The sequence below is a fragment of the Ictidomys tridecemlineatus genome, chromosome 10 (genome assembly GCF_052094955.1).
Source record: "Ictidomys tridecemlineatus isolate mIctTri1 chromosome 10, mIctTri1.hap1, whole genome shotgun sequence".
Taxonomy (NCBI): Eukaryota; Metazoa; Chordata; class Mammalia; order Rodentia; family Sciuridae; genus Ictidomys; species Ictidomys tridecemlineatus.
The window spans coordinates 41,651,669-41,723,757 of NC_135486.1; the positions used below are offsets into that span (position 1 = coordinate 41,651,669).

The window sequence follows — 72,089 nt, forward strand, 5'->3', positions numbered from 1 at the left end:
GGAAGCAGTGATGCCAAGGTGAAACTTAGAAAATCTGATGTGGGTCTCCTGAGTCTTTGAATATTTATCTGCGCATTCATATCTGCGCATTCTGTGTCAAGTTTGGAAAACAACAACTGTCAGGAAAAGAACTATTTGGGGGAGAGCTGTGAGTCACACATTCAAAGAGCTCATTCAGGGCTACAGGTTGTCTGAGTTCCCATGAACCAAGAGTGGAAAGAACTTGCTAACTACATGGGGAAGTGCAATAGAAACCCAGAAGAAACATGTCTTATAAATGCCCTAAATAGAGCGAGGCATTGGGCTTGATCTTCAGCACCACATTAAATAAATATATAAATAAAGGTATTGTGTCCATCTACAACTAAAAAAAAATATTAAAGAAAGAAATGGCATAAACAGCCCTAGAAGAGAGGCTACTCTCAGAATCATCTTTATGAAATTTAAAAACAGGGGCTGGGATTGTGGTTCAGCGGTAGAGCGCTTGCCTAGCACATGCGAGGCCCTGGGTTCAATCCTCAGCACCACATAAAAATAAAATAAAGATATTGTGTTCAACTACAACTAAAAAATAATAAACATTAAAAAAATTTAATAACAACTCACAAAATAAACTAAATCTTGAGTAACCTGTCAGAATTACACGTGTCATTCTTTCGAGCAATAAAACAAAATAAAAAATGTAGAATTTACCATATCTGGCATCCAATTAAAAAATCTCTATAAAAAAGGAAAAAAAAAAACTAGGAAATGAAAATCTTTTTTTTTTTTTTTTAAAGAGAGAGTGAGAGAGAAAGAGAATTTTTAATATTTATTTTTAGTTCTCGGTGGACACAACATCCTTGTTGGTATGTGGTGCTGAGGATCGAACCCTGGCCGCACGCATACCAGGCGAGCGCGCTACCACTTGAGCCACATCCCCAGCCCGGAAATGAAAATCTTAACAGACAAGATAATAAGTCAAGAGCTGGAAGTAAAAATTCAGTGGACAAAATGAGCAGCAGAATAAATATTAGAAAAGAGAAGATCAGTAAACCTGAAAAAATATTAGTAGATCCTTTCTAAAAGGAAATATAGACTGGAGAAGAAAAATACTGGAGAAATAAATAAAGCCTCTGTGACTTTTAGAACCACATTAAATAGTTTAAAACCAATGAAGTAGTGGTATGAGCATTGCCTTCAAAATGTTTTTGCGTGTAGAAAGAGAACTATACAATTGAAGACAAAGAAATATCAAAGAAATTACTAGAATAGTTTTGTCACCTGATTCCTTTGCTCAAGAAGGGAATGTATTATTTTTGTTTATTCTAGAATGTAGCACAAGGCTTGGTTATTCAGTGGCCCCTAGATAAATATCTTCTAAGTAATGAATAAAATGAACGTTGTGCATTCAAACCTTTAAAATCTTCTATTATTTTTTTTCCATTTCCAAAATTTTTATTTTCCTTAGGCAGCTAATAAATAATTGAAAAATTACCGTAGGAGGCAATGAAATAGCAATTGGTGTTGGAACTAGAATTTGGGTCAAATCCCAGAACTACCAGATACTAGACTGATCTAACTGTGTACCACAAAAGTTCTTTTTCCGTGTGTTCCCTGTTCTCCTCTTGGGGATTCAAAGATCTCAGGGAACTTGATCTTTCTTCAGATGGCAGTTTTATCTCCAAAGAAGATGTTTTTTAAATTAATATACGTGCAAAAAATAAAACAGATTTTACTCAAAAGGAATTTTTGAGTCTGATGGAGGAAGCAACTATGGCCATAAATATAAGACGTGTCAAAAAACTTAAAATTGAAGTATAGCCAAGTTCTAGGAAAGAACTAGGAAATAACTGTTTTTAAGGGGTGCGTCGGGACAGAGAGTTTTCATAAAGAAAATGCCTTTTGAATTGGGTACTGAAGGATCAACGGAATTTCAGTGAAAGGTGAAGAGCAGACCAGGCTCTAGGAATACTTTAATGAAAGGTAGTGTTTGGAACTTATTGAAGAGAACAGCACATTAGATGTATATTAATATAGCAAGTCACAGCTTGCTCTTGCGTTTAGAAGCTTACTTGTAGTTGAATAGGAAAAGAAACAATTATATAAGAATCTACAAAATCAGTGGGCTTCATAAAAAGGAGAAATTAATTACATCCAATTTTGATGCAATATTTCTGAGTATGTCTGATGGAATGTTTTTCCCTCAAATTCCGGTTAGCAAGTGTTCAGAATCATCCCCTTCAAAACGGGATCAATAGAGGTCAGCAGGAAAAAGGGGGAGTCTGTCTGTCTAGACCCAATTTCAAATTACTTGGCTTCTACGTGCTTCAGTTAACTTTTAAATAAGGCTAATAGTTCTCTCAAAGAAGTAAGAATTTTCGCTGATTGAAGAATGCATGGCAAGCTTAGTACTTAGTATTTACGTCTTAAATTTAATACAGAAGTAGATATGTGTAAATTTTCACCAGACAGCACCCTCCTGCAGTCAGTCCGCGATAGGCCACACCCTTCTAATCGAGCCGGCCCATTCCCCGGCTCTTGCAGAAGTAGCTGTTCAAAACTTTGTCCAGCTTCAGCAAAAGCACATGGTCTCCGTCTCCAAGGCAACAGTAAAAATGCTTCTGAGCCCTGGCGCAGGCACCACTAGCAGTGAGGGCTGGTTTTTTAAAATTCATCCAAAAGAGCCAATCAGAGGCGGCAGGCCGAAGGAACGGAAACTGATTGGTGCACATCTCCTTACAGTGACCAATAGAATTGAAGGGGAGTTTGGTCGGGACCGGAAGTGGGAGAGTGGATCGCGGGCAGTTTGAATTGGGATCAGGGCTTCAGCCTCGCGGAGGCTGCATCGGAACTGGACACTCTGAGAGATTGTTTTCTTTCCTTCCAACAACCTTAGAAACAACCTTAGAGCAAGGTAGCAAGGTGAGCGTACTGCCTGCGTCCCGGCTCTGGTGGCCAGCCCAGTGACCGCTAGTTGCTGCCCGCGGAGGCTGGTCAGGGCTGCCTCTGACTGGGCAGGGCTGCCTCTGACTCGCGCTCGCGTCCCTGCGGTGCTGGTGGCCGGTCCCACTCCTAACCGCGCTGGAGTGTGGGGTGAGGTTCGTGGGGTGGGCCCACCTTGGCTCGGGCTGAAACGGCTCCTACTAGGGAGCGGAGAAGCTGTTCCGTCACGGACTAGCACTTTGGGGGAATCGGTTTCCTCCTCCCTAAGGTAACAGAACTGGAGATGACCAGGTATTTTCAAGCAGCTCTCCGGGAACCATGGCTTCTATTTAGAAATAGGAATCTAGTCCTTTGTTGTTTTGGTCTGGGTGGCGGAGTTTGTGCCTATTGTTGTTTAGAAGATGGTTGCTCTTCCCTCTTCTCACTTTTCCTCTCTTCCACATTTATTGGGAAGGATCTGTGTGTCAGGCTCTGCTATGTGATGACCCAGAAATGAATTACACGAATACTGTCCGTGAGGACCCAGTCCGGAGGAGGCAGAATACTTAACCAGCCCCGGGACCATAGGCGGGGACTCCGGGTTTTTAGTGAAGGGGAATTTTGATAAAGGGAAAGGTGAATGCGGGCCTGAAAAGCTGGGGATGGGTGGGTCCCAGAAAAGAACTGCCTTGGGGATTTTACAAGGGTTAGGTGATTGAGGCCTGAAGAGTGCCCTGTACATACTTAATATAATTAAGACAAAGCATTTTTCTGGAAAGGATGTTAGTCCTGAAAATCCTCCTTGCTGGAACCTTCACATACAGAATTTTCTTCTACCTTCTTCCTTCTCCCACCCAAACCATGCTCCTCAAATTTTATTTTTCAGGTTTACTTTTTTGTTCTTTTGTCCCAGTGGGTCAGTACAGATGGCTGAGAGCTGATGCCTTAATTTGTCAAAATGTGTGTTAATTATAAATGTAGCATATATTAAGTATATTTGTAAATATAAATATATTTAGATAGATATATTTACATAGCTGTGTGTTAGACTCTGGAGTGGAAAAACATTTAACTTACCAGTTTTCCTTGTTTATTTCCCTCTATCGTCTAAGTTGCTCCTTTTTATCTCAGAAAGTTTTCCCAGAAGATGAGGGATGAGGTGTGAGTGGTAATTATTGATGTGAAGAGGGAAAGAAGAGAATTTGCAAATTAATTTTGTACTTTATTTGTTTATAGGTAGGGCATATTTCACCTAAAAACAACCTTAGAGCAAAATATTCATGTTTTGTGTAATGAAAGCAAACTAAGCAATAGAAAGCAGGTAGCCATATAAGAAGTTAAAACTGAGACAGAAGAAAAACAAAAAGCAAGGGGAAACCCAACAAATGTATTATCTACTTCATAATCAGAATTATTGGTAGTTACCTTTCAGAGGATGGAGAAGATAAATACACTGCATTATCTTTTGAAAGTTGTCATTTTTTGAAACTTGATTCTTTGAGGTAGTTTGTGACTTTAAGTTTCCTTTTACTGCAGTAAGACCAACAGTCTAGTTATTCTTTTCAGTTTTCTTATAAATGTTGGAATAATAAAGAAAGGAGAACAGAATGAGCTGGGCTTTGGAAGAATGGAAGGAAGGCCTCCCTACAAGAGCTCTACAGAAAATTCAAGAGCTTGAAGGACAGCTAGACAAACTGAAGAAAGAAAAACAGCAAAGACAGTTTCAACTTGATACTCTAGAGGCTGCACTGCAAAAACAGAAACAGAAGGTATCACTGACATTTGACAGTATTCACTTGTTTTTTGGATTAATTATTTCACCTTTAAATTTAGAGAGAGGGCTGGGGTTGTGGCTCAGCAGTAGAGTGCTTGCCCAGACTGATTCTCAGCACTACATATAAATAAATGAATAAAATAAAGGTCCATCAATGTCTAAAAAATACTTTTTAAAAAATTTGATTTAATTAGTTACAAATGACAGGACAATGATCTTGACATATCATATATTTGAATCAGATGGGATATAATTACTCATTTTTCTGAGTGTACAGGTTGCAGAATCACATTGGTCATGCATCAATGCATCAATGTCTAAAAAATACTTTAAAAAAATTAGAAGTGATTTTGTGGTAATCCCCTTCCTTCTCTTCAGACTTTTTTTTTTAAAAATTTGTTTTAATTTTTTATTCTAATTTGTTATATATGACAGCAGAATGTATTACAACTCATATTACACTTATAGAGCACAATTTTTCATATCTCTGGTTGTATACAAAGTATATTCATATTGTTTGTGTCTTCATACATGTTCTTAGGGTAATGATGTCCATCTCATTCCACTGTCTTTCCTACCCCCTTGCGCCTTCCCCTCCCATCCCTTTGCCCTGTCTAGAGTTTGTCTAATCTTCTCATGCTCCCCCTCCCAACCCCACTATGTCTTCAGACATTTTTAATTGCCTCAAATTTTCTTGATCTTTTCCCCCTTTTTGGCCTATTTACTGATATTTAGGGCTATTGAGTTCCTTTTAAACTTCTGTTTGGGAACCTGAATTGGAAATTGCAGTTGCATTTCACAGCAAAGGCCAAAGTTTCTGGCTTCAAATCGGGTTATTATTACAGTCTTTTTATAGAAAATGGAGACCACTTTCTGACATGTGCTTTTTGTCTTGGTATTCTCCAATTTCTCTTTGGGGCTAGTAAATGAAAACTTAAATAGTACTTCTTTCTACCTCTGTATTAACCAACAAAGTAGTGGTATGATCATTGCTTCTAAAATGTTTTTTTTTTTTTTTCTTGTGGGAGAATTTTCTGATTTCTTGCAATAACTGACTTTAGCCAGACTTGAAAATGAATTGCTGAGGGAGAGGTATAGTGTTCATTTGTAATTTTTTTATTCTTAAAACGATGATAAAGTTTGACTTGCTAGGATGAGTAGGGGTAGCCCTGACCAAAAGATAGTGTAAAATGTGATTTTGTAGAACTTTTCTGTTTATAGGCTTCAGAATGTAGTGACTTAAAATTTCTGTGTTCAGAAACATTGATGTCTTGCTTATTACAACTGTACCTCAGAGGATTGTTAAATCCACAAGTACACTTGGTAAATTCGCACAATAAGGGACCTGTTTCCTTCCCAATGATTCTTATTAGGTTGAAAATGAAAAAACCGAGGGTACAAACCTGAAAAGGGAGAATCAAAGATTGATGGAAATATGTGAAAATTTGGAGAAAACTAAGCAAAAGATTTCTCATGAACTTCAAGTCAAGGAGTCACAAGTGAATTTCCAAGAAGGACAATTGAGTGCAGGCAAAAAACAAATAGAAAAACTGGAACAGGAACTTAAAAGGTAATTTATTTGAATGGGATTTATATGAAAATTATTTCTATGTCATCAGATACATTTATTATTTTCTTTAATGATATAGTTGATATATTTTGAAATATATTTTTCCTCTGGTGGAGTAAGCAGTGATTCAGTTCAGTTATGACATGGCTCAATACAAATTCATCAAATGGTTGCTTATTTATTCATTTAACTTTATTAGGCTCATGCCATAGATGCTATATTGGTCACTGGGATGATACAATAATGGATAATAGCTCATTTGTTAATAATGGTCACTAATAGATGGAAGGAAGTGAAAGCATGGCTTATCCTGATGGCTCATGTTTTCTCTGGCTGGAAAAGCTATTATAGATAATGAAGGGGAGAACTAAAACTAGGGAATTGTGAAAGGATTGAGGAGCAAAAAAGGCCCAGTTGAAGTTGCAGATTAGAAATTTGTAGAAGAACCAATATGGAGGAGTGTGTAGGGTGGGGTGAGGTGAGGGTTTCTTATAGCATCTGGGATCTGAAGTGCTGAGAAACTGAATGGGCAGATTGATTTAAGTTTGTTTGGGGCAGGATAATGGGATTGAATACAATGGAATAATTGAGGGTAAAGGAAAACTAAGCAAAAGAATTCTCATGAGCTTTAAGTCAAGGAGTCACAGAGAGTGGTTTAAGTAATATACCATAGGTTCTAAGCTGGAGGAAGTAAGTAAAGTCCTGAAGAGGTTCCTACTGAGGTTCTTCTCTGAGAGTTCCATCTTTTATTTTAAGCATTATAAAATCAGTTTGCCAGTTTAAGCAATAAAAATGTTGTTTATTACCACTTTCATTAAAAAAATCCCCCAATTGGAGGTGTTAATACAAATAAATTCAATGGAGTGTAATCATTGCTAGCTTAGAAAGGGTATACTCTTGTTCTAATGATAGAATTTTGTCAAAATAATAAGGAGTGATGCCGCAGTCTGGCTGGGCACAAAATAACCGAGCCGCCACGAGGCACTTGTAGGTTCAAACAGGAACTCCTTTATTGCCCGAACGCCACCCACAGTGGCCCTTCCAGGAACACCACTCCAACTGGAATTCCCCCCACCAGAACATCACCCACCAACTTGAACTCCCCAGGAATCCTTGCGAGAACTCCAAAGTAGCCTAAGGTGGACAGCAGGGGTCTATATACAATTGAATACACAGCTTAATTTAACTACCATCATCTCAGTGGCTTGCTGGCATCACCTCTCAACCACTCCCTTTGGCAAAATGCCAGGTGCCACCCCTATTTGGAGAAAGCCAAATGATTCCATAAAAGGTAGTGGGTCCATTTCAAAGATGCCTAATGATGAAGGTAAGAACATGAAATCCACACATTATGTCCATCAAAATAAACTCCAGATACTCAGAGACATTAAATGTAGAAATCATCAAAGTACAGGAATAAAACAAATGAAAGTTTGCACAATATAGGAGGATTTCTAAACGTCAATGTGAAAGCAAGAACTTGGCTGTGGCCCTCAACAGAGTGATAATAGCTTAAAGGACTTAGGTACATTGTCCCATTGACTCCACAAACATACACAGAAATTAAAAAGTAAACAACCACCACCTTATTTTTGAAGTAACTTGAGACTTGAAGAAAATTTGCAAGCCTAGTAGAGTTCTTTTATATCCTTTATCCAGATTTCTTCTGTTGTTAACACCTTATATAACAAAGTACACTCCCAAGCAGGAAATAACACTGATTTTGTACTATTAACTATAGATTTCATTAGAGTTTCACTGGTATTACTAGTCATGTCCTTTTTCTGTGCCCAGGATTCCACACTGCATTTAGTTGAGGTTTTCTTTGCCTCTTCTAAGTTGTGATGGTTCCTTATCTTTTGTGACCTTCATATTTTGAAAAATACTTGTCAGTTGTTTTGGAGAATGGCTTCAATTTGGGTTTGGCTGATGATTTTTTTTTTTTTTTTTTACTGATTAGATCAGTGTTTCTGAACAGTAGCTGTCTTGATGTTTTGGACTGGATTACCTGCTTGTTGTAGGATACTGGACAGCATCCGTATCTCCTAACCAGTAGATGCCAGTATCATCTACTCCATTCCATTGGGATGATCAAACAAGTCTCCAGGCTTTGCTAAATGTCCTTTGGGAGAGTGAAATTTTCTCTGGTTGAGAATCACTGGATCAAATTGGGGTTATGAATTTTACTGCAGAAGTACCAATGTGCTTTTCTCCATATAGCATATCAGATGTCTGTAACTTAAGTTTCTTCCTTTGTAAAGGTCTGGGACCACTACTATAAAGTTACTGTTTTTTTCCTTTGTAACTAATGAATACCTTGATATCATGAAATTTTTCTGGCATAGCTATAATAATTTTCATTGTAACTGTTACCGATGTTGACTGGTGAGGAGTCCGGTGAGGAATCCTTGCTTCCCCAATGTTGAAGAATAACACCAGAGAAGCACGCTGAGGCAAGGTCAGAGTAGAAATTAGAAGTTTATTAAAGGACAGCAGAAAAGACTTCTCCCGGAGGAAGAAGGGGACCCAAGAGGTAGAATCCGTGGAAGTGCGGTTGTTCCCCCTTTTTATAGTTCTTTCAGTGATGGAATGTAGGTTGGAAGGCCAGAGGGGTGGGACACAGGTGGGCCAAAGAAGTAATCTGGACCAGAAGGACTTCATTAACATTCCTTTGGGATGGGCTATCTTCAAATCTGCTGGGGCTGTTCATTAACATTTCTTTGGGATGACTTGGGTCTAGGGCTTTTCTTGGGACTTCATTAACATTCCATGAGTTGTCCTGCATTTCCTGGCATTCATTCAACATGGCCTCCGTTTTAGATCTTACTCTATATTAGACCCGATTTACCTAACTACACTGACTACCTAATTTTAAATCTGGCTTCATAACTACATATCAACAATGTTTTTGAAAGTTAAAATATTTAAAAATCACTCTCATCTTTCTGTGAAGGTGGTAATTTTCCTGTATAAAAATCGTTTTTCTCATTTTTCTTCCTATTCATGTAGAATGATGGCTATTTGTAAGTTTCATGTTAAAAAGATAAACTTCTATCTCACTTAGTTCTATGAGAACAGGAACCTTTTCTTTTTTTTTTGCTGGTAATTTTATAAACATTTATTTAAAAATACTACAGAGGAGAGATTTAGATTAAACACACACACACACACACACACACACACACACAGAGTCATATTCAGAAACAAAAATGTATTGGACCAAGGGAGAGAAAAGGGGACCCCTTGGCATCCAGAAGGGAGTACAGTGGAAAGCCATTTTATATGTCATTTATAAAAGAGCATGTCTATAAAAGAATAGAATATACAAAGTATAAATGCAAAATATAGTGGCACATCATGTAAGAAGAGAGACCAGTACCTTGTGGACACGGGGAGTGGGAGGGTGTGTGGCTTTGTCTCAAGGCTGCTGGCGGTGTGGTGTTGAACAGGGACCTTTTCTATCTTGTTCAGTGCCATATCCATAGCACCTGAAGTGGTATATCTTCAAATATTTGTTGAAGGAATCAAAGAAAGATAATTAGTTTTGGAAGACAGGAGTTAGGGAAGTAGGAAGCTCACCTTATTATGCTGGAATCTCTGCTTCTTTGGAAAGCACATTTTGGGAGCTGGATTTAGAAATACTGGTTTTGGTAATTTAGGTAGAAATAGAAATGCTGATATTTTTAACATCTTAATAAAAGGTTACTATTGTATGCATTTCTATATTAGATTGCAAAGTGTCATTTGGTAGCAATACCAATATACACCCAGGTTTGTGCAAGACATCTAGCAACTATAAATATTATCCGTGTTAATAGTTGTCACCTGGCATCGTGGCATAAGCCTGTAATCCTAGCAGCTCAGGAGGCTGAGGCAGAAAGATTGCAAGCTTAAAGCCAGCCTCACCAATTTAGCAAGGTCCTTAGCAACTCAGTGATCCCCTGGCTCTAAGCAAAAACTTAAAAAAGGGCTGAAGATGTGGCTCAGTGATTAAGTGCCCCTGGGTTCAATCTCTGGTACCGAAAAAAAAAAAAAAAAAAAAAAAAAAAAAGTTAACACTGTGGTCCTCATGGGTTAGGACACTTTTATGGTATATTTAGTTTAAAAATATTACCAGGCATGGTAGCCTATAATCCCAGCTACTCTGGAAGCCAATGCAGGAAAATTGCAGGTTCAGGGCCAACCTGGGCAACCTGTATAAAAATAAAATAATTATTAGCTATATGGTTATACGTACTGATAAAATTTTAGAGTATAGAAACTTGAATATATGTTTCTATATTATAAAAATTTATGAGTGCAATAACTATAGATTACAGAAAAGATTGAATATAATTTTTAGATTCTTACTGATAACTTTCAAATGGCAGGAATTTATTTACTCTATCAGTAGCTACTGATTAGGTTTCCGGAGAGTCTTCAACAAGTGAGACTTAACCTTTTAGAATATTTGTCAAAAGTATAGATATTGGCAATCTCAAAGGTTCAACATAGTAGAAACATTTTAATTTAGTGCTTTATTGGTAGCAGTGTCTTTTATTTTTCTACCTGGGGTGGAAGGAGGAAAAAAAATGTTATAGTAGGATATATTTTTTACTTAATATTAAGATAAAGTATATATTTTTTGTTTATAAATGAAAGGATAGTGAAAAGGAAGTAAGATGTGCATTTGAGAGGGAAAAGAAACATTAGTTTTGCAAGGTTCTTAAAAATTTGTCTCTAGAATTAGCTTGTTATGCCTTTCATAGCCTATACACTTACACTGCCAATATGGTACCCACTGACTACATATGGCTCTTAAAATGTGCTCCTAATTGAGATGTGTTGTAAATATATATTGCGTACTTAGTTCTGAAGATTTACTACAAAAAATGTCTCAATTTTTAAATTTCAAGTCAAACAGAGTATCTCCACAGTGGCAAGTTAACAAAACGTAAAAATTAATTTCACTTGTTTGCTCTTGCTCTTTAAATACTAGCAGAAATTTTCTGTTGGGCATTGCTTTCCCAACTGTAAGCTTTCATGTGCTGAGTTGTCATTATTTTTAGCTCAATTGGTGTTTTTTCCTTCCCAGATTGAATTGGAGCTGGGAGAAGTTAAGGGCACTGACTTACTTCCTTTACTACTTTTTTCACTCCTTGCTTTGAATAGTGTACCCAAGGAAAGAGAGCATATCCTTAGCCATTTTAATAGGGTGTTGATTTTATTTCTTACATTAAGCAAAATTTGAGACATTGCAAGAGTTGAAAATTCTTCAACATCAGAATTGAACCCTTTTTTAACTTGGATTATTTTGTTCTGAGATGTATTTAAAATTTATTTGTAGGATAGGAATATTATTCTATTCATATATAAATTACTTAACTCATTTCTTTGTAACTATTTCTAGCCATATATTTTCTAGGTGTATATTATTAATTTTTATATAAAAATGTCATATAATGCCTGATCTAGACATCAAGACTGATTTTGAAATGATTAAATATCATAAGTTGTATCATCCATTCTTGTGATTTGTGATTGCTTCAATGATATAATTTTTTCCCCATGTTTCCGAAGTTCTGAGTTCTTATAAGTCCCTATTCTTTCTTTGACTTAGAATATAAAATTTGTTATAATATATCCTCAATCTTCCAACTCTTTGCTGATGTAGTGGTTATTACAGATCTTCATTAAAGTCTTTATAACATTTTAATTATTGGCGTATAGTTATATTTCTGTAACTGGACTCCATTCTTTTGAGGAATTACTGCATTTATAATTAGCACTTATTAAATTAATTTTTATTCAATGTCTATGGTTAGTAGTTCTGAAACAATGTGTTTCTTTGTAAGTCCTTTTTTCACTGGTAATGTATGACATTGGTATTCTGTAGCCTTTCTTCTAACTGATTTGTCACCTTTTGCATTATTTTCTAACAGGTATAAATCTGAACTTGAAAGAAGTCAACAAGCTGCGCAGTCTGCAGATGTCTCCCTGAATCTGTGCAATACACCACAAAAACTTTTTGCAACTCCACTAACACCAAGTCATTATTACAGTGGTAAAGATTATTTTTCTTGGTATTAACAAATTTTTTAATTTGAGATTTTAATTCTGTGAAAAAATAATTCAGCTGTGAATTCAGTTTTTAATTTCGGTGTATAAAAAAATTCATTGGCACGTCTGTGGAATTATGTTGAGCCACAGGGGTAAGTGCTCACCTTTTCACTTTATCTTTGTATGGTGTGTTTTAAAACAGATTGTTTCCTGTGTCTCCAAGTATGTTGATACTTGATCAATATTTTGATCTGTTGCCCTAACCAAATGTTCCTTCTACTTGGTGCTCTATGATACTCTACTTCTAGACTATCACAGTGATTATTGATAGGTGAATTGCTTCATGAAATCAATGACTGAAATAAAATAGTATTTGTTGTCTATGTTTAGGTTCCAAGTATGAAGATCTAAAAGAAAAATATAATAAAGAAGTTGAAGAACGAAAAAGATTAGAGGCAGAAGTTAAAGCCTTGCAGTCTAAAGTAAGTTAATGATGGGCTCTGTAGTGTAGAATATGCATTCATAGAAATCCTTGATTATAGGATAGAACAAGATTAGAGAAGAATCTGTTTTATGTAGAGCTGATGTTGTTTTTTTTTTTTTTTTTCTTATACTGGAAACAATTCCTGGCTCATTGGTAGTGTTAATTCTTAGTTTTAAAACTAGGTAGGAGTGAGTAAAATAGAGAGGTTAATTTGTCCTTAAATTCTAGGAGAACCATAGCCATATAATTATTTCCTTATTAAGATCTAGGGATAAGAAGTTTGTTTGGAGAGAGCAGGACCCAAGAGTTATTCCTGATACTGGCTGGCTTTGGCATCTGGAGGTGGCTGCTTCCTATATGGTCCTCTGATGAAATGCGATTGCTACTAGGGACATGTTATTTGTGACATGTTCATTTTGGAGAAGAATGTTATCAACTCAATTTTCTCAATTTTTTAAAAACATAAGCTGCTGAGAAGGGATTTGCACTCCATTTTGATATGCATAAACAAACAGAAAATGGCAAAGAAGTTTATTCAATGTCAATAAAATTAAAAAATAATGCAGGTTTCTAAAACCCCTACATGTAGTTCAGGGACTGACTTTGAAAATACCTGATGCCTGTTGAATTTTACCTTCATCAGTTCTGTTCTCATGATGTCATTTTCTTAAAAGAAATCTAAGTTTGGTACTTATAATACATTTCCTAGTTATGAACTATGTTTTTTGGGTACCAGGGATTGAACTTAGGGGCCCTTGACCACTGAGCCACATCCCTAGCCCTATTTTGTATTGTATTTAAAGAAAGGGTCTCATTGAGTTGCTTAGTGCCTTGCTTTTTGCTGAGGCAAGCCACTGGGATTACAGGTGTGTGCCAACACACCTGGCTCCTAGTTAGGAACTTAATGTAATAAACATAGAAACTTACTAAGGTGGCATAATTCAGCAAATAGTTTTGTGTGCATTTATAAGTAGGCCCCTTTAACTTTTGAGAATCAAAATCAACCTATATCATAGATTTTTTTTTTTTTTTTTTTTTTTTTGGTGTCAGGGATTGAACTCTGGAGTGCTTAACACTGAGTCACAACTCCAGTCCTGTGTTATATTTTATTAGAGACAAAGTGTCACCGAGTTGCTTAGGGCCTCGCTAAGTTGCTGAAGCTGGGTTTGAACTCTTGATCCTCCTGCCTTAGCCTCCTGAATTGCTGGGATTACAGGAGTGTGCCACTGCACCTGGCTATTTCTTAGAATTTTAACAAGTATTTACCTTCTCATGCCTTTAACCCTTGTTTTGAGTTCACCAAAGGCATTGCTCCTCAAGATGAATGAAAAATAATAATTCTCTCATTTGTCCTAGAAATGTCATGTGCTTTGTCATCCAGTTCAGTCATTGGTACCTGTTCTGCCCCTGACATTGTTTCTCCCATAGTTACTTTATGTGGAATGTGAATCTTCATCAACACTAAACCTCTTCCTATGGCAAAAAATAAGTTCTTGGTATAAAAAGTTTAACGTAGCATCTAGAGCCAAGTCTTAATATTTGTGAGAAAGAGCAATTCATAACTGTAGATAATTCACAAATGTGTGTATTCTGTAATATAAAACATCCTAAATAGCATTTTTGGGAGAAGTGATATGGTTGAAAGGGTTCTGCAGGCTAATATTTAATTTTGATTCTGAAGTTGTAGAAAGGTGACCAACGATAGGCGAAGGAAAGCCAATTTTGATATTTAAAATGTCAAATACTCACATGTTGAATGGAGTTTATAAGCAATGCAGAAAAAAGTCCTTTTGAAATAGGTCAGGCCTTAGATGATACGGCTTGCCCCTTCAATGACAAGAAGATTGACATTTAGAATATTCTATCACTGCAAATTGGGACTTAATGGTTTCCTTCACTTGATGGTATGCAATGCAAGTGTCAACAGCTTGTAATTTTAGCTTTATATTCTACCTGAAAATATTCTACCTGAAAAGAAATAGTCTTGTGGGGCTGGGGTTGGGGCTCAGAGGTAGAGCACACGCCTAGCATGCATGAGGCACTGAATGCAATCCTCAGTACCACATTAAAAAAAAAAAAAAAAGAAATAGTCTTGAGTATTGCAATTTCCAATGGTCTCTAAAGAGTTTCTGTTTTTACAGAAAGCTAGCCAGGCTGTTCCCCAAACCCTCATGAATCATCGGGACATTGCTCGACATCAGACATCATCATCTGTGTTCTCGTGGCAAGAGGAGCAGACCCCAAATAGACTTTCCTCTAATTCTCAGAAAACTCCAAATAGGAGAGATTTCTTTGCATCTCACATTTTTGGGGAAGAAGAGGTGACTCCAAGCAGATCAACTTTTCAAACAGGAAAAAGAGATTTTAGTAGCAGTGGCTGTGATAATTCTAGCAATTCTCATCTTTTGGATCAATGTAAAGCCCAAAATCAAGGTAATTTCTATAGCTAAATTAAGTTTAAATTAAAAATTATGTGACACATCAGTGGTCAACATCCCTGACTGATGATGTGAAATACTGTCTTTTCAATAGTAAAAAAGACATCACAGATTTGAAATGTACTTTTATTTGTATTGAAAGCTGGTGCCCTGAGCCTTTAAAAGTTGGCTGAGAGGCTTAGATTTATCTTTCCTGAAGTGGAGCAAGTAGGTTGGTAGCAGTTTGCACTCTCCACACTTCTTATCTGGCTGCTGTTGTGGCCCATGGAAAAAGCCTATGTTCTGACCAACTTTGGCCAGAGGCAGGGTGTGTATCAGCAGAGCAGCTTTTCCCTGCACTGCCAGGCTGTCCATATGGGAGCAAACCTGTAACCCTGGCTGCTGTGTCACGAAGCAGCTGACAGCCAAGTGTACCAGGTGGTGTTTGGGAATCTACTCTGGAGAATATGGTAATTTACAGTACTGTGATATATTGGAAATCATTCTCAGTGTTCACTGGTGAGAGCTGTCATGCTTCCAGTGCCATTGGAAACACTATTGTGTGCATGTAGGAAAAAAATGGAAAAAAGAATCAGTGTTAAATTTGGTAGTATGAGAGGTTCATGCCATCTTGATTTTTACTGAAGATAAAGCTACCAGAGACTGTACAAGGGTGATTTTTTACTGCTTAGCATTATTTTGGGGCACAGAACAAATATTTTTTACCAGAGTATAATACCAAGTGGTAATTTTTATTTTTTGATACCAGGAATTGAACTCAGGGGTGCTTTACCACTGAATCACATCCCTAGCCCTTTTTTATTTTTATTTTTTAATTTTGAGACAGGGTCTTGCTAAATTGCTTGAGGTCTTGCTAAGTTGCTGAGGCTGGTTTTAAACTTGACTATCCTCCTACCTTAGCTTCCCTCATCACTGGGATCACAAGCATGTATCATCACGCCCAGCCAAGTGATAATTTTAGATTTTAGATGTTTGTTGTACAAGTTGTACTTTTTTTTTTTTTTTTTTTTTTTTTGCAGCTCTGTAAGATGCTGTTTGTATTTTAGAGAAGCATTTTCTCCCCATATTTCTCTGTGAAAACATAAGAAAACCTATTTCTCTGCTTTCTATAGAATATTTAAATACAAATGAATTGGGTGTGGTGGTATACATCTTTAATCCCAGCTACTGGGGAGGTTGAGGCAGGAGGATCTCAAGTTCAATGCCAGTCTAGGAAATATGGTGAGACCATGCCTCAAGTAAATAAGAAGGGCTGGGGATGTATGTAGCTCACTGGTAGTGTACCATTGGGTCTAATCACTAACATTACAAAAAGAAAAGAAAAGGAGAAAAAAAAAAGACATTAACCACTGAAATTAAATACAGTTAGTTTCTGTGTATAATAAAAATTATTTATATTTATCTCACCAAAGATGTTAGAGTAAAGGAAAATACATAATAAATTCTGAACATTTTGTAAAAATATATATGAATTGGAGTTTGTTTTCATTTGTGGTTTTAAGAGCTAAGAAGCAAGGTTAATGAATTGGAACTACGTCTACAAGCACAAGAAAAAGAAATGAAAGGCCAAGTGAATAAATTTCTAGAGGTGCAACTCCAACTGGAGAAAACAAAAAAAGAATTAACTGAAAAGGAGAAAGTTTTGAATAGAAATAAGGATGAACTGGTGAGAACAACAGCACAGTATGACCAGGCAGCAACCAAGGTACTTGACTTTCCATGAATTACTAAAAAGTTGCCATCTTTTCATACAGTTCTTTGGAAAGAGTGTTTTATACTTAAGTTTATAACATAAATGCTTGTAATGATTTTTATTAGCGTGTTCTAGGCAGTGTTGATGGAGTTAAACTAGAATTACAGGTCTAGAATCAATCGTGGCTGAACTTTTTCCAGTTGAGTAACTTTGGTCAAGTCACTGGTTTCTTTTAGAAAGTCTCTGGGGGTGGTGAAAAATGCACCTGGCATAGTGTATGGCACGAAGCATAGGCACTTAAACAAATAGAGGTTTTAAACAGTTTTGGAAGATGTGCTGGAATTTAATTGATCTATTCGTGGGATCCAGTAAATATACTCTTTGCCATAGAATTTTTTTTTAATGTTTTTTAGTTGTAGATGAACATAATGAGTGTATTTTGTTTATTTATTTATTTTAATTTGTTATATGTGACAGTAGAATACATTACAATTTGTATTACACATAGAGAGCACAATTTTTCATATCTCTGGTTGTACACAAAGTAGTGTCACACTTGTTTATTTATTTTTTATATGGTGCTGAGGATCAAACACAGCGCCTCACATGTGCGAGGCAAGCGCTCTACCACTGAGCCACAACCCCAGTCCCTTGCCATTGAATCTTAAGACTAGCCTTCCTATTTCTTTGATAATTTATTTTTGCTTTGGCCTGGATCTACCTTACCAGTTGTCCCCTTTTTCTATTACTCATTTGTTCATTCACTCATTTATTTATTGAGTGCCTACAATATATTAGGCACTGTTCTAGACCTGGGGATACAGTGGTAATAGACAAATATCCTTGCCTTATGGAGCTTCATCTTAATGGAGAGAGGCAGAAAATAACAAAAACAAATAAGTAAACATAGATAGTATAGTATGTGGTAACAAGTATTATGGAGGAAAATGAATTACATCCTAAGACTAACAATAATGATTTGAAGTCTCCTGAACCTAATCTTCCTCTGGGCCCATTGTTTGCTTTTATCTTCCTGTCTTCTTGGAGTATCCTGCTGTCTTGGACTAACTTTTTTTTTTTTTTGGGTACCGGGGATTGAACTCGGGTTCCTCAGCCACTGAGCTACATTCCCAGCCTTATTTTGTATTTTATTTAGAGACAGAGTCTCACTGAGTTGCTTAGGGCCTTGCTGTTGCTGAGGCTGTCTTTGAACTCAGGATTTTACTATCTCAGCCTCCCAAGCTGCTGGGATTGCAGGCATGCACCACAGCACCCAGCCTAGTCTAACTCTGGATTTTTAATGTGTTTCTTATTCTTGTGAGCTCCTTTCCTCATAAGATATTTTCTCTGGCATCCCCTTTTTGCTTTCTTTGGATAGGTCTGTCTATCCTTCCTTCCTTTCTTCCTTTAATTAAATTATTATTATTATTATTATTATTTTGTTTTGGGATAATTATAGATTGTTGCAATTGTATAAAATACTAAATTGTTAAGGTAGCGGATTACACTGAATTCTACATATTTGAATGAGTCTTACATTTGGGGAATAAACCCCACTTGGTTTTATTTATAGTTGGTATTGTTGTATAATTCTTTTTATATATTTCTGAATTTTATTTGCTAAAAACTAGTTTTTTGTGCATACTTTCATGAGGGATATTGGTTTGTTCTTTTTTTTCTATGATCTTGGTCTGACATTTGTATCAAGGTAATTCTAGTTTTATAAAATGAATAAGAAAGTCTTCCCTCTTCTTCAATTTCTGAAAGATTGAATACAATTGGTATATTTTCTTCTTTATGCATTTGAGAGAATTCTCTAGTGAATTTATTTGGGCATGGAGATTTCTTTTGGGGAGTTTTAGAATGATAAATTCCATTTCTTTAGCAATTATCAAACTATTAAAGTTACCTATTTGATACTGGGAGGATTGGAATAGTTTGTATATTTCTCTAAGTTGTCAAATTTATGTATTCTTGTCTTTTGACTTTTGATATGCCTACATTGTTAATTTGAAGTGAATTTCATGTAGAATATATATAGTTGAGTGATATTTTTTAATGCACTCTTCCACTGTCCACCCCACCCCCACCCCCGGCACATTTTTTACTGGTCCATTATAGTTATTCATACTGATGGGATTTATTGTTACATGTTCCTACATGCACGTGATACACAATATAATAATATAAGTTGACCAGTATCATTCCTTAGTACTCCTCCTGCTCCCCATCCCTTGGTCCCTTTCCTCTTTGAATCTCTTTGATTTTCATGAGATCTGCCCTTATCTTTGTTTTTCTCTTCCTCTCTAGCTTCCACATATGACAGAAAACATAAGACCCTTAACTTTCTGAGTAACTTCTATAATGATTGTACTGGATGTTTTATTATATACACATAATTTATCACATTCTATTGATGACTTTTTTTTACCAGTTCTAATAAATTATAAAACATTTATCTTCCTTTTCATGCTTTTATATCCTTCCCCATTTATAAAATAATCTTCTTAGTTTCTATGGGTATATTTGGTACTATATTGACTTGTAATTTTGGTATCAATTGTTGAACTTATTTTAAAAAGCTCAAGAACAGAAGGAGGCCTGGGTTTGTAGCTCAGCGGTAGAGCACTTGCCTAGCATGTGTTTGGCACTGGGTTCGATTATCAGTACCACGTATAAATAAGTAAAATAAAGGTCCTTTGACAACTAAAACAAACAAACAAACAAAATATATATATATAGAACAGAAGGAGTTTGTTACATATGTTTATATTGTTGCTTAACTTGTTCTTTCTCTCTAGATGCCTCCCAGGGATCCTTCTTTCATCCTTTCCTCTCAGTTTAGAGAACTTCTTGTACTCATTCTTTTAAAGTAGGTCTGTTGGCCACACATTCTTTCAATTTTCCTTCACTTGAGGATATATTGTTTTCATCTTCATTCCTAAAGGGTATTTCTGCTGCATTGAGATTTTGGGTTGTCAGTGGTAGGGTGTTTTTTCTGGGGTCCTAAGCTCCCTCATCAGTCTGCCACTGTCTCTCCACTCTTTCTTAAGTCCATCTTACTGTCCAGAGTTTTTATTTGTTCTTATTGGGATTAATAGGGAAAAGTGTGTTTATTCCATCTTTCTGGAAGTAGAAGCCGTTTCTCCACATTCTCCTCGTGCAGTGCTTTATGCAGGGACCCCTTGAGGAGCACTGACTAGATGTGTGAAGGAGCAGTGGAGCCTTAGTGGGACGTGGCCTCTCTGGATCTGTGTATTTATTCTGTTGACAAAGAGTGTGTAATAGGAATTTGGTCTTTCAAGATAGAAGGAGTTGGATTTGAGCTCTAGCCCTGCTACATTCTAATTGTGTTGCTTTTGGAACTGTTTAATTAACTTCTGAACAGTCAACTAATCAATAAAGTGGTGTTAATAATGATAGCTGGGCCGAAGGTCAGTGTAAAGATTGAGATAATTTTTGTAAAGGCTGTAGTACCTGGTACAGGGTGAACATGTAATGACATTAGTTGTTATTATTATCAGAGCCTATTGTTGAGTTCTTATTCAATTAAGATAATTGAATTCCTGCTTGGCCAGGAGTTCTTGTATGTAAGAATTACCATTATTCTTTTACATTTTATCTTGTTAGTTTTGTTGAGACAAAAAATCACCAAATCCTTGCTCTAACATATCTGATGAAATTTTTTTTCTTAACAGATCTTGAGTTAATTTGTTTGAGTAGACCAGTGCTGAGAACATAAATCTGGCTTTCTTTCTATTAGTGTTCCTTCCAGGTTCCAAACACTCATTTGTTTAATGCTTTCTGGATTCCTTTTTTCTCCCAACTAGCTACAAATTCACCTTAACTGAAAATCCAGTTTGTGAAATGTTTTGCTGAAGTTGTTTTTCTGGCCTAGGCATTACTACTACTTATTAAATAGAGCTAATGTAATACTTTTTTTTTTTTCGGTACTGGGGATTGAACTCAGGGGCACTTGATCACCGAGCCATATCCCCAGCCCGATTTTGGATTTTATTTAGAGACAGGGTCTCAATGAGTTAGTGCCTCACCATAGCTGAGGCTGACTTTGAACTCTTAAACCTCCTGTCTCAGCCTCATGAGCCGCTAGGATTACAGGTGTGTGCCACCATGCCTGGATTCTAATACTGTATTCTTAAGTGAATGTTAGCTATTGTATAATATGTTTTTTTCCCCCAAGTATTTGTAGACTTTGTGGGTATAAGGCTTAAATTCATGAGAAAAGAGTGTTAGGGCTGGCTGCAGACTTGGAGTTCAGTATATATATATATAAAAATAAATTTAAATTATATATATTTAAATTATATATATATATATAATTTAAATTTATTCTAATTTGTTATACATGACAGCAGAATGCATATAGAGCACGAATTTTCATGTTTCTGGTTGTGCAAAAAAGTGGAGTCATGCCATTTGTGTCTTCGTACATGTACTTAGGGTAATGAGGTCCATCTCATACTACCATCTATCCCACCCTCATACCCACTCTCTATCTCTCCTCCTCTTTGCCCTATCTAAAGTTCCTCCATTCCTCCCATGCTCCCCTCCCACCCCCATTACAGATCAGCATCCACATATCAGAGAAAACATTTGGTCTTTGGTTTTTTAGGATTGGCTTACTTCACTTAGGATGACATTCTCCAATTCCATCCATTTACCTGCAAATGCCATGATTTTATTCTCTTTTAATGCTGAGTAATATCCCATTGTGTATACATACCACAATTTCTTTATTCATTTATCTATTGAAGGGCATCTAGGTTGGTTCCACAATTTAGCTATTGTGAATTGTGCTGCTATAAACATTGATGTGGCTGTGTCACTGTGTGCCTTTTCCCCCACATCCTCGTCAACACTTATTGTTGTTTGTATTCTGGAGTGAGATGGAATCTTAGAGTAGTTTTTATTTGCATTTCTCTAATTGCTAGAGATGTTGAACATTTTTTCATATATTTGTTGATTAATTGTATATCATCTTCTGAAAGGTGTTTGTTCAGTTCCTTGGCCCATTTATTGATCGGGTTATTTGTGGGTTTTTTTTGGTGTTAAGATTTTTGAGTTCTTTATATATCCTATAGATTAGTGCCCTACAAGAGTTAAAAACAAGAATCAACAAATGAGACTTACTCAAACTAAAAAGTTTTTTCTCAGCAAGAGAAACAATAAGAGAGATAAATAGGGAGCTGACATCCTAGGAACAAATCTTTACTCCTCACACTTCAGATAGAGCCCTAATATCCAGAGTATACAAAGAACTCAAAAAATTAAGCAATAAGAAAACAAATAACCCAATCAACAAATGGGCCAAGGACCTGAACAGACACTTCTCAGAGGAGGATATACAATCAATCAACAAGTACATGAAAAAATGCTCACCATCTCTAGCAGTCAGAGAAATGCAAATCAAAACCACCCTAAGATACCATCTCACTCCAGTAAGATTGGCAGCCACTATGAAGTCAAACAACAATAAATGTTGGCGAGGATATGGGGAAACGGGTACACTTGTACATTGCTGGTGGGACTGCAAATTGGTGCGGCCAATTTGGAAAGCAGTATGGAGATTTCTTGAAAAGCTGGGAATGGAACCACCATTTGACCCAGCTATTGCCCTTCTTGGACTATTCCCTGAAGTCCTTAAAAGAGCGTACTATAGGGATACTGCCACATCGATGTTCATAGCGGCACAATTCACAATAGCTAGACTGTGGAACCAACTTAGATGCCCTTCAATAGATGAATGGATTAAAAAAATGTGGCATTTATACACAATGGAGTATTACTCAGCACTAAAAAAATGACAAAATCATGGAATTTGCAGGGAAATGGATGACATTAGAGCAGATTATGCTAAGTGAAGCTAGCCAATCCCTAAAAAACAAATGCCAGATGTCTTCTTTGATATAAGGAGAGCAACTAAAAACAGAGCAGGGAGGAAGAGCATGAGAAAAAGATTAACATTAAACAGGGACGAGAGGTGGGAGGGAAAGGGAGAGAGAAGGGAAATTGCATGGAAATGGAAGGTGACCCTCATTGTTATACAAAATTACATATAAGAGGATGTGAGGGGAAAGGGGAAAAATATCCAGGGAGAGAAATGAATTACAGTAGAAGGGGTAGAGATAGAAGATGGGAGGGGAGGGTAGGGTAGGGAGAATAGTAGAGGATAGGAAAGATAGCAGAATACAACAGTCACTAGTATGGCAATATGTAATAACGTGGATGTGTAACTGATGTGATTCTGCAATCTGTATATGGGGTAAAAATGGGAGTTCATAACCCACTTGAATCAAATGTATGAAATATGATATGTCAAGAGCTTTGTAATGTTTTGAACAACCAATAAAAAAAATAGATTAGTGCTCTATCTGATGTGCTTGTGGTAAAAATTTGCTCCAAATATAGGTTCTCTTCTCACCTCACTGATTGTTTCTTTTGTTGAGAAGAAGCTTTTTAGTTTGAATCCATCCCTTTTATTGATTCTTGGGAGTTTTTTAAAATATATGCAGAAATCTTAATGAAGTGTACAGGGTCACATGCTACATACTTCCAAAGGATTTGAGCTCTGATCACTTATTTTAGAACACCATGGAGCATTTATGACACTTGCTGATTAACTATTTTTACATGGATTGTGCATTATTGATACTAAAATGCCAAGTCTTGCAGTCTTAATAGGAAAGTATTATTGATTCTGAGATGGGGAGTAGTGGAATCTGTTGCAGTTCGAGGAAATGCCAGTAGAGGGCACCAAGGGTTCATTAGTAGTACATGTAGGTTTTGTTTATGTTTTTTTTTTTCTTTTTTCCCTGAGAATTGTCAATCATCCAAATTTTAGGCCATCATCTGGGCAGTGATTTGTGTCTGAGTTATTTACTGTTATATCTTCAGTGCCTACAACAGTTCATAACCTAAAGTAGTCTGTTAATATTTGTTGAATTCATACCTATTATTGTTGTAATCTCTGTAATACTCTTTCTTCGGCATTTAAAAACTCAAGGATGATATAAAAATAATGACAAAAGTGTCATAATGTTCAATGTAGTGGACTGGTTCGAACCACTGGCTCAAAATTTTGCTGTTTAAATTTGATATTTTTTAAAGTTCTGATATTTCCAAAATCATTTAGTCATTATTGACCAACTCTACACTTTTTATCTCTGGATACTTAATAATTGGTGTCTGACTGGTCTTCCAGCAAAGTGTTATATAGTGTTTTCTTTTTCTCTGAATTCCCAGTTAAATTTCTAATAGCTATAAATTAGATTATGAAGAGTCTTAGAGAAAAAAATCATAGAGAGATTTGCCAATTTGGGACACATTTCTTTTGGAGTGAAGAGTTCCTTTCCACCAAGACAAAGTTTTCTTATTATCCCCTGGGTCCTTAGAGTGGTTTTAGAGGGCAGTTTAAGGATTTGAGCACAAGGGGATGATATAGAGGAATGGATTTCATCACTTAAAGAATTGTGACTCTTTTGTTCCAATCTGTTTTTAGAAGAGCATTCTAAATTTTCTGTAGTTCACATTTTCGAATTTACTTTATGGATAACTAGATATTAGGAAGGCAGTAGAATGTTCTTTGTGTTGCTTATAGCAGCTTGATTAAAAACAAGTTGTGGGGCTGGGGTTATGGCTCAAAGGTAGAGTACTTACCTAGCATGTATGAGGCACTACTTTCGACTCTCATCACCACATAAAGTGAAATAAAGACATTGTGTCCACCTATAACATTGTGTCCACCTATAACTAAAAAAAAAAAAAAAAAAAAAAAAGAATTAAAAAAACCTAATTGTGATATTCTTGAGCCCTGTGAACCCTCAGAAATATAAAGTGGCATAGTGGGAGCCACATTGTGGAAAGAAGGATTTTAATATTTAAAATTTCCTGCAAGATCCATTATGCTTGAAAGAGACTATCAGAGAAAGGTAATGGGCACCCTCTAATTACTGGGTCAACACCACTACCTTTTAACCTCTCCTTCCCAGCAGCAGTGTGTTAGATGAATCATTAGACATCCTGTCTCAGTTTTCATAGCATGGACTATGAAGTTATTTATTTAAATGGGTTAATTCTTACATACTTGATAATATTTCCCAAATATAGATTTTATATGTGCTGAGATAAAGTGGTTTTTGTATTTGGCTGATAGGTTCAAACCCAACTTTTTATGAAATAAAAAGATCAAAACAATGGTAAACTTAAAACAGATTTTGGGGCTAAGATTTTTTTCTAAGAAACAAAATATTTGCTTCTTTCCTTGAATAACTTTTCTTTGGTGTCAAACATTTTTATCTGTTAGTGTACTGCATTGGAACAAAAGTTGAAAAAATTGACTGAGGATTTGAGTTGTCAGCGACAAAATGCAGAAAGTGCCAGGTGTTCTCTGGAACAGAAAATCAAGGAGAAAGAAAAGGAGCTTCAAGAGGTAAGGCAAATGGGTTCACGAAGAGTGTGTCTGAAAGGCTCTTGTGGAGTCTGTGTTCTTGAAAAGTTTGATTACTTGGAAAGAGAAGCAGTTTGTCATAATTTGGGAAATCATTAGAGGGAAATGCTTTGTAGACAACAGGTCACCTATTTCTCTCATGTTTCTGGTTTTGATTGGAGAGAGAGGATTAGTAGTCCAGAGTTTTCTTTTTTATTCATGTTTTCTGAGGTGCTTGAGGTACTGACTAGGAACAAGTTCTGTTGCTTCTTTCAGACACTTTATTTGCAGTGAAGGGGATTACATAAGGTTCTCCAGTCTGTTAAGCCTGTCGGATGGCAAATGAACTAAGAAGGTAGTTAAAGCACAGAGAGAGAAGTCGGAGGAGTTAGGGCAGAAGGTGGGCTGGTAGGTATTGCTGCCAGTTTGGTCCTTTCAGGCGATTTAGCTTAAGAATCTAGTCTTTTAGTAAGAGTGACTGGGAATGTTAGCTGGTATCCTATGGTTATCAGAGTTAATTGTGTCCTTTATTTTCTATCTTTTAAAATTTAAGAACATTATAAGTTGTATAACTTTGGTTTTTGATTATTTAAACCATCTTGAGTGTTTGATTGCTTGGCAGAGTTGTGATCTTTGCAGTTCAGCTCTTCTCACCTGCCTGATTCATCCAAATAGAGATGGTTAATTTAAAATGAGGGATGAGGTGGGAATCTGCTGGGCTGGTTACCACATGGTCAACTTTTAGACTCCTTTGCCTTCCTTTCAGAGACCTGGATTTGATTGTGGGGTCCGCTGCTTAGGCTGATTGAACTTGTCAGTCAGTGGATAGTTGGTTTGGCTCTCTGTTATCTTGTGCTCTTTCCATGTAGCATTAACTGATGGGATGTTTGTGCCTCATCTTGGAATCTCCCTTGTCAATCATTGTCAGTTTGATGCATGTATCCTTTGCTTTTCAGGAACTTTCCCGTCAGCATCGTTCTTTCCAAACCCTGGACCAAGAGTGCACTCAGATGAAAGCCAAGCTTACCCAAGAGTTACAGCAAGCCAAGAATACTCTCAATATCCTACAGGCTGAACTGGATAAAGTAGGACACAAACTTATTTCTCTCTTCCTCTTTTCCTTATGCATGTTACTTCTCCGCCACAGTTGACATAAGATGTTTTTATTTTGGGGAAAAGGGGTAACTGGGGATTGAACCCAGGGCCCTCAACAACTGAGCCATTTCCCCATCCCTATTTTGTATTTTATTTAGAGACAGAGTCTCATTGAGTTGCTTAGCACCTTGCTTTTGCTAAGGTTTGCTTTGAACCTGTGATCCTCCTGCCTCAGCCTCCTGAGCCACTGGGATTACAGGTGTGCACCATTGCGTCTGGCAACATAAAATATTTTTAAAACCAGTATCTGAAAACATAAAACTTGTACATATTAATGGGGTACTATGCATGTTTGATACATGTGTACATTGCATATTGTTTAAATCAAGGTAGACATCCTTGTCTCCTTTATCATTTCTATATGGTGAAAACTTGCAAAATCCTTTTAATTTTTTGAAATTATATAGTGCATATTGTCATCATAGTCACCCTACTGTGCAATAGCACATCAGTACTTCTTTGATCTTCTGTCACTTAGCACGCATTGATCAACCTCTCCCCGTTCTCCTTTCCCTTCCTCTGCTCTTCCCAGCCTCTGGTAACCACAGCTTTACTCTCAATTTGTTAGAGCAACTGTGTCATATTCCATGTGTGAGTGAAGATTCTTTTAAAGCAAAAATGTTCTATCTTCACTTTCTTTACTCATCAAAGTGGAGAGTGAACAGATCCTTTCTGATGTCCATTTTCTCATCCAGAGAAAGCAGGATGTAGAGTTAAGATTTCAGATCTGAAGGTCAGTAGAGGTTTCTGAGATTCTGCTTGTTCTGGATCATGTGAACAGATGGGAACTGTCCCAAGTAATTTATGCTCTCTGATAGTTAATGCACTGGAGAGTAAAATCAATTGTCTTATTTGAAACTCACTCCAAATGTGATCTCACCTAGGTTTATAGCTTTATGTCCCTGGTTTGGAGGTCTCCTCTGAACTTTAGATTTGTAGTATATGCGTGATGTTCCACCTGGCAGTTGACAGGCATCTCGTGCTTAATGTGTTCATAACAGAACTCAGCTAGTTTTTTCTTTTTTCTTTTTCTTTTTTTTTTTAAACCTGCTTCTTCCTTAGTCTTCCCCATCCTAATAAAGAGCCATTCCTTTCTCCACATTGCTCAGGCATATTAGAAATTGAAATCCATGCCATCTTCAATTCTTTTTCTTTCACACCTGAACCATTTCTGTTAAAACTGCTGACTTGATTCTTATTTGTGTGCTCTCTCACTCTCTCTTTCTCTCTCTCTCTCATATATACACACACACACTTGTGTGCATATTTGTGTATGTGGATTTATGTGTATATTTGTACGTGAAAGATATAATAGTATATTTAAACTTTTGGTGTAAAAGATACAAAAGCTGCATAGAATGAATGTGAAACTCAATAAGTTATTATATAAAATGATCTCTTATAAAGGTTACCTATGTCAGAAGCTAGTCTTATCAGCCACCCTACAAAACTTACATGTGTCTCTATCTCCCTTTTAAGCATAAGCCTGACTTTTTATGTCTATCTTTATACTGTATATTGAATATGACTACTTTCTGTCCCATCTGGTGCTGTAACCTGGCCTAGGTCATCATCCATCTCTGCAGATTCCATATCTGTGGACTTAAATATCAAAAATATAAAATATATATATTTTTTTGTGGCACTGGTGTTTGAACCCAGTACACTTTACCACTGAATTATATCCTCAACCCTTTTTACTTTTAATTTCAAAAAAATTTGGAAACAGGTGCTCCCTAAGTTGTTGAGATTGGCCTTGAACTTATGATCCTTCTTCTTTAAGCTGCCCAAGTAGCTGAGATTATAGATGTGTGTCACCATACCTGGCTCAAAAATATTCTTCTTAGAAAACAAAATTCCAGAACATTTCAAACAGCAAAACATAAATTTGCTGTGCATCAAGTGCTATCCTGAATCCACACGAATGAAGTGGTGTGTAGATGCATCCTGCTGTAGCCTCTACCATATCACAAGTCCTGTTTCTGCAGCACTCATTATTTGAGGGTTGCTTGCCTTGCATATGTTTTACATACTATGTAGTTAATCCTGTGATGTACTGAACCATACATACTTTTATCCTTGTTATTCATTGAATAATATAGTTTAACACCTATTTATGTACCATTTAGTTTGTATTAGGCACTATAAGCAATTGAAAGATAATTTAAAGTGTATGGGAGTATGTGCATAGGCAAATACTACCATGTTCTATGTGAGGGACTCACTGCTTCTGACATTTTGGTACCCTTGCTAACACCAAAGGACAATGAGTGTATGGTATTCCAGTCCTTTTCTTATCTTTACTTTTTTCCTGTTTTCTCTGAGTTCTCCAAACTTTACCTCTTTTTTCTATATATTGCTCACCAAATGATGTCAGAGGCTCTCATAATGGTGTTTTAATTTAGCATTCAGTTGTGACATATATTTGGTTTCCACCAGAATAGTTAGCATCAATTCTTACGATCCTTGAAGTTTTTTTTTTTAATGAGAATAATGGATGTTTTTTAATTATAAAAATTACATATTATAATGGTAAAGTAGACAAATAGTATTCTTCCAGAATTTTTCTACATATATGTGGGTACAATTCTGCTTTTTTTTTTTTTTTAGTTATAGGTAGACACAATATCTTTATTTTTATGTGGGGCTGGATTGAACTCAGTGCCTCACATATGCAAGGTGAGCACTCTTCCTCTGCCACAATCCTAGCCTCCAATTCCACTTCTTGAAAATACAAATAAAGGCATAGGGCATGATTTGTGCTCCATCTTATTTTTTCAATTAATATGTCTTGGTCATATTTCATATCAGGACTTATGGATCTATCTGAATTGTAACATTGGTTATATGGAACTTGAGCAAATAGCTCAAGTTACTTACTTTGCCAACTGATTTTTTTTTAACTTTATTCTAATTGTACATGACAGTAGAATGCATTTTGATGCCTCATACATTTTTCTGGTTTTACATGATGTAGAAATCACACAGGCAGTGTAATCATATGTACTCCCTTCTGCCTAATGCAAAGTACCTTGAACTTATTTTATTTATTGTGGGGGTACTTGGGATTGAACTCAGGGGTGCTCTATCACTGAGCCACATCCCCATCCCTATTGTATTTTATTTAGAGACAGGGTCTTACTGAGTTGTTTAGTGACCTGCTTTTGCTGAGGCTGGCTTTGAACTCACCATTCTCCTGCTTCCACCTCCAGGGCCTCGGGAATACAGGTGTGAGCCACTGCGCCTGGCTTGAACTTTTTTTTATTTAAGAATAAAATTGTGGTATAAAGGTGTATTAAGAATTGTAATGCAAATAATAATAATAATGATGATAATAATAATAATAATAATAATAGAGCTCATGTAAAAAAAAAAGAGCTAGGGAGGAAAATTACCTCTAGATATGGAATAGGGGTGGGAGGGAAAGGGAGGGAGATGGGGAATAGCTAGGATGGTGTAAGGAGATGGTCATCATTATACAAAGTACATGTATGAAGATGTGAATTTGGTGTCAACATACCTTATATACAAACAGAGATATGATAAATGGTGGTATAAAGGTGTATTAAGAATTGTATGCAAAAAAAAGAACTCATGCATAATTTGGCATGAACATACTTTATATACAGAGTTACAAAAAATTGTGCTATGAATGGATAATTACGAATGTAATGCACTCCACTATTGTCATGTATGTAAGAAATAAAAAAAAAGAATGAATGATTATTTACAAATAAAAAACATAAAAATAATGCTTTTTCTTTTTCCTCCCCATTGTAGGTCACATCTGTAAAGCAACAATTAGAAAAGAATTTGGAAGAGTTTAAGCAGAGGGTCAGCAAAATGGAGCAGGCTATCCAGGCGAGTCAAATCAAGGAGGATGAGCTGAGGAGAAGCAGCGAGGTAAGTAGGGGCAGAGCTGAGTATTTCTCAACTGCTGTGCAGGATGAGGTACGAGGATTAGAAGAATTTCTGTTCATTTTTCAGTAGTTTATCACAAGTGTATGTATATATTTTTCCTTATTTGCCAGAAGTAAGTGTTACAAATGTTCTGTTATATAACTATGACATGTGTTTTTTACTTTGCATTACTTGCATACATCTAGCATTTATAAGAAAATATGATTTGTATTGAGAACACAGACTCAGTTGTTTTTTAGAATCATTCCACCTGGGAGGTAGAAGAAAGAAAAGAAAGGAGTGGACTTTCTGAATGGAAAGAAACTGTTGACGTAAGCTATTAATTAAATCCCTTTACTAAGGGTTGGCTTTTGAGTTAGGTAATATTAAAAACCTGTAGAAAGTCATATATTTAAATAAAGAAGAAAAGTAATGACAGACCGTGTATAGATTTAAAATTCTTATAAAAAATCGAGAAGCTGGAGGTGTAGTGCAGTGGCCGAGCCCTTGCCTAACATATGTGAGGCCTTGGGTTTGATACACAGTACCACCAAAAAAAAAAAAAAATCACTATCAATTGTATTTTGTTACTCTATCTTCAAAACTAAACACCAATCTTGGTGTTCAGTATGTGCAAACACTGGTAAACATTGTTTTTGGAGATTCCTGTTTATCCTACAGAATGGTAGATAAGGGTCTCTAGGTGGTGATGTGGATGCCAGGAGTACCCCAGTGTTTCTACTAAGATTTTGTTCATGCATACATGGTTTCTTTCTGAATTTATTAAGTGTCCTAGACTTTATTTATTTATTTATTATTTTTTAAAAATTTTTTTTTTAAAGAGAGAGTGAGAGAGGAGAGAGAGAGAGAGAGAGAGAGAGAGAGAGAGAGAGAGAGAGAGAGAATTTTTAATATTTATTTTTTAGTTCTCGGCGGACACAACATCTTTTTTGGTATGTGGTGCTGAGGATTGAACCCGGGCCGCACGCATGCCAGGCGAGCTTGAGCCACATCCCCAGCCCTCCTAGACTTTATTTAAAGGGCTTAATTAAGAACCATTTAGGAACAGGCAACAGACTGAAACAATTTGAATAGAATCAGTATTGTAACTTCAGAAGGAGGAGTAGCAAAAGTTCAGTGGAGGTTTCTTTCCCCTGGGACATAATAGGAAAGAATATTTTCCTGCTTATTTAAATGTTCTGTGATCAGTTTTAAAGAAAAAAATTCTCTATAAAGCATAGTTCCTTATACAGGTGATGAAAATCTAAGTGTACTTTCCTCCAGGGCTTTGCAGAGTGTGTCACAGTTGTGAAATTAGATCATCTGTCATGGTGAAGAAGTGGTTGTTTCAGCAGGTAGCTATGAAAGGGGAGCACTGCTGGAAAGGTGGGCCTCCCTCCTGCTACCCGAGTAGAAGGAATTTCACATCCAGTGATAGTTTTTCAAATGGAAGTGTTTGTTGCAACAAAACAAATGTTTGCCTTTTGGCCAGTGGGGAGCAACCAACAGATGCTTCTGCTAACATTTCCACAGGCAGACTGGCATCAACTCTTCCCTCTGTGAGCTTCTCTTTCAGCCAGAAACTCTTCTTCGACTCCCCTGACTTCCTGGAGGAAACATTTTGTAAAAGCAATCATCTGGTCAAGAGAGTCCAAACACTTTTCAAGTGGCATGCTAGGCTGAGTCATAGTACTGGGCTGGATGTCATCATGCAGGTGTTTCTGAAGACTTGTGCATCTTTGCAGGGTCTGGCTGTCATTTGTAGAGCTATCTCCAATGAACTCCACCCTATCCTCAGTTACATGCATATCATGTTTCACTTATATTTCACTGATTTCTGTCACATAAGGGTAGTCAGTCATGTGTGGAAAGTACCTAGAACAAGGCCTGGGAATGAATTTAGTGTTCTTCTTAGTTGATGTGTATGATCACATGTGTATTTCAAAAATAACATCATGAATTGACAGGGGTCAGCTGGCACTTGTCCTTTGAATTGGGATTGGGATCAGATAAGTGACTTATCAGTAAGAGTGATGGTATGATTCTGGTTGCAGTAGTGCACACCTGTAGTCCAAGTGACTAGCAAGGCTGATGTAGGAGGATTGCATGTTGGAGGCCAGTCTGGGCAATTTAGCAAGCCCCTGTCTCAAATAAAAAAGACCGGGGATATAGTTCAGTTGTAGAGCATCCATGGGCTTAATCCTCGCTACTGCAAAGAAAGAAAAAAAAAAGAAGTGGTGGTAGGACTGGGGGTATAAATGGTAGTGTCTTTGGAGGGAGCGAGATCTGAATTTGCATTGCTTTTCTGCCACTTACCTTCTCTGTAACCTTGAGGTGGTGATTTAGCCTTTCTAAGGGACAAATAATACCTTTCCCTTTTCAAGGCTATATTCATGATTAAATTAAATATTGTACATAAAATCCTTGGCTCCATGCCCAGCACAAAAATGCTCAGTAAATTATTGTAACCCACCTGCTCGTTGCTTTAGTTTTCACATCTATTAGGACCATTTTGATGTTAACATTGTTTGCTGTCACCTATAGGCACAGAAGGTCATGACCAGGGGACAGTGCATTTGAGGTTTTTCATATTTAAAAAGTTGCCTGTTCTATTATACTACCACTCTGGGTGTCTTTCCATATCTAATTATAAGTAAGTACAAACAAGTTTAGCATGCTTATAGGTTTTGGATGCTGAAACAATGTGACAGTTGTACTGAAATTTTCCTTGTTCGTATTTAGTAAACTAATATGCTGCTCACAATGAGAAATTATCAGTGCTGGAAATGTGATTTAATGGCCCAACCAAGGGTAAAGTTAACATTTAGTATCAAAGTGAGTGGAGGGTTTAGATGGTCTGCTTATCTGGAATCCAGTGCCAGCCCCCATTGCATTGGGGTTTGGCAATAAAATCCCATCATTTGACAGACAAGATGAGGGAACACTTGCTTGGGGACCTTTCCAAACATAGGGATCTGTATTATACTAGATACTCTAAGGAGCTCAGTCTGGCAGGCAAGAATGATGAGGTGGAAGGGGAAAAGCACATCTTCTGCTTTCATCTCATAGTCACATAGAGACTTCACCCTGGCAGGGGACATATTAAGCTATATTCAGGGATGGGATCGTGAAACACCGCACACTAGCTGAAATTTGTTTTGTCTGGCCCTAGGAAGTGATGCTTCCCTTGCTGCTCCTAAACCAAAGTTGATCTGGGTGGAATTGCTTGCTAAGCTCTAATGCTGGCTCCTGCTTATAGGGATTTTTGTCGTGCTTTTCCTGAGTAGTGCCCAATTTTGCAAATCATGTGAGGATGCACAAGGTGCCTAGGAGAATATATCCTTGTACGCTTAGCTCATTGTTGGTAATGAGCTACCCAATCAAGTCTTAAGTGGCTGTAGCCTCGCAGAAAACTAATTGCTGATGGATGGCAGCCTGCACATCCATTTTCAGATGTTCGTTTTCTAAATTCTGGCCTTTTAAAATTCTTGGGTTGGTCATAGCTGTGGCATTATAAGCCTGCTGGGTCCCAGGGTTGGCTGAACATTTTTTCATTAGAAACAAATATTTACGAAGCTAGTGCCAGAATAGAGAAAGACACTCTAAATCTTTCCATTGAGCTTACTATTCACTTAAATGTCTCCAGTTATGGACAGAGAAGAATGGAGATCAACAGACACATACTATAAATTTATAAATTAGCCTCCTGCCTTGCTGGTCCCTTCCCTCCCTTTTCTCCTTTTTCTTACTTTCCTTCCTGTTGGGATGTCTTCTCAGCTTTGTCAGTCTCCCAAAGATTAGATGTGATTTGATTTGATCAATTTTTTAGGGTAAGAATATTTTCTAGGCTGTAAAATAAAAGTGGTAAGTTAACCCAGGTAGTTATGTTCTAGTTAGTCTTAATGTTGACCTTATTTGCCATTGATCATGATCTTGCAAATTAAACTTTGCAAAGAAAAAAATAATAATAACACTCCATTACACTTGTCAGAGTGCTTCCATCTGTGATCTCATTGACTGGGAGATTTTATTGAGCCTGAAGAACAAACAAGGGATTACATTTTCTGTGGTTTAATGATGCTAACTTAAATCAATAACATTGTTTCACCTTCATGATCTTTCTTTGCAAAATTTAATACTGACTGATGTGAGTTAGCCTCTGTCTAGAGTTCACTGGACAATCAGCCCTTTAGTTCTGATTGATATCTTAATTTGACAGAGTGTCAGTTTTGCCATGGAAGAAAGGCAGGATTAGGATGTGGGAGACAGGAGTATAATACTGACAACAGGTTCTGTCTCATTTTAATGATGAAATGAATGTATATACATGAACAGAGCAGCTGCCAGCAAGTTTTCAAGTACTTTCTACTAGCCAGATTCTCCCTCTTCTTGAATTTGGCTTTGCTGCATCAGTACCCATCTGCTGGTAGTAACCAGACTGATAATTGAAGGCAGTCTTCCAGCACAGCTTTGCCAGGGCCATCTGTTTTCAAACGGTGCTGTAGGATTTTGGAGGATGGGTCTTAATTGTTTCTTTAAGATTCAGAAATTTCCCCCTGCTTCTCAGAAAGGTATTTTTGAAAGGCAGTTTTTTAAAACATTAGCCTTTTTCCTCACTCAAAAGATGTGAGGCACTTGGTTCTGTCAGTTTATAATGATATCTGGTAATTCCATGTGGTCCAGAGTGTGGTACATAATATAGGTTGAGATACTTATGAGCATAAAAAAACTATGATAAGTTTCAAGTAGGTATAGAGTATTCATAATGTTTATTATATGAGTCCTATGTGGTTAAGGAGTAATCATGCTTTCATTTGGCATGTAAATATTACTTAGTTTTTAAGATCAGAGGTCTCCCGAGATAATGGGTTGGAACTGTATATGTATGCACCTCTGCTACCTTATTGCACACAGATGCATGGGTACTTATTTACTCAAACACCCAATGAATCTGTTTCATTGTGAGAGCTCAAATTCTCCTATATGGAATTAATTATTCATCTACTCCCCAACCTTTGCTTTTTCACCCACACTCAATGTCTCTTTGATATTTGGCACGTTCTGGTGGGTATTCAGTGATTATTATTATTATTATTTATATTTGTTCTTCTCATAATTACATCCCAGCATCTTGAACATTGTACATTTTCTTGATGAAAAAGTTTCTTGAAGGTAATTTTACTCATAAAGACATTCCCCAACAATGAACCTTTAGATGATATTATAATGAGAAGTAAAAATTTATCACGTGAATAATTTGTTTTAGGAATGCATCAACTCTTTGCAAAGATATATTTGATAAGAACTTGGAACCTTTGTCCTTGAGGATCTTGTAAATAGATTTTTCCATGTAAGCTAACTCTTTAAGCACAACAAGAAATTGCAAAGAGATAAATTTTTTTTTTTTTAAAGAGAGAGAGAATTTATTTATTTATTTATTTATTTATTTATTGTTTGGCAGACACAACATCTTTGTTTGTATGTGGTGTTGAGGAGCGAACCCGGGCTGCACGCATGCCAGGCAAGCATGCTACCACTTGAGCCACACCCCCAGCCCGATACATGTTTTTTTTGAAGGAAAAAGATTATCATCTGCTTTGGCTTTGATTTCAATTCATGACATTATTTGATTCAAGGAAAAATGTCTATCTTCATGAGGTACTTGAAGGGAGAGATATACAGACAGTTCTGCTAAGGACCCTTATGAAGGCAGAAGTCATGACTTGTTTGAGCATTTGTTTTGATTGTAATCAACTTAATGTGTATTTTAGGAAATGAAAAAGGAAAATGGTCTCCTTAAGAGCCAGTCTGAGCAAAGGGCCAGAGAAGTCTGCCACCTGGAGGAAGAACTCAGGAAAGTCAAAGAGAGTTTAAATCAGAGCCAGAATTTTGCAGAAGAAATGAGAGGTGAGTAAACTTAATGTTTTAGTTAGTTCTCTAAGTTATTACCCCAGTGAAGGAGGATAGATGACTTTAACATATTAGAGAAACTGAATTTTACCATATATTCACCCCAAAAGATCCTGTAGTTGATGTGGAAAAAGTATTCTCTCTTCCACTTTTTAATTTTCAAGAGAAAGAGTTGTATTTTTAAAAATGAATGTATTGAGACCTTGAATGCAAGGTTTTTACCACTTTGAAACCAGAGGGTAAATATTTTCCACACGAAGCTCAGTTGTCAGTGCCGTCTCTCGTCCCAGTGTTTTCTTTTTGTCCAAAGTGTTTTGGCCCATTACCTCCATTTCCCTTAGAATGAAAAAACTCCTATGTTTAGTGTATGTTTTCCAAACCCTGTAATGACTATTTGCATTTTTTTAATTTAAAAGAATTTTTAAAATATTTACTTTTTTTAGTTGTCAATGGACCTTTTATTTATTTATTTATATGTGGTGCTGAGAATGGAACCCAGTGCCTTGCACATTCTAGGCATGTGCTGTACCACTGAGCTACAACCTCAGCCCTGACCATTGCAATTTGAATAACCTATTTGAATGATTTTAAAAAAAATTTTGACTGAATGACTTTATTTGCTGACTTTAAAGTCAAGGAATTATCTATTTACAGCAAATGAACCCATCAATTGTTTCATTTTTGTCTGTGCTGTGTTTTTAAATTATATATATATTTTCTTCTCTGGGGTGTCTGCATGTCTGGGATTTCTTCTCAAAGAAATATGACCCATGAATATCTGTCAATGTCCCTATGACTATTCTATTTGTTTGTTTGTTTGTTTGTTTATGCAATTGAGTCTTTTTGTGTTGCCCAGGCTGGTCTCAAACTCCTGGGCTCAAGTGATTCTCCTGCTTCAGCCTTATAAGAAGCTGGGACTAAATCTGCTCAAGATGACTTTCATTTTCCATAGGCAAAAAATGCCAGTTTTTTAGCTTTTCTGAAGGAAAATTGTAACAGGGTGTAATGGTTAGGACTCTTTTAAGTGTTGTTTACCAGTGTCATTATTGGAGGGCCTTCCACATAGAGCAAATTGAAGTTTTTGGATCATTGTTCCACAAGCCATCAATGCCTAGTGGATAGATTTGAGACTAGCAGGTTAGAAATGTGTATGATTATCATTCAGTATTGCTTCTGAGAGTGTGATACATGCTGCCTCTGTCATACTATTGAGGTTCTCAACTTTTTTCCTCCCCCAACATACTTGAGGAATATGAAGCCTTCTCATCACTGTTCTATGAACACATTATGTTTATCCCCAACTTCGAGGGGCTGTGGGTAGAGGTGAGGCATTGGGCAGAAAACAAGGTCATGAAAGCTTCCAGATGATTCTCATATCTTCTTGTCATCCTTACTGCGAGAAGCTAAACTGTGGATGACATTGTTCTCCAAGATTACTCACATATAGGCCGTGAGAGTTAACTGATATGTAGCATCATGAACTTGTAACTAAAATGGTGTTGTGAGTAGTTTTTTTTTTTTTTTTGAGACATCAGAATTACCATAGCGTGAATTAGGATATTTCAATTTTAGTTCTCTTCTCCTAGTTTTCTTGGAGTAAATAATCAAAATATGGGGAAAATTTAGATATACACAAAGAAAAAGAAGTAAAGAAGTGCTCAAGGAAATATTCCCTTGGTATTTTATTTATTTATTTTTTTTAGAGAGAGAGAGAATTTTTTAATATTTATTTTTTAGGTATCAGCAGACACAACATCTTTGTTTGTATGTGGTGCTGAGGATCGAACCTGGGCAGCACACATGCCAGGCGAGCGCGCTACCACTTGAGCCACATCCCCAGCCCTCCTTGGTATTTTATATAGCACTTTTATGAAGCTGCTTAAAAGAAGACTTAGTGTGATACTATCATACTATCCTTAAAACGAGCTTTTTCCTCACTGTCTTTATATAAACTTAGGTAATTATTAGATGATCTGCTTTCCAAGAGGGATATAGCAATAATGTTGATTTTTTACAAGGCTTAAGAAGTTATTTGTTTCCTTTTTTTTTTTAACGTCAGTGCTGGGGATTGAACTCAGGGCCTTATGTATGCTGGCAAGCACCCTGCCACTGAGCTACATTCCTAGCCCTTGCTATGTTATTTTAAGACAGGTTCTCCCTAAGTTGCCCAGGCTGGCCTTTAAATTATAGTCCTCCTGCCTCAGCCTACAGAGTTCCTGAGATTTCAGGTGTGCACCACTGTACGTGGCTAGAGGGTAGAATTCTTTTTTTTTTTTTGGTACCAGGGATTGAACCCAGGGCCACTTAACTACTGAGCTACCTCCCCAGGATCCCCCACCCCCTTTTTAAAAAATTTTTGAGACAGGTCTTGCTAGGTGGTTAGGGTTTCACTAAGTTGCTGAGGCTGGCTTTGAACTTGTGACTTTCTGCCTCAGCCTCCTGAGCCACTGGGATTATGGGTGTGTGCCACCATGCTTGGCTAGAATTCTTATAGAATAGATAATTATTAAAACATTGACAATTTTTTCTTTTTAAACTAGCTAAGAATACCTCTCAGGAAACCATGTTAAGAGATCTTCAAGACAAAATTAATCAGCAGGAAAACTCCTTGACCTTAGAAAAACTGAAGCTTGCCTTGGCCGATCTGGAAAAACAACGGGACTGTTCTCAAGACCTTTTGAAGAAGAGGGAACATCACATTGAACAACTGAATGATAAATTAAGCAAGATAGAAAAAGAATCCAAAGCTTTATTGAGTGCTTTGGAGTTAAAAAAGAAAGAGTATGAAGAATTGAAAGAAGAGAAAACTCAGTTTTCTCATTGGAAAAATGAAAATGAAAAACTATTAAATCAGTTGGAATCAGAAAAGGAAAGTTTGCAGAGTAAAATCAATCACTTGGAAACCTGCCTTAAGACTCAGCAAATAAAAAGTCACGAATACAATGAGAGAGAAAAGACCCTGGAGATGGAACGAGAAAACCTAAATGTTGAGATCAGAAACCTTCACAATGTGATAGAGAGCAAGACCATGGAGATAGAGACACAGAAAAAAGCTTATGTAGAACTACAGCAGAAAGCTGAGAACTCTGATCAGAAGCATAAGAAAGAAATAGAAAATATGTGTCTGAAAACTTCAGAGCTAACTGGGCAAGTTGGAGATCTCGAACACAAGCTTCAGTTACTGTCAAGTGAAATAATGGACAAAGACCAGCATTACCAAAACTTGCATGCTGAATATGAGAACCTCAGGGAACTCCTCAGATCCAAGGATTCTAATCTGGTGTCGAATGAGAATCATCACAGAAGTTGTTTGGTTTTTGAACAGCAGCCTACAGTGAATAATTCCTTTGCAAATCTAACAGGGGAACAAGGAACCATGCTTTCCGAAATAAGCAAATGCTACTTAGGTGCAGACCAAAGTCCAAAGCATTCAGCTCTCTTACAAAACAGAGTTGTTTCACTTGAATTTTCCTTAGAGTCTCAAAAGCAGATGAATTCAGATCTCCAGAAGCAGTGTGAAGAGTTGGTGCAAGTCAAAGGAGAAATAGAAGAAAATCTCATGAAAGCAGAACAGATGCATCAAAGCTTTGTGGCTGAAACGAGTCATCGCATTAGTAAGTTACAGGAAGACACTGTTGTTCATCAGAATGTGGTTAATGAAACTTTAGTTGCCCTGGAGAACAAGGAAAAGGAGTTGCAACTTTTGAAAGAACAACTAGAAGCTGAGCAAGCAGAGATTCAAGAATTAAAAAAGAGCAACCATCTACTTGAAGTCTCTCTAAAGGAGCTACAACTTTTATCTGAAACCCTGAGCTCAGAGAAAAAGGAAATGAGTTCCATCATTTCTCTAAGCAAAAAAGAAATTGAAGAATTGACCCAAGAGAATGGGGCACTCAAAGAAATTAATGAAACCTTAAGTCAAGAGAAAATGAACTTAATCCAAAAAAATGAGAATTTTTCCAGCTGTATAGAAGAACGAGAGAAAAGCATTTCAGAGTTATCTGATCAGTATAAGCAAGAAAGACTTCTTTTACAACAGAGATGTGAAGAAACCGGAAGTGCATTGGGGGATCTTCATGAAAAATACAAAGCAGTGCAAGAAAAGAACTCTGAATTAGAATGCTTACTAAAGGAATGCACTGGCATTTGTGAAAACAGAAAAACTGAACTGGAACAGTTAAAGGAAGCATTTGCAAAGGAACATCAAGAATTCTTAACAAAATTAGCTTTTGCTGAAGAAAGAAACCAGAAACTAATGCTAGAGTTGGGGATAGTACAACAAACTCTGAGATCTGAGATTATAGACATCCAAAACAATTCTCAGAATGAGGCTAATGGTTTAAAGCAAGAAATCATGACTCTAAAGGAAGAACAAAATAAGCTGCAAAAGGAAGTCAATGACTTATTACAAGAGAATGAGCAACTGATGAAGCTGACAAAGACTGAACTGGAACAGCAGCATCCAGATTTGGAAACAATTAGGGACTCTGTGAAAGAAACGGAGAATGAGATAAGTAAATGTGATTTTCAGCATCACATGGATCTTAAAGTTAAAGACATTGCTCCAGGCAGTTGTACTACACAGTTTATACAATTAGAAGCTTTGGTGAAAAATATGGAATTGAAACTTCAACAAAGTGAGAAGGAGAAAGAGTGCTTGCAGCAGGAATTACAGACAATTAGAGGAAAATTAGGAACTGGAAATTTGCAAGATGATCAGCCACAGGAAATTAGTGGCCTTAAAGACTATGAAATAGATACAGAAGAAAGGTACCTTTCGGTGCTTCATGAATTGTCAACCAGTCAGAATGACAATGCACAGCTTCATTGCTCTCTGCAGACAGCAGTGAACAAGCTGAATGAGCTAGAGAAAATGTGTGAGGCACTGCGGGCTGAAAAGCTGGAACTGGTATCTGAGCTGAATGATTCAAGATCAGAGTGTATCACAACAACGAGTAAAATGGCAGAAGAGGTAGAGAAACTAGTAAGTGAAGTTAAAATATTAAATGATGAAAATGGTCTTCTTCAAGATGAGTTAGTGAAAGAAATGTCAGATGGTGAATATGGTGAGCAACAAAACGAGCAGATGTCAGTGTCCTTGAATCCTTTGGATGACAGTAATTCCTATGAGCGCTTGACCTTGTCAAATAAAGAAGTTCAAATGCATTTTGCAGAATTACAGGAGAAATTCTCATCTTTACAAAGTGAACACAAAATTTTACATGATCAGCACTGTCAGATGAGCTCTAAAATGTCAGAGCTACGGTCCTATGTTGATACATTGAAGGCTGAAAATTCGGCTTTGTCAGTGAATCTGAGAAACTTGCAAGGTGAATTGGTAAAGGACTTGAAGCCAGAACCTGAGGAGGGGCGTAATCTGTCACTGTCCTTCTCTTGTGTGACAGACAGCCCTAGCCTGACAAGTTTTGGAGAATCCTCTTTTTACAAAGATGTTTTAGAACAGACTGGAGACCTTTCTCTCTTGAGTAGTTTAGAAGGAAGTATTTCAGCAAACTTGTCTAACATAGATGAAGTATCTTGTAGCCGTCTGGAGGAAAATCTGGCAAAGAAAGAAATCCCAACTGCCCCCATGAAGAGTGTGGAAGAACTTGAGACCCTCTGTCAGGTGTACTTGGAATCCCTCAAGAATCTGGAAGAGAAAATCGAAAGTGAAGGGATTCTGAAAAATAAAGAAATTCAAGAGCTTGAGCAGTTATTAAGTTCTGAAAGGAAAGAGCTCGATTGTCTCAGGAAGCAGTATTTGTCAGAAAATGAACAGTGGCAGCAGAAGCTGACAAGTGTGACTTTGGAGATGGAGTCCAAGTTGGCAGCAGAAAAGAAGCAGACGGAACACCTGTCACTTGAGCTTGAAGTAGCACGACTCCAGCTGCAAGGGCTGGACCTAAGTTCTCGGTCTTTGCTTGACTCTGAAGTAGAAGTAAGTACCTGGATTACGTGCTATTTCTGTTGGCATGATCAGTAGTCACTCAACAAATGTTGACTTGAAATTGACATGAAATCTAAGTTAGTGTATAAATATATGGTTCAAGGAAATATAAAATATTCCAAAATTTTTCTAAAACCAACTATAACTTTAGAAAAATGAGTAAATCTTATTTGAGGAATACATTTCTATAATGAGTAGATTTAAAGTGCTACTATTTCAACTATTACTACTATTTATTATATGGGAAATTATTTAAGGTGTTGCTAAAGCCGGGGAAAATTATGGATTCAGAAGGTCTTTAGAATCTGTGTGTTTTCATTGAGAGTTAATAAGGCACACTTATGAATGGCAATATGATAAGGATTTTATAACTCATGCCCTTTTTAGACTATTGTAATGTTACAGCATTATAGTCATGAAACTAAATATAGCAGATTGTTTAACATATTGCTTAACAATTTCTCTCTAACAATTTGCTGTGGTACAAATCTGTGATTTGGTATTATGTCATTTAAAGAGAACTTTATTTCTCTCTCCTTAGTTTTTGTACAAGGAATGGAACCCAGGGGTGCTTAACCTCTGAGCCACTTCCCCATTCCTTTTTATTTTTTGTTTTGAGACAAGGTCTTGATAAGTTGCATAGGGCCTTGCTGAGGCTGGCTTTGGCCTTGTGATACTCTTGCCTCAGCCTCCTGAGCTGCTGGGATTCCAGGCATGTGCCACTGGGACTGGCAGTCTTTGTTTATTGGATACGTACTTGTTTAGTTATTAAGGACTTGGTCCTTTCTGGTTGACCAGTTCAAATAATAATACTGTATAGTTTGAGTCTCTCTGTATATTTCTATGAGGTGGGGAGGGAATTCATGATGAGGGTCAAGAGGACTAGCCAAAATATCAACTCCTTATTTTGTAGATGAAAGGGAAATGAAATGCTTATATGTAATTTATCTAAGAATGTTCGTGGTAAATGCTGTATTGGGCATGGAGACCTTGGGCTGGAAATCTGGTTATGAAACATTATACCTTCTTTTATTAAGGAGTATCATAAATACTGAGGATGGGAGCTAAACATTTATATGGAATTTGTTGGCTACTTAATTGATATTCACAAAGAAATCTTTAAATAAAATTTAGTTATAGTTGGGCACAATACCTTTATTTTATTTATTTTTATGTGGTGCTGAGGATTGAACTCAGCCCCTTGCACGTGCTAGGCAAGTGCTCTACTGCTGAGCCACAACCCCAGCCCCACAAAGAAATCTTATATGTAGAGCTAGAGTATTCCTAGTAAGGAAGAAAAAAATTTCAATATATTAAATTTAATTGATAAAGTAACTTATATCTTCATGATGAATACATTGTCATTGCCTTGCACATATTTGGAACCTATTGAATGTTTAGTTGTGTTGAGTATTTGGACAGAGAAAGCAGATGGAAAGATGTGATAGGAAATATGTGATTTGGAAAGATCTGCTTTTAGCAGAAGCCAGATAACATTTTCTATAAAGTAGTAATATTGATTCTCTTTGATGCTTCTTGAAAAATAAAATGCATTCTTGTGATCTATTATAATAACAGGCTATTCAGGACCAAAATGATAGCTGTGACATAAAGGAAGAACATAATTCAGAAACTACAGAAGAAACACTCAAGCAGGATATTCATCAGATTTGTGATAAAGATGTTCAGCAAGACCTCAATCTAGAGATTGAGAAAATCAGTGAGACCAATACCAATACAGCCAGACTTATAGGAGAAGAGTCTGGGGAGAAGTCCTCAAAAACCAATTATGAGATACCAGCAGAAGACAAAATCCAGGGCTATTCAGGATGTATTTCTGAATTGGCATTTTCTGATCCAAATACCTTGGTACCCATGGATTTTCTAGAGAATCAGGCATACATCCAAAATCTCCAACTGCAAGTGAAAGAGACATCAAACGAGAATTCGAGATTACTTCATGCAATAGAAGACCGGGACAAAAAAGTTGAAAGTTTGCTACATGAAATAAAAGAGTTAGACTCAAAACTCAATTTACAGGAAGCACAACTGAAGACCAAGATTGAATCATGCATGCAATGGGAGAAAATAGTTGAGGAACTCAAGAAAGAAAAATCTGATTTAAGTGAAAAGTTGGAATCCTTTTCTCATAACCAGGATAACCAGGAGTCATGCCAGAGAGTGGAAGCTTCAAATGGCTTTAGTTCTGATTTGGAGATGGGCACAGATGAATCATTGCATGAAGTTATTGAAGGTAACATATCCCTGGCAGATGATAAATGGAAAGAGAAATTTCTTGATGTGGAAAATGAGCTGAACAGGCTCACATTTGAGAAAGCTAGAATTGAACATCATGCCCTCTCTGTGGAAGCTGACTTGGAAATAGTTCAAACAGAGAAGGTACGTTTAGAAAAAGACAGAGAAAATAAGCAGAAAGTTATTGTCTGCCTTGAAGAGGAGCTCTCTGTGGTCACAAGTGAGAAAAACCGGCTTCAGGGAGAATTAGATTCTGTGTCAAAAGAAAATGAGGCCCTGGATCAGATGTCTGCAAAGATGAAGGAGAAAATTCAAGAGCTGGAGTCTCAACATGGTGAGAGTCTTCATCATATTCAGGTGGTAGAGGCTGAGGTCAAGGACAAAACAGAACTCCTTCAGACTCTGTCCTCTGATGTGAGTGAGCTGTTGAAAGACAAAGCTCATCTTCAGGAGCAGCTTCAGAATTTGGAAGAGGACTCACAGGCCCTGTCTCTTGCAAAGTGTGAACTGGAGAACCAAATTGGACAACTGAATCAAGAGAAAGGATCCCTGATGAGGGAATCTGAAAGCCTGCAGGCCAAACTGCAGGAGTCAGAACATAAAAAGTTGGCTGTCTCCAAGGCCTTGGAAGTTGCACTGATGGAGAAAGGTGAGTTTGCAGAGAGGCTGGGCTCAACCCAGGAGGAGGTGCATCAGCTGAGAAGAGGCATCGAGAAACTGAGAGTCCGCATTGAGGCTGATGAAAAGAAGCAGCTCCATGTCATGGAGAAACTGAGAGAAAGCCAGCGGGAGAATGATTCCCTGAAAGATAAAGTGGAGAACCTTGAGAGGGAATTGCAGATGTCAGAAGAAAACCAAGAGCTGGTGATTCTCGATGCTGAGAATTTCAAAGCAGAGATGGAGACCCAAAAAACTCAGATGGAAGAGATGGCTGAAAGCCTGAATGTTTTCAAGTCAGACCTTGTCACAGTTAGGGCTGAAAAAGAAAATCTGACAAAGCAACTACAAGAAAAACAAGGGCAAGTGTCAGAATTAAACGAGTTGCTCTCTTCATTAAAAAATCTGTTAGAAGAAAAAGAGCAAGAGAAAATACAAATGAAAGAAGAATCTAGAATCGAAGTGGAGATGCTTCAAACACAATTGAAAGAGCTAAATGAGGAAGTAGAAGCCTTGTATAATGACCAAGAAACCCAGAAAGCCAAGGAACAGAATTCAGACCCACGGGGGGAAGAAGTATGTCAGCTGAGAAGCAGCTTTGAAAAGCTGAAAGTACACATAGAAGCTGATAGAAAGAACCAGCTCCAGGTCTTGGAACAACTGAAAGAAAGTAAGCATCATGCAGATTTGCTTAAAGAGAGAGCTGAGAACCTTGAAAGAGAACTAGAGCTGTCAGAAAAAACCCAAGAACACGTGATTCTTGAGGCCAACAATTCCAAAGCAGAGGTAGAGACTCTGAAAGCAGAAATTGGAGAGATGACCCGAAACCTGAGAGACTTGGAATTAGATCTTGTTCATACAAGGTCAGAAAAAGAAAATCTGACAAAAGAGTTACAAAGAGAGCAAACACGAGTATCTGAATTAGAAATACAGAATTCCTCATTTGAAAATCTATTGCAAGAAAAAGAGCAAGAGAAAATACGAATGAAAGAAGAATCTAGAACCAAAGTGGAGATGCTTCATACACAATTGAAAGAGCTAAATGAGGAAGTAGAAGCCTTATATAATGACCAAGAAATCCAAAGAGCCAAGGAACAAAATTCAGACCCACCTGGGGAAGAAGTGCGTCAGCTGAGAAGCAGCATTGAAAAGCTGAAAGTGCACATAGAAGCTGATAGAAAGAACCAGCTCCATGTCTTGGAACAACTGAAAGAAAGTAAGCATCATGCAGATTTGCTTAAAGAGAGAGCTGGGAACCTTGAAAGAAAACTAGAGCTGTCAGAAAAAACCCAAGAACACGTGATTCTTGAGGCCAACAATTCCAAAGCAGAGGTAGAGACTCTGAAAGCAGAAATTGGAGAGATGACCCGAAACCTGAGAGACTTGGAATTAGATCTTGTTCATACAAGGTCAGAAAAAGAAAACCTGACAAAAGAATTACAAAAAGAGCAAATGCGAGTATCTGAATTAGAAATACAGAATTCCTCATTTGAAAACCTATTGCAAGAAAAAGAGCAAGAAAAAATACAGATGAAAGAAGAATCTGAAATTGCAGTGGAGATGCTTCAATCACAATTAAAAGAGCTAAATGAAAAAATGACTACATTGTGTAATGACCAAGAGGCCTGTAAGACCAAAGAACAGAATCTGAGTAATCAAGTAGATTCTCTTGAACTTGAGAAGGCTCAGTTGCTACAGAGCCTTGATGAAGCCAAAACTAATTATATTCTTTTGCAATCTTCTGTGAATAGCCTTATTCAAGAAGTGGAGGATGGCAAACAGAAACTAGAGAAGAAGGATGAAGAAGTCAGTAGGCTAAAACATCAAATCCAAGACCAAGAACAGCTTGCCTCTAAACTGTCCCAGGTGGAAGGAGAGAAGCAACTTTGGCAGAAGCAAAAAGCAGAACTGGGAAATGTGACAGTGGAATTGGAGCAGAAAGTTCAAATGCTGCAATCCAGAAATGACACTTTGCAGGACACCTTCCAAGCACTGCAGCACTCTTATAAGGATCTAGAGAGTGAGCTTGAACTAACAAAAAGGGAAAAAATGTCTTTTGTTGAAAAGGTAAGTGGCTACATATATGTATATTTAAATATGTAATACAAGGGAGGGAAACCTCTTGTGAATCATAATTCCTTCTAGATGGTGTGTGTCCTGTTGTACCATACTGTGTAAAGATGTATTTGTGGGGTCTTGAACTGTGGGAATGCTGAGTTGACTCTGATGTAGTAACTGCTGTGACACATTCATAAGGGACATCTTCATGGATTGAATCAAATTTTTAATGTGACACCTGCACATGGGGTAAGCTTTGGATTATGTGTAGTTACTGGTTCTTGTTGTAGTTCCCTTTCTTCCAGTAAGTACATCAGAGTGGCAGCCTCCCCTTACCCAGTTGAGAGCCACTAATATCAGAGTAACAGGCACTGGTTGGTATTGGAGGGGTCTCTTGCCTTTTTGCCCTGCCTTTTTTACTTTTAGGAGAAAATGAAGACACTGAGCATTCATGGCTCCTAGAATTTGTCTGAGGTGCTTTGTGGTATGAGCTCCTTCTTTTATTACCTTCTTTTGTGCAGTCTTCTGTCTTGGGAGGTGATGATTAAAGGGGAGATCTGCCATTAAGAAGCTTAAATTATTAAAGGAAATATAAGTGTGGCCCAATATGTTTACTCACTGATCTAGGAAGTAATTTTAATCAAATTAAAATTTTAGTGAACAAATCATAGAAATTGTCAGGAAAATGTAATTCATCATAACTCTTGTGTTTTCCATGTTTCAGGTTTTTGTGCTCTTTGTGAGAGATGGCAGTTAATGATACAACTGTTTTTTAACTAATCATAAGCATGTTTCTGCAGATGAGTACAATACAGGGGGATTTATAGAGGTTTACGAACTGATAATTAGCTAAGGTGTGCCTCACTGATTATTCTCTGATGCTTCATTCAAATTAATACCTTTATGAAGGATTTTGAGACATAGTAATATTAGCTATCCTTATTATTCTTTTCCTTATTCCTGTCTTTTATTAAATCTTTGCTGAGAAGAAGATGTAAGCTTGCCGGTAGGTTTTGAGGGTACTGGTTTAGTGGAATAGAAAGGAAGATTAGCCAGGTTTCATTATCTCAGGCCAAAGTAATGTCACAAATAGGTTGTATCAGAGTAGTTAATTTGATCAAAACAGACCACCAAAAGCAGAACCTAATGAACATTAAATTTCAGGTAAACACAATGACTGCGAAGGAAACTGAACTGCAGAGGGAAATGCACGAGATGGCACAGAAAACAACAGAGCTGAAGAAAGAATTTAGTGAAGAGAAGAGCAGGCTAACTGAAGAATTGAAGGTGATGTTGGAAGAACTAAATAACAGCAAAGTGACTTACTCTGGGGCAGACTCTTTACACTCTGATAATTCAGTGTGCACATTTCCCTTTTTTTTTTTTCTAAGATCTGTAATGCACCATACTCTTTTTAGCTTTTGAAAAACTGATACCAGACTTATGTTCTGATGAGATTTGCAGTGATCTCACCATCATGGCCCTGAAGGAGCCAGGCAACATTATCTTAGGAAACGTGGTTGATGATTGTGAGACTAACAAAGGAAAGGAGAGAACAACATTATCTTTTGGGAGACTTAGGAAACTGAGTGGAGGGGTACTGTTGTGTGTGTCTTCAGAAGTTCCGTTTTGCACACAATTCTTAAATTTACAATATATGATTCTTTATTATGTCTTGTAATTGTTTTCCCATATGCTTATAAAGAGAAATTCAGATTTTAATTGGAATTACTTCTGTTTTGTAGATGGACCATCTAAAATATGTAAATCAGCTAAAGAAGGAAAATGAACGTGCCCAGGGCAAAATAAAATTGTTGCTCAAATCCTGTAAACAGCTGGAAGAGGAAAAGAAAACATTGCAGAAACAGCTCTCTCAACTTGAAGCTGCACAGAAGCAGAAGACAGGTGGGCATTAGCTAAACACATCAGTTACAAGACTGTCTCCCAGTGGTGAAATAGCATTGTGGTGTGCATGTATAGGATCTGTTTATAGTGCTCTATTCTCAGTGCTGATTTTGAGCACTTATCTGTTTTCCAATTTCTGACTTTTGTTCTTGAAGTCATTATAGAATGCAGAAGCAGGCCTGCATTTTCAAATAGAATTATTTCATCTACTCTTCTATAAAATATGCAAAAACCTGATAGTTTTTTAAACAATAATAGTACCTTTTGTTAATGAGCCTCTATGAAGAGCTTTTCATGTTGATGCCTACTTAAGTCCTTTCTCCATCAAAGGCAGATTGGCATTTGATCTGCATTGACATTGCTAATTTATAATTGGCTGATTCTGGTTCACTGTGGCCCATCCTCATGGTTTGCTTAAAGGGAAGATGTAGGGAGCTGTATTTTTGGGTACGTTGGCAAAACTAAAAAAGCAAAGAAATGATAACTTTCCCTATCACTTTTCTCTACTTAGCCCTCAGTGTAGCCTGCCTCCTATGTGGGCAGATGGTGGTGGGCATGGTGTAAGTGTGCTTAGAATGCAGCGTGCAGGGCACACAGCACTCTCCCCTGTCGGAAGTGCTCTGGGTAGGAGTAGGTTGGAATTTCAGGGAGATTTATAGTGCCCCCAAACTCCTGTCCACCAGGCCCTATATTACCTCTAAATGGTTTCAGAGCCTTTTTGGACTTTCCTATTCACTGGTCCCCTATACTTTTTCAAAGCCATACAATAGAGACTTATGTTTATTCACTTATGTTGGAAAGAATGGGTGAGGAAAAAGCCATTTTTCATGTAAGCACTCATGTAATTAGTTTTACAAGGAAGTTTTAATAGGGTGGCTGAAATAGGAGTTTCAGATTTTGGTGACTTTTATTTAAGCTATTCCAATAAGAGCATGCTAAAATTCTGCTAGAATAAGTAGATTCTTCCCAAAATAGAAGTTGTTTGAACTCTTAGAACATGAATAGATGAATCTCCATAAATCCTCTAAAAAATTCAAAGAACAGGCCTAAAATTATTTGCTGTTTCTTAATGCCCAATGTGTCTGGGTCAGCATCAAATTACTATAATATATCATTTTATTTTGGACAGGCAATGTTGTGGAAGCTAAAGTGGATGAATTAATGACTGAGCTCAAAGAGCTAAAAGAAACTCTTGAAGAAAAAACCAAGGAGGCAGATGAATATTTGGATAAGTACTGTTCCCTGCTCATAAGCCATGAAAATCTGGAGAAAGCAAAAGAGATGTTAGAAACACAAGTTGCTAGTCTGAGTTTACAGCAATCTAAACGTGATCTCAGAAGTTCTCCTTTGCTAACTTCACCAGTTCCAGGACCATCTCCAGCCTCTTCTGTTAGAGAAAAGAAGTCATCATCTGGTCAAAATAAAGCTTCAGGCAAGAGGGAAAGGTCCAGTGGGATTTGGGAGAATGGTGGAGGACTAACACCTTCCACCCCAGAGATGTTTCCTAAAAAAATTAGAAAAACCAGCAAAAGTGGGGTTCAACCTGCTGAGGATGAAGAAGAGACTGAATATGAGCCAGAGGGACTCCCTGAGGTTGTGAAGAAAGGTACGCATAATTTTAAAACAAAATTGTAGCTGGGCGATGAGTGCATGCTTAGCTTTTGCAGTCTCTAGAACCAAAATTAAAACAAATAAAACAACACCATCAACAAAATAACTAAAATTATATGTGTTGTTTTGAAAAATTCACATGTAAAAAAGTTAGAGGTATTAGATTATTGTGCAACAATCCTAACTGGCCTCTAGAAACCACTTTTGAATTGATAAGATATATATCTTCCTTTCCGTCATGAGGGAATGAGTAGGATTCATTACTCATGGCATACTACCTAAAGAACTGGTTGATTTGAAAAATGACTGTCAAAATCCTTTTTAGAATTTGATATTTCTTTGCAGACATATCTACAAATCAAGGACCCCTCAAGCTTTCTTTTCTTGAGTCGGGTCCAACTCAGATAGTATACAAGCTGGACAGAGGACCTGGTGAGGTTGACTACCCTGCCTGAAACCACTCAACACTTTTTTTTTTTTTTTTCAAAAGAACCAAGTGTGGCTCAGGTACCTGGGGCTGGTCTACAAACTGCCCATTACTAGTTCATGACAAAGAAAGGTTCAGAAATTGAAAGTAAGAGTTTGGAAATTTTCATAGCAATGTGATAATTGCTGTAACGTCAAAGCACATAGACTTTTTTCTATTTTTTTGGTGGTTCTGGGAATTGAACCCAGGGCTCTGTGCATTTGAGGCAAGCACTCCACCAACTGAGCTATATCCCCAGCCCTGATTCAGTCTTATTATACAAAAATATTACTCCACAGCAGATTGACATTTTGCCTCATCTCTTCCTACCCCCACAAAAATCAGGATGCATTCTTTGCCATAGATGGTTTGAGAAACATTGTTCTGAATAACTAGCCACTATATAGGTAGCTATCTCTCTCTCTCTTTTTTTTTAGAGAGAGAGAGAGAGAGAGAGAATTTTTTAATATTTACTTTTTAGTTTTCAGTGGACACAACATCTTTATTTTTTTAATTTTTTATGTGGTGCTAAGGATTGAACCCAGTGCCCGGTGCATACCAGGCGAGCACACTACCGCTTGAGTTACATCCTCAGCCTTAGCTATCTCTTTTTGATAGGAGATTTTTATTTGTAAAGGCTTAGAAATGATCACTGCTTAGTTAGCCCTGAAGGTCCTTGTGGAGTGTGACATGATTTTATTGTCCTTGGGATTGATCTCCTCTCTTAGTCATGAAGGTCATGTCATTTCCTTCTCTAGAAGGAGATACCCCTAGGGAGTGTGAAGTCCTTGTCTGGAAGGCTAGTCTGTCCTACCTAGTCCTGCATGGGAGTGGCTGCCTAAAGCTGCTGTTACCATTTTACATTCCCCTCTTTTTTTTCTCCAATTCATATTTTTAAATGAGGCCTGTTAGTGTTCTTCAGATCTTAAAAGAAGAAGCAGAATTTTTTTTTCTGTGTAATGCTATTTTCCCCCTTTTTTCCATTGCAGTTTTTTATGTTTCTAATAAAAGATAACATATAAATTATTCATTCAATTTGATAACTCCTAGAATAACTATTAAATTTACTACATTGTCTCTGTGACTGAGAGAAAATAGTTTTGGACCTTTATCTTTGTTAAAACTTTGCCTAATAAATGTTATTTGAAGCCTATATAGTATTGGACCTAGCAGTGTTGACAGTCACCTTTTTTTGTCTTAGGGTTTGCTGACATCCCAACAGGAAAGATTAGCCCATATGTCCTTCGGAGAACAACAATGGCTACTAGGACCAGTCCTCGCCTTGCTGCACAGAAGTTAGCCCTGTCACCCTTAACTTCGGGCAAAGAAAACCTTGCAGAATCCTCCAAACCAACAGCTGGTGGCAGCAGATCACAAAAGGTAAACTATTGTGAACATCCATCCATCTCCTATCTTCTATTCAGAAACTGCAGTGCTATCTGAGCCAGGGTTGGACTCTGCATCCTTTTAAGTCTGACCTTCTTTCTTTCTAATGCGGTATAGATAAGTCAGCAGTGAGCAAGCCCTAGGATAAGCATTACAGTGTCCTGCAGCATGATCTCATTCTCCACCCAACCGACCACTTACAAATAGTTTGCTGAGAAATGACATTGTTGTGTGAAACCTCGGTGGACTTGTAGGAAAGTTTGAAGCATGACTGTTAAGGGATTCAAATACAAGTTTTGTTTCTGGCCATGCGTATTGCTTATTGTTTGTTTCAGACTTTTTATTCTCACTCATCTGCCCCCAGCTACTTACTGTTTATGGCTTTATTTTCTGAAGAAAGCACTATTTCAGTAGCTATCCAAAGAAAAGAGCTGTTTATGTATTTCTCTGTTGTGATTGTTGAGGATAGGGCAGAATGTTTGAGACCTCTGTATTTCTGAAAGTAGCTTATAAGCAGCCCAGAAAATGTATTTGAAGTATAGAGAATATTTACTTAACAGATCTTTTTTTAATATTTATTTTTTAGTTGTACTTGGACATAATACCTTTATTTTTATTTATTTTTATGTGTTGCTGAGGATCGAACCCAGGGCCTTGCATGTGCTAGGTGAGTGCTCTACCTCTGAGCCACAACACCCAGCTCCTGCTTAACAGATCTTTATTCCTAATACTACATATTCCAATAGCTGCTGTTTCTGTACACAGAGTCAGGAGGAGTCAGGTTTGGGTTCTTGGTATAGACTGTCATTTCCTGGAGAGTTGACTAAGAGCCACCCTTACTCCCAGTAGAAACCAATATCCATTCCTGTTTGATACTTATGGAGAGCAAATGAAGTATTTAGCCCTTCCTTGAAACAGAATACTACGGCACTTCGCTAGTCCTCTGTACTTCTATTATCTTAAGGCAGTTGCCTTTCTTGTTCTTGCTCAATGTCTGTCTTATTTGCAGAGTGAGTAGGTAGCTGATTATGTCTGGGGTTTACCTGTGTCTTCATGTCTAATGAGAAGCCTGACAGTGAGCAAATATTTGTTGAATGAATGGAGCTGTGAATGTTGTCTTGAAGTGACCAAAGTAATAGATGTTTATAAAGGTATTTTAGGAAATCATCTTTGAAATCAGCTTGTGTTGCTGTTCCCCCTTCTTTCATGAGGAATTGATGGTAAAAGCTGTTCGCATGTGGTGTTCAGATTTATTATCTAAGAAAAAGCTCTTTGCACACTAGGGGGCCCGCTTTCTACACTATTGTTGAGCCTGCTGCTCCAGAGCAGTAACCATGGTTTCCTGCAGATTTGTGTTCTGTGCATTAGCTATGCAGTTCAGTAGGCACCAGTAGTCATGAATTGCTAAGCAATGTTGTGCACTTTGGAGATGAATGGTGGGGGGTCCTCTTGAGAGGAGTGTATAGGAGGCTTCATGATTAAATTCAGCCTTTTTAAAACTTAGCCTAGTAATTTTCAATTTAATCCCGTATTTTCTGAGTTGCCCTGTAAATTTGCTTCAATCTGTTAATCATATTTTATTGTTTAGTTTTGAAAATCTAGAAGAAGGTATTCCTTCAAAATCACTTGCTTAGACACCCAGGATTATGAGCTTTCCCCTAAGGTGACTGGCTGAGTTTTGAGAGAGAGAGTTCTCTCTCACATTGAGTGACATCTGATAAGTTCAAAGGGGGAAAATGGATGAAATGCAGATTATGTATGAATCCCCAATCTTTATTGGGGATGAATAAATCCAGGAGCTCCCAGTTTGCTGGGGATAAGGAAGCCAGTGATGGTAGACTTAATCTGACCGTGGACTTAATCTGACCGTGGACTTGGCATTCAGTGCCAGAGGACCAGCCTTATGTTATAAGCCCATCACGGATAGTGGTGGTTCTGTCTGTGTTTCAATGGGAACCTTGCATAGTTTTCTGCCAGTGAAGTTTGTTTTCACTGAGACATGCACATTGTCACTCTCTCCCCACTGTGGCTGCCTTCACTGGTAAGATGATTGGGATATGGATACAATATCTTAATAGACTAAATACTTGGTAAATTTGACTTCATCTGTTCATGGACTATTCTAGGGTTAACTAACCAATGTGAGGTTCAAATCCCTAGTTTAAACTCTAATCACAGAATATAGCTTCTTCGATTGAGTATCAGAGAAATAGGGTCTGGAGAGCAGAAGTCAAGGAGTGCACTTTAGGCATTTAATTGGGATTAAGAAAAAGCTTTACTGACTCAATTTATTATTTCTTATGCATTTTCTCTCTTAGGTAGAAAAGATTTGACATTCCTATATTTTGATGCATTCAAGGGAAACACTTGCTTTGATATTTCTCTCTCTCTCTCTCTCTCTCTCTCTCTCTTTTAAGATAATATCAATAAAACCTTGTTCTTTTCCTTCAGCTTTTCATGGATGGTAATTTTCCACTTAGTCCTGGTCCTTCATTGCTGCACATGATCTGAGATAGAAGTAAGCTTTCCAGGGTTTGAATTGTTGGCCAGATTCACTGTTTTCCATAATGAAAAGTATTTAACTGCCTTTTAAAGTTACATACTTCCTATGGAAAGAATATAAAGGGGAAAATAATTTCCATTCTCTTTTCTTCTTGCTTCAGAAGGGGGTCCCTGGAAGTCATTCACTCAGGGAACGTTTGTCACATCATGATTTTCCAACATCTGTGCTGACCACCTGTTGGCTTTCTCTTTTTCTTTTAAAGATCTCCTTACTTGTTGCTTCAACTTTTGCCTTTAACTGAGTTGAAGCTTTTCTATACTTCATTTGTCTTGCTCTTTGTTTTCTGACTCTGTATTTTTTTTCACTACTAGGTAAGTCTCAAATCTTGACTCAGTTTTTTTGGATACCTCCTTCTCTTGAAAGCCAGGGCCTTATAGAGGGCATCTGATAGCTGCCCTGCGGCTGTAATTCAAATCTAGTGGTGAGACAAACAACAACATAAAGAGCCCAACTAAAATATCTTTATATGAAGAATAGGTCCTGGGTCTTCTAAATGTTGTAAATAGAGCTCCTACCTATGAGGTTAGTATTACTCATTTGGATTATACTTATTTTAAATGACAACAGAGGTTCAGTTGGGACAAATGGAGGCAGATTTTGGTTCTCACTTAGGAATATAATAAACATTTACCAAGTAATGGAGCATATTGTTGGCAGTGGAGATACAGAAGTAAGAAAGATAGTCTTTGCCTTCTAAGAGTTTAAATTCTTTCTTGGGAACAAGCTTGGCCATCAGAGGTGTCCAGGGAAGTTAGATGACTTGTTGTGAGTTCATGTCTGATGTTCTAACTCCTCTGTTAGGTGAAGCCTGTTCTCAAGGAAGAATATATTAAAATTGTATACAACTTATGAGCTTGGTGACATAGTGCTGTATTTTCATGTTATATACACGTGATTATGATTTTAGTCTCTGACAGAGTGTGTGTTGCAGGTCAAGGTGCTCAACAGAGCCAAGGCGGTTCAGGCTCTGCCTTCCAAGAGTCCACCACGAAATCTCTGTCTGTCAATCATCTTCCTGAGAGAAGTTCAGCTGTCAACCCCAGAGAGGGCCTGAGAGCCACTCGAGGCCGTCCTGCCCAAGCCCAGGTGCTGCACTGAGCCCAGGAGTAGTGAGAACTGCAAGGTCCAGTGAAGAGCCTCAAGGGTTTGGACTCCTTGATAATGACTGTGGCTGACCAGAAGATACTGCCTATAAGGACTTTTCTTTGGTCAGGGAGCACTTTGTCAGTGGGGAGCAAACCATTCCTTATCTTCTGGATATATTGTCCTCTGTAGATCTCCACATGTAAGTACTGGAGAAGTTTGGAAGCACTGATCCCCTGGCCACCATTGCTGGTGTAATATATCTATTGTAATGTAAATAGTGCTGTATAAAGCATTTTGGTAATCTGTTAAAAGTAAATAGCAAGCAAGTAACAACCTCTATTTGTATGTAGATTTTAACCACCTCCCCCCCCCAAAAAAAATGCAATCAACAACTCCAGGAAAATGCAAAATTTTGCTTTATACTCTTTCCTTTACATGTGTTAGGCATGAAATAATTCTAGATTGAATTTCTGTAAGCTTAGTAAAATGAAAGAAAACCATGCTATGTTTCTAAGGAAAACATGTACATTTGCACACGTGGGTATGTTCATCCTGTTCTTCCAATGTGTTTTAAAAATCATTGCTCATACAGCCTGTACATACATGTGTGGGGGGTACTGGGGAGGTATGTGTGTTTATTTCTTAGTCTGTTGTAGGCTCCTTAGAGGTGTACTGTATCATGATTTCTGTCATTGTGCTTTCTTCATCTTAAAGACCTTTATAGTTCTTTGGTATGCAATGTCACATCTGGTTTTGTATTAAAATATGGCCTTTTCTCCCTCTGATTAAAAAAAATTACTTTCGTGTTTTTAAAAGTGAGTCATTCCTAAATATAAAGGTATTATGAATGTTGGCCATTATTACTTGTTAAGTACAACAGCCTCTTATGAAAGTAAAATATTTGGGAAAATGATATAGATCTTTGAGCACACGATACAAGTATGTTCAGTGAACATATTCAGGTATATGAAAAGATATGATTTACAATGCAAGTCATAAAGATTGAATGAAAATATGTCCAGCCTCATGCCTAGCACATTGGATATATGTGCTAGGCATGAGGCTAGCTAAATTACATTAGCAAGGATGCAAGTGTATGACATTTTCCAGCTCCATTTATTGATGAGAGTGTTTTGAAAATATGCATGTATTACAAGCCATTTCAAATTAAAAAGATTTCAATAAGCCTTTATGTCCTTGAATCAGGGGAAAAAAGTTTTTCAGGACATGAGTTAGTAAAAGATAATTTATTCTTGGCTTTTGGTTCAGATTGATGGTCAATCCTTGACAAAAACATCATTTTATATTTTAAAATTGCCCTTTGCAAACTGACTTCTATGGTTGGATAATGCTTCAGCCATATTAAGCGACTTAGTATTCATGTACTGAAAGTGATAGCCTACTTTCCTCTTGTTTCTTCAGTTGCTCAGGGTTGTGGCCGGGTACAAAATCCTTATCATAAATCATCCCAAGGTTGCCATGTGCTCAAGGGCACATCCCTGAATAAACATTGCTGGGATCAGGCCATCAGCTTTACTGGCTGTCTCTAGTGGCTGGAGGATTCCACTCCATATACCCTGCTGGGCAGCTTCTTGGGTCCTTGAAAGCATCTTCATCTTTTCTTAAGTTTGCTGGAGCTCCTGATTTTGTTGCACAAATACTTCTGTTACTGACAGTAATAGGTTTGCCCCTTGGTGAGTGCAAAGCACATAAGCACAACCGGGAGAGAAAAAGATACATTCCTGAGCATGCTCAGTTCCAGGTCATGCTTCTTTATACATGACATGTTCAAAAATGGCAGACTTCAGGAAGGTCTCCTAGGTGGAAAATTTAGCATTATAATGGGCAAAGTTTGCTTTAGGTCACGTAGAAGAGGGGCTGTGTCACTTTAGGTGATTTTTATCAATTCCTGTCTTCTCTAGTGGGCCTTATCTGAAATACAGCTTGAAAAATTAGCAGTCATTTAAAGGGGCAGCAACTCTTGCCCTTAAGGAGCTTGCCCCTAGAAGTACCTGCCTTAGCTACCATCTTCATTTTTGTAATCATAGAGAATTGTTCAGAATTTTAGAAATAAACAGTGGGTTGGTCATTCAGTATTATGTTTTCCTTGAGCTGGTAATATGTCTTGTACTGAGAGCTGATCTATGTATGGGTTACAGCCCGGCTCTCAAGTACTTTATAAACTGGTTGAATCACCAATAAGATCCTAGCTGACAAAACACGGTGAAATAGACCAAGTTCAGAAGTCTGGGAATCTGATAATCATTTGTACAATGAGGGTCTTGGTTGAAATTGATACTTTTTCCTTGAACATTCTACTGGAACTGAAATGGCTCTTTGTGTTATTGGCAGTTTTCAGGAGTACAAAGAAATGGCATCTTCAGTAAGAATGGAATTAAACCTTTCATTTAAATGTAGCCTGATTCCTTAAGTGCTACCTCACACACCTTTAAAATTTGTACTTTTTCTCATTGGACTTCAATTTATTTGTTTAATTTGAACTGTCAATTTTTTTTTTGGATATTTGAGCCTGGAAAGAGGTCAGGGCACTTATTCCCTAACTGGGAGGGGACACCTGCTTCACTTTCCTACTGGCTTGAATCTGCAAAGGGCTTCTTACTACTCTGAAGCGTGATTCAGCAAATGGATCGTTATTTTAGAACTTCAAAGTTGTTCCAAAGATTTGGACTCTGGCAATACATCATGAAAGAAATTGAAGTGGAAGACCAACTGATCCATTCTTGCAGGGCATAGATTTTATTGCACCACTGATAGAAGCTGAGCTCATCACTAACATGTTTTCATAGTTCTTTTGTGGTTGAGTGGGAGTTGCAATTATTTTTTGAAGAGGATACTGCTTGAAATTGGTACCTGCCAGCTGATACTTGAGTGTTGCTGTCTCCCATTTCTATTGGGATAAGCTGCCTTCCTTTTGGGGAACAGGCTTTATGCCAAGTTCACTGGCTAAGAATCCCGGGGACCTATGGCTTGTGTCAATCCCCAGGCGTTGTGTATCTACTGCCACTTCTCAACCTGAACTATGGCCCAACGCATGAATGCTGTGTGGGAAGTTCTATGTTTCACAAGGTGTTTTCACAGGTTTGCTCAAAACTTATACCTTTGTGAAACAGACAACTCTCCAATGTGTAGGCTGAGATTAAGTGATGCTTAGAATTTGGGTAGAACATGTTTAATAATTACAATGTATTTTGCCAACAACCTTGCAAAGTGGGGATCATCAATATAAGAGTTGAAGTATTTACTCAAAAGCAGCCAAGATGAGTTTCAACCCCTTTCATTTGTCATTCTGGGACTCTAGAGGCAAGCTGTTCCTGGATAATTCTGATAGTAGATGTTCAGGTTACATAAGTAGCTTTTCTACTGTCTATGTGTGATGGAGACATCTCTAAGTCTAGGATGATTGCATCTAACTTGTGCTACCTTATATTGAATTTTCAAAACATGAGACTAGCTATATATTTTAACCCCCCAAATTGTAACTAGTCACTTCATTATTACTTAGTAAAGTATTGTACTTAAATAAAGGTAAATTTTTTAAAAAGAGTCTTTTGGAAATATGTAAAATCTAAATATTTGCAAGGCTTTGATTATAAAAGTTTAGTATAATATTGACATTACAAGTGAAAGGTGTGGGAAAACTTGGGATTCCATACGACTTTGAACAAATTACATTGTGTGCCTTTTTAAACTCATTGGTGAAGTTGCAATCACACCTTTTGGAATCCTTTTGATGATTAAGTTGATTGGATAGTACTTAGCTATTCTTATGATATTGCACTTCATAAAATGTTGGTCATACTATATATGCAGTTAATTGCATGGACAATTTAAAAAAATATTTCAACTTAAAACTGTTAGATAAACTTGTTCATCTTACATAAAGCATTAGTTTCATATTGTTTTCCTATAAAATTTTCATCTCAATAATGCTAATGCTTTTTTTGCAAATAAAATTTAATTACCTTAGATTTGTACATATAATCCTATTGCTGATCATGCAAATGAACCATACACTGTTTTTTGTTTTTGTCTGTTTGGCTCATTAAAAATGCCCAAAGAAAACAATTACTGCAATTTTGCTTACAAAATTGACTTGTTTTTGTGCACCTGAAGTTTGAATATAAATTGGTTATTTGCAACTCAGACTACATTTCCTTATAAAAACAACATAACAAACTGTTCTTAAGTTCAAGCCCAGAAAGACAACTTAGCTCATAACATGTCAAAATGGCAATTAGGTTCGTTTCAAACTATACAAAACCTCCACTCATAGCATTTCTTTTCTCTACAAAAACATTTTAAGAAAGAGATTGTCCAAAACTTATTTTCCTATCCTTTAACTATTTTTCCAGTGTTTCCCACTCTTCTGCTTCTGTGCTAACAGACAGGAAGTGTCTAGTGGTCTCAGGACAGAGACAAGGGGATGCAGGCTCCTGTCTGGGATAGCAGCTGTTTCCAGTCTGAAAGGAAAAGTGGTGGCTTTATGTTGGTTTTGATGCTGCAGGCAAAGGCAGCTGGATAATGTTGGTATGTTTGTGTGTGTAAATTTAAATGGTTCTATTGATGTTTTAGAAAATCACAAGGAAGCACACATATCCCCAAGCTTTGTACATTTTCTGCTCACTTGCAGACTTGAGTTCCAGCCCACAAAATTCCCACCAGCCCCTGTCCCTTTAATTCAAGGATTAGCAGTTGAATAGATTACTGTATTCCTTTCTCCTCTAGGGCATCTTGATGATGATCAGAGGATAATGTGTAAAAAAAACCACCATATTTGCCAAACCAAATCCTTATGGTTTTAAATGCTTTATCTCTTTGATATTAAGTCATCTTGCAAAGTGAGCGCTATATTACCATTCAAGAAAAGACCCAAACAGGTTAAGTTTGTGTCAAAACACAACTGAGGGTTGTAGTCTTGACCTCCCAGTCCAAAGATCTTCATAGATAACCATATGCCTCTCTGTCAGCTAAGAGGCTGACCACCAGCCTGTCAGGTTTCTTTTAGAATTCCATTCTGAACCCAATGGAAAATTTCCTTCTGTTAGGGACCAAGACAGCTCCACTCAAGAAAAATGCACTTTACTTCATTTACTCTTTTTGCTATAGTGGGGAGTTTGCCATCCAAATTTCTAGTTGAGATTGTCCTGTTATCAGAACAGGGAGTTTTATATCTGTTTTCTCTAGTGCTTCTTATGCAAAGGGGTGGGAAAATTTCCCAGCTATGCACTTTCTAGTGAAATTGGGATATTCCCGAGTTTGAAATGTGAACAGATCCCTTTGGTATTGAAATCACAGCTGTGTTATCTAACAGCGTTTGCTGGCTGTGTGCCCACTCCCTCCTGCTAGACCTTGACTCCTTGGGCAGTCCACAGGAGGGGGTTATTTGTCCTGGTTACCATCTGTTTGTTGTTTTAGTGGCCATCTTCCTGGACTTAGGCCAGTTGAGGGTCATGAAGGTGTCCTGCATTGGCCCACAATGATTTGTTCCCTCTGTGATGTTTATGTACAGCCTATGTGGATGCCTATACAGTGGCCTGGTGGCGATTTGCCTTGGACATGTGGGGAAAGAGAGAAGTATCATTGTTCAGATTTGTTAACGAGCACCATAAGTGTGGGGACCATGTTCCTCCTGAAATGGCCAAGACTTGGTGACAAGTGAACTACCTCTTGGCTCTACCCAACTCGTGTTTTTAGAGTTTCGAGACTGCATGTATGAAACCATCAGAGGCTCTTTCCTTGTGAACATACCAGATGTTCCTGGATTTGCATATAACCTATTTGCATGGCAGGACTAATAAATGGAGGATACCCATCATTCCTAGAATTCGAAACAAATTCTCATTGAGAAGATTTACTGCAAATTCCACCTACCTATCTGGTGTTATGAAAGCCAGAGACCCAAATTGGCATCCTAAATCTTGTTCCAATATGTCTAACAAAATTAGATTTTCTCCCCCCGCCTTGAGTTTGTCATATACTCATTTAAGAAGAGAATTTGTTGATTTGGAAGTCTCACACTGATTGCCCAAATGTGGCATAGATTGTAGTTAATGAAGAGAGATTATTTAAACCAAGTTTAGCCATGTTTTAATTGTCTATAGACAGAACATAGTTGGTGTGGCAGAGATGGTGATTGCCTATCTAACTGCCACTTTTACTTTCTTGTCACAAGACCCTCACTTTTATTCAGATGTTGGGCAGCAATTTGCTGGTTGAGTACAGACCCATCACCAAGGAAGGAAGAATAATTAGGATTAGTCAATTTCAGTCACCCCATTCTCTTTTGATGGTGATTGGTTATAGTGACCACCCTGGAATAACCAACTTTGAGACCCAAAATGAGGTATTTCCAACACACTGAGGCTGCCAAATCAGAAAGATGGAAAGCCACCGGGTCCTTGATAACTTTTGTTAAACTTCTGATCCAACTTGGGACTTCTTGTCATGTTAGAAAACTTAAAATTATATTTTATTTAACTTATTTTTGGTACTGAGGATTGAACCTGGAGGTACAACCACTGAGCTGCATCCCCAGCCCTTTTTTGATTTTTTAAAAATTTGAGACAGGGTCTTGCTAAGCTGCTTAGGGACTCAGTAAATTGCTGAGACTAGCTTTGAACTTTTGATCCTTCTGCCTCAGCCTCCTGAGCCACTGGGATTACAGGTGTGTGTAAAGCATCTTTCAGTGGAAGATTCTGTTATTTCACTCATAAGTTTCCTGATAACAGTTGCAAAGCCTGTTTTCAGACGGGTCAGTCAGCATATACTCTGTCTACACTTTCTTGAGTCTGGTAGGCTATAGAGTGAAACCCAGTTACTTAACAACCCTCCTTTCCTGAGGTCACTGAAAACAACCAATGTACGGGGGAACCTGTCTGAAACCCAATTTTAGCCTTGAAATGAACTGAATTACATAGAGGAATTCACGAAAAAAAGTTTATAATTTTTTTTTTTTTTTTTTTTGGTGGTACTGGTGATTGAATCCAGGGCCTTCCACATACTAGGCAAGTGCTCTACCACGGAGTTATACCCACAGCTCTTTTTAAATAAAAATTTTGTTTTGAGACAATGTCATTAAGTTGTCCAGCCTGGCCTGAAACGCATGATCCTTCTGCCTCAGCCTCCTGAGTAGCTGGGATTATAGGCAATCACCATTGCATCTAGCTCTTGATTCAAATCTTTAAAGTGACTCATTACTCCGTGAATTGTAATCTCCTTAAACATCACATAATTTAAGTTACAGTCACCAAAGATCCAAAATTAGATGACTTTTGGGGTGTCTATAACTTTTATTATAACAATATGGTTTAAGGATCTAAGTTTACTTTATCACTTTGAAGGTGAAGAAATTGAGATCCAGAGGGAAATGATTTTCTCTACACAGCCTACTATGTTCCAGAACTGACATTCCAGGAGCCCAGAATGGTGTTTTTTTAAAAACTATAGGGCTGGTTGTGGCACAGAGGAAAGAGTGCTTACCTAGCATGTGTGAGGCTCTGGGTTTGGTCCTCAGCACCACATAAAAATAAAATAAAGGTATTGTATCCACCTACAACTAAAAAATAAATGTAAAAAATATGTAGAGCTTGTGGCGTCTGTTAATATGAGTAATTTTCACCTTTTTTTTTTTCCCTTTCATGGCACTGATGGACAGCAAGGGAACCGGGTCTTAAGTTCCATGTAACAGTGCCTCCCTCTGCTCTGCCTTCAAAACCACAGGATAGTCCTAGATGAAGCTGAAGGGGTGTGTGTGTGTGTGTGTGTGTGTGTGTGTGTGTGTGTGTGTGTAAGGAACCCATATGTGAGTCCACTGTCAGAACCACAAGCATCTACAATTCCTTCATTTTCCCCCAAGCCCACACTCACTCATCCGCCCCCTGCATTCCAGAGCTTCTCTGTTCACAGCTCTCAATCATGGCAATGAGTGGCTTTTACACGACTTGAGCTTTAACATTTAAAAATATTTCCCCAGCTAGAACCTGTCAGAATTTTAATACCTCCTTCTTTCTTCCCTCAGACCTCTTTGCTTTACATGGACAACCTACTTGGAATCATTATCAATTTATGAAAACCCGGGCAAAATCAGAGGACAGATACTGACATTTCCAAACTCTTGCTTAGTATTCTCTTTAAATAACAGTGGTAAGAGTGCTGTCAAATTATTTTGGAGACTATGAACCACTTGACAGAAATACTGGGTTTTGGAGAAAAATTTAACAGCAAGGTGTTAGAGGGTCACACTTGACTGAAGATCAAAAAGCAAGATGAAGAATCTCTGAAATGGTCATTGGAAAACAAAGTACTGTATCTTTTAAGTCAACCGAATAGTCAAAGCAAATTTAGAAAATATTGTTTATAAACCCAAGCTAACTCTAAAAATTATTTTTATCTGTAGAAAGAGATACCGAGGACACATTTCTTCTCTTGGTGACTTTTTATGACACATCCATCCATGGAGAAAAAGGGCTAACCATGTCACCTATTGAGACAGCTTTACCAGGGTTTCCTCTCAATTCTGTCCTTTGTTTATTGCTGACTTGAAGTGTGAAAGAGGCAAACATTTTCAAAAGTCTTTTGTTTTATTGTTTTTTATATCAAATGACCACTTTAACTGGTTCCTAGTTTCCAAACTCAAATAAAAATGATTGAGGTAAATAAACCAGGAAACTTTTAAAATTTTGGTTGACTTAGATACCATATCCACTTCATAAGTAATCGATAATGGAAATACTATAGAAGGCAATGGGACAGGAAGAGCTAAGAGATGGTCAGTAAGAAAAATACAAAAACGAAAACCAACCCTCACTGGTACAAAGGTTTACAATTCCTTGAAGTGATGCTGAAAACTAGACTCTTCACATGACCACAATGGTCACCCATGAGATCCACTCCATGGAGGTCAAACATTCATCTGAAAGTAAGGCCAGAAGTGGGGAAGGCAAATTTCATAGAAAAGTTAGCCTCTAGAGCTTGGTAATTTTCCGTGTACCCCATTTCTCCTTTTCTGAGAATCTCTTCTCAGTTTAGTCTCCGCAGTCCAGAGGGCTAGAATCATTCTGGAATTGGCTCTCATACCAACAGGGAGGTGGCTCAGCTATCAAGGCTGTCTGAATGTGACATTTGGACCCGCTTCTCTGTTGGTCTCCATCCTGCTCCCTTTTATTTTCTTTTCCCTTGGCCTGGACCCATGACTCATCTGTTCCTGACCAGGATGACTTATTTGTTGTCAATCTCCATACGGTTTTGACTCTCTACCAAAAAAAGCAAGCCAACAAAACACAAAATTGCTCTTCCTCGTTATAAAATATACCCATACACACATCCCTTGTAGAAAAATCAGAAAATACTTTTTTAAAACATGGAAGTAAAATAATTTACCCGTGATTCCAACAAAGTCATGACCCAGAAACTTGTTTAGTTCTTTCATTCTACATGTTGAAACTTTAAATATAATGAATTCTACTTTTTTTTAATTGTATGAGTGTTCACCAGTGTAAATTCAAGAAATATAGAAAAACAAAAATAAGTAATCTCATCATCCATCATTAAGAGATGACATCGTATTACCCCACCCCCAATTAAATAAATGGCACTTCATCCTCCTCCAATTAATTGAGTGGCACTTCCATCTTTTCTGTGTCTTAAGCCAAGAACCTGGGAGACATCCTTGGCTTTTCTTTCTGCTTTATATGTTGACTATAATCAATCACCAAAACTGTTAATTCTGTCCTCTAAAAAATATCCTGACTCCATCTGCTTATTTCATTGTTCACCAATGCCACCCTATTCTAAGCTTACTACCCCAGATTCCTTCTGGGTCTTCCTGCATCCCATGGGGCGCTGCCATCTTGCCTGTTCTTCTCCCTTCAACCAACCTCATGCATTTCTCTTCCTCCTTTCTCCTTCTCTCTGGCACAATACTGATTTATTTAGTCCAAGATCAATGCACACTTATTTGGTAACAGTTATTCAAGCAGCAGACATACTCCCTCCATTCCAGGCTACAAAACACAATGGTCATTAATACCATGTAACTCATTTTCTATTCATCATGCATTGCCTTAATTTCATATCCAATGTTTCCAAATGAAACATATCTTAAAATTCTTTGCAGATTTGGTAATCCCCAGCACAGGGCCCTTCATGGAGAAAACTTTAACTCACTATAGCTGAGTGATGAATGAAAAAAAATGGAATATAGTCTGAATGTGGATTTTTTTTTTATAAATGGAAAAACAATAATATAATTATGGTCTTTTGGATTTTTCTAAAAAGAAGAAAACTCTAGTGTTAATTGAGTTTTATTTTTCAAGCTGCTGTAGTTATAATAATTTCTCAAAACATTATATTTTACTATACCTTGGGACCAACATTCACTTCAACCAAATTACATGGTTTATTATTCCTTAAGGCACCTATTCTTATTCCTGCTTCCAATCTATTTTCATCATTCCTTGGACTCCTTCCTTCCAAGTCCTACTTAATTCTCCAATGCCCAGTGTGACTCCACTTTCTCTGTACAGTTTTTTTCTGTCTACCTCCTTGATTGATTGCTTCGTCTTGGGATGAACTTGATGACTTCTCATTTGGTTATCATATTAATCACCCCAATGTAACATGTGCTATAATAATGTATATATTCCTACCTCTTCATCTGAATTTGAAGACTCTTTGGGAAAATAGAGCATTTTACATTTTTTATATTTCCCATTCAAATACAGGGTCCAGCCTATAAATATTTATTGATGATTATTGCTGGGATGACATTTGCCTTCTTTCTTTTGCCAGGGTACAGGAAGGATGGGAGATGGATAGAAATGAACTAACTTGTAAACGTTAGCCTGGGACTGGTAATGAGAGCAACTACTTTCCAGGGCTCGTTTTTGTAAAGACCAGACCCAATACATCTTAATAAACAACCAAATATTTCCCCACAGTGGCTTTAACTGATGGATTGGGTGAACATCTCATGGAAAATTCCCATGTGATTAATCTGTCCTGGAATCCACAGAGCCATTCTTATTATCCAAAGAGTTATTGTCATTACCCAGATGAGCATTTTCCTCCCACTTGTTTGGTGACTATTTGTTTGCCATCCAGGACAACTGGTTCTCAATCTTTCATTGAGATAAATAGAGATGGCATACAGTTCAAAGATCTAATCACAGAAAGGTCAGGAAGTTGGAGCCCAGCAGGTTTGTGTACACTTCATCTTTTTCTCCTTTAATTGGATTATCTCATATGACTCTACAAGTTACAGTAGAACCTAAACCTATTCTTCGTGAGTTTAGAATTTGTGAGAATGTCTTACAGACTCTGTCTCTGCATTATCTCGAAAGAATAGGTTTTCTAAAGGAATTCAGTTAAGATCTCTGGAGAGAAATGTTTAAGCCGGTAACTTTTAAAGTTTATTTTTATTTTTTAGACATTTATTATTTGCTTTAAGTCTTTCCCTCTCTCATCAATGGTTTGCCATAAAATACCATCAAAAGAGCTCTTTTCTCTCTGCTTCTCATCTACTCTGCACGTGCTTTGTGGAAGAAGTCCTGTGTGATTGGCTCCTGGCTTTCTCAGTAATTAGGGCTTGGAGGGTCACTGAAAACTTTGGGGACCAGCCACTTGCTATTTACTTCCTGTCTGTGTTGCCTTCAGCCTCTCTTCCTTATTCGACAGTGGCAGTTTATTTCAGTAGCAGCATCTGGATTCCGTTGACAACTTTCCCGACAAGCCTCAGCCTCCTCATGCTCCCTCAGAGAACCAGCAACAGTGAGGCCCTTGCTCCAGGCTTTTACGTTTTAATAATTTACACCTCTTCCCTTTGGCCTTAAAAATGGTCGCTGCTTATTGCAGTTGCAACTTCTCTGTGTATGCTGTGTTCTTTTCTCCTTCTCATTTCCATACCGACTTAGCAGTTCTTCAGATGAAGTTCACTGTATTTAAATAATAGAAAGGATTTCTTTTGCTTGTCTGGACCTTGACCGAGGAAGATCATGTTGGCTGTCTTATGTATTTGGAGTTTAATAAAAATAAATTCTTTAATGCATGTTTTTCCTTTTGTTACTTTTCTACCAAATGTGTCTGAATTAGGGACACGTTCTAAAAACCATCCCCCCACCCCCATGATAATCTACTCATCAGGGTTGGTGCTACTACCAACAAACAAATAAACATAACAAAAATCAAAACCCAAAACCCCCCAAACAAACAACAACAAAAACCCAAATCTCTATTTCTAGGAGGTGAGAATTGATACTGCTCAGAATCTTCAGGAATAAAGGGGTTGACTTTGAATGGGAATGTGTAAGTCAGTCCCTCTCTCAAGACACTTCTAAATCAAAGGATGGAGACACAAAGACGCCTTAAGAATCATCAGCCCCAGGATGCTGATGAACCTGACCCTTTGTTATGCCCGCCAGGGGGAGGAGTAGCCCCCATGGGAGCAGCAGAGTTGATTTAAATGTTCCTTTCAACATTGCTCAGCATGTGTGCAGAGGGATTTTAGGGATAGATGCTCTGGGTTGAAGTTGGCTATTTTCAGGTCAATGCAAAATTTCCCCCTTGAGCACTTCAATGCTCAGAGGTACATGTTGCTCTTCATCACCTGATGGCTACCTAGGCTCCCCTGTCACATGTCTTTTCCTCATTAAGGGATAGTAATCATCATCAATCACTCCCATGAAGGACTGATTATGACTAATGACTGCTCTAGAAATGTCCATTGACCACCTACCTTAGGCAGTGGTTGTTGGTTTCTTCATTTTGAAGTTACTTCCCTCACCTTGGCCACAGGTTGCTCTTTGCAGGAGCTCACGAGACTCAGCCCCCACTTAGAGAATGGGGAGTTTTGAACTTGTTCCTCTAAGGTAGAGTATCTAAATAAAATGTTTAGAATTCTTCTGAATGGGAATTTTATCACTTCTTTCCATATATTAATTCACCAAATCATTTATTTATATTAGTCTGGATTCTGGGTGTTTATTTTATATTTGGATTCTAATCCAATGCCATTTTTTTTTGTTGTTGTTGTTGTTTAAATGATTCCAGCTTTGGACATTGGGAGCTCTTTCAGTTGGCTCCTGTGCCAGTTTGACATACCCCCACTATTATAGCTTCTCTCCTTACTTGCCTATAAACTCCCACTCCAGCAGTAAGAAACCTGACTTCCATCAGCCATTATTTGTTTACTTAACTGTTCAATTCTAGTACAGTGCAGCAGTATTGACATCATTAACTCATATTCTCACAGGCCACAATTGTGTCAACTAGAGTACATTTCTCATATGTAGTTCATTTAAAATTTACTCTTATAGACTCTGACTTATTTCCATAGTTACTCATTTCCAAAGTCAGCACCTTTTCCTCATGTCTTCACTGAGATTATTTATACGTATGTAAGATAGGGTTTCTTGTCATAGGCTGTATTCCTTCCCGGAATCCCCTTACCTCTTAAATGATTTTTTTAAACCTTTAATTTTTAATTGTTGGTGGTCACAATACCTTTATTTTATTTTTATGTGGTGCTGAGAATTGAACCCAGTGGCTCACACATGCTAGGCAAGCACTCTACCTCTGAGCCACAAACCCAACCTTTTTAAAAATTAATTATATACATGAAAGTTAATACTTTGTATCATAAATTCCAATAGATTTTGACAAATACACAGTATCATGTTTCCACTACTATAGTATGATAAAGAATAGTTTTATTGCCCTAAAAATCCTGGGTCCTTTACTTATGTATCTCTTCTCCTTACTCATGAACTACTGAGAGCCACTAATATTTTTATTGTGTTTATAGTTTTGCATTTTCTAGAAGCCTATAGTAGTTGTACACTTTTTATATACCTTTTTTTAAAAAAATTTTATTTATGTGGTGCTGAGGATAGAACCCAGTGCCCAATGCATGCAAGGCAAGTGCTCTACCACTGAGCCACAACCCCAGCCCCCAGGTTTTGTTACTATAATAAAAGACCTAAGGCAAGCAACATTTAAAAAGAGAAGAAGTTAATTTAGATCACAGAAAATTCAAGGGCATGACACTGATATCTGGCTGCGCTCTGGTGAGGGCTTCCTGGTGGATGGGAACACGATGGTGGGAGCATGAATGAAATGAGAAATTTCAATGAGAAATCACATTGTCATATAGGATGCTGAAGAGAGACTTGGGGGTCAGGCTCACTCTTAACAAGTTTCTCTTGGGACAACTAACTCAGGTTCCATGGGAATTCTTTAATCTCTTTTAAGGGGAGTGCCAGTGCCATCAATGACCTAAAGTCCTCCCACTAGACTCCAGTGCTTAAAGGACCCATCAGCTCTCACATTGTCACAGCAAAGACCAGTTTTTTCAACACAGAAATGTTTGGGGGACAAACCACATCCAAACCTAGCAGTCATATAATTGGAATCAACAGCACATCACTTTTTAAAGACTGGCTTCTTTCACTTAGTAATATACATTTAACGCGCTCCTGCTTTTTATGGCTTGAAATTTCATTTCTTTTTGTTGATGAATAATACTCTATTGTATGGATGTAATATGTGGTTTATCCATTTAACTATTGAAGGACACGGATTCCTTCCTGATTTGTAAACCATTAGTCAGGCTTCGAAAAGCAGGCATGGATAGTTTTCTATGAGGACGTGCTTTTCAAATCAATTGGATAAATATCTGGGAAAGCAATTACTGCATCATATGGTAAGATTATGTTTAGCTACCAAACTGCCACATCACCTTTCAAAATAGCTGTAGCATTTTGCATTCCTACCAGTAATGAAAGAGAATCTCTATGGCTATCCTGTCAGCATTAGTATTGTTAGTGTTCTGAATTTAGCAATTCTAACTGGTATATGGTGGTGTCTCTTGTCTTAAATTGCAGTTCCCAAATGCTAACTGATGTTGGGCTTCATTTTTATGCTTATTTGTTATCTTTTGCTCATTTTAAAAAAATATTTACTTTTTAGTTGTAGTTGGACACAATACCTTTATTTCACTTATTTATTTTTATGTGGTGCTGAGGATTGAACCTAGGGTCTTGCAGGTGCGAGGCGAGCGCTCTACTGCTGAGCCACAACCCCAGCCCTATCTTTTGCTCATTTTAAAAACTTTTTTTTTTCTCATAGTTCAAGTGGCCAGAAGTACAAAACAACGTGTGTCAGGCAGCAGTGGATCCTTTTGGGTGCCCTGAGAGGGAATCTGTCTCATGCTTCTCTCCTAGATTCTGGTGACTGCCAGCAGTTATTGGTGTTCCTTGTCCTATTGATATACCACTGCAATCTCTATCTTTGCTTTCTCTGACATTCTCTTTTGTCTCTATGTATGTCATCCTCTTTAAAAACATTTTTTATTGTTGAGTTTTAAGAGTTCTTTGTATATTTTGGATACAGATCCTTTACTAGGTAAGTGTTTTACAAAGATAAAAATTCCAGTCCGTGGCTTATCTTTTTATTCTCTTAACAGTATCTTTTGTAGAACAGAAGTTTTTAATTTTAGTGAAGCCTAAATTAACAATGTTTGCTTCCATGGATCACATTTTTGGTGTTATATTTAAAAATTTTCCACCATACCCAAACATGCATAGATTTTCCCCTTGGCTTTATTTTGGAAGTTTTATAAGTTTACCTATTTTGCCGAAAATTAATTCCACTAAAGAACAAATAGTGCTATGACATATTTCAAGATTATATAAACAATCCCATGTGTCTTTGACAGTTTTATCATATTTTCAGAGAGTTACAAAAATATTTTCTTTCCTATAGTATGTTATGAGCGTAACTTGGAAGTTGAAGAGTGTCTTAGGAAGCATATAAATGATTATATAGT

The 72,089-nt window shown here is 37.4% G+C and overlaps 1 protein-coding gene across 1 annotated transcript; it reads left to right on the forward strand.

The window, feature by feature from the left end:
* The first annotated feature begins 2,772 nt into the window (after positions 1–2,772).
* Cenpf (centromere protein F) lies at positions 2,773–52,975 on the forward strand. Its single transcript, XM_078022804.1, has 17 exons — positions 2,773–2,904; positions 4,471–4,673; positions 6,052–6,248; positions 12,170–12,291; positions 12,678–12,769; positions 14,913–15,204; positions 16,712–16,914; positions 25,226–25,351; positions 26,305–26,433; positions 30,284–30,406; positions 36,175–36,310; positions 38,854–42,251; positions 43,839–47,240; positions 48,396–48,518; positions 48,977–49,136; positions 50,266–50,742; positions 52,415–52,975. Exons 2-17 carry the CDS (start codon positions 4,512–4,514, stop codon positions 52,654–52,656), a joined length of 9,384 nt encoding a protein of 3,127 aa, XP_077878930.1. The 5' UTR covers positions 2,773–2,904; positions 4,471–4,511; the 3' UTR covers positions 52,657–52,975.
* Positions 52,976–72,089: the final 19,114 nt, after the last annotated feature.

Excerpts from the sequence above, each read along its gene's own strand:
- Cenpf (XM_078022804.1), top strand. The coding sequence starts at position 4,512 with ATGAGCTGGGCTTTGGAAGAATGGAAGGAAGGCCTCCCTACAAGAGCT. Across the intron at positions 6,249-12,169 it reads CTGGAACAGGAACTTAAAAG|GTATAAATCTGAACTTGAAA; the intron begins GTAATTTATTTG and ends ATTTTCTAACAG. Across the intron at positions 15,205-16,711 it reads ATGTAAAGCCCAAAATCAAG|AGCTAAGAAGCAAGGTTAAT; the intron begins GTAATTTCTATA and ends TGTGGTTTTAAG.